We start from the raw sequence: 72,089 nt of genomic DNA, 5'->3' as shown, positions 1-72,089 counted from the left end.
AGACAAGCTCAACTCATGGTTTGGTAATTAATGTTTTGAATATATGTTTGACTATGTAAATGCTAGAATAGGGAGCATGAGCTATATAGCTATATCCTGGCCCTTGACTTTTATGTGAATAAGGAAAAGACATGTTTGTTAGCACTGTTATTGCATGAGAAAGCTATTTGATATGATTTTTAGCATTTTTATTGCATGTGGATGTTGTGTTGCTTGATTTTGACTGTGGGACGCTTCTGGATACGATTATCATGCCTGATAGGCAGAGTCATTAATTGCAACAGTACTTGGAAGTTATGCATCCAGGGTAGTCAATTGGACTAGGCAGTGTTGAGATTGAGGTCAGAAATTATAATTAGAGCCAGAACCCTCTACTTGCCCCTTGGGATTGGCAGTAGGTGTTTATATCAGATTTCTAAGACAAAAGGTTCCATCAGGGAACGCTGCACTAGTTCTGCTATCTGTAGAGGTACAAGTTCTGGGACAGCCAGAAGTTTGGATCAGGTGGGGGCCTCTTTATGAGCGGTTCAGGAAGCAACACCCTCCAGCTTTCGAGGGAAGCCTAGATCCACTCAAAGTTGAGCAGTGGATGTGCATGATTATATCCATCCTCGACCTTCTGAGGGTGGCAGGAAATGATAGAGTGGTGTGTGCCACGTACATGCAACAGGTTGATGCCCGAACTTGGTCAGAACTGGTATCTCAGACTAGGAACGTCGCTACAATGGGATGGGAGAAATTTAGACAGTTGTTCAACGAGAGATATTACAATGACACAGTTTGAGCTATGAAGACGAATGAACTTATGAATCTAGTCCAGGGAAACATGACAGTGAGAGCGTATGTCATTAAAATTTGATAGATAGACCAAGTTTTCTTTGGACTTGGTGCTGACTTATGTGGCTTGGAAGGAGCGATTTGTACGAGGGCTGTATTTTAGGGTAGCCCAGGGCATTTGAATCACCCCAGTGACTGAGATTGTTACATGTGCTTAGATAATAGAGGAGGTCCTTACCGTTGAGAGTGCAGAGGATAAGATATGGAGGAAAAGCGCCATAAGGCGTGACACTCGGGGAGCGGTACCACCACGTACTGGATGGGGTATGAGTGTAGGCCCCAGTGATTAGAAAAGAAAGGCTATAGATACGTTTAGCACCCTTGGACTAGAGAGAGTTCCGGGGTGCTCAGAGTAGTCGACAGGGCAAGGGCGAGAAGTTGAAGATCTACCCAAAGTGCATTCAGAGCAGGAGGCACTATTTGGGAGAATGTCGAGCTTAGACATGTTTCCTATATGGCTTGTTGGGAAATCTCAAGAAAGAGTGCCCGCGATTGGGAAAGAAGAGACAGGGGAAAATGATAATTCAGTTCAAGTTACGTATGTTGTGGACAATGAGGCATCGTCACCTATTGAGAATCAGTAGCATCTAGAGGTGGAATTAGACCATTACCGATAAAGGTGAATAATAGAGAGTGGTCTGTGGACCAGATAGAATCAGCAGTGAAAGAGGTTGACGTGTTACTAGGTATGGGTTGATTATCCAAGTGGGAACAATCCTAGACGGTAAGAGAAAGATGGTGACTTTTAAGTTGAAGGAGGAAACTTGCTTGTGATTGTGGGCGCTGTGAATTTGGCTTTCTATCTAATGATCTAGATATTGAGGGTTAGAAACCTATCCCTAGGAGGATGCGTGGATTTCCTAGCTAGTGTGGTGGATATCATAAGGGTTGCATAGGTTGGATCAGAGGGTCTACCGGGATTGCCATCGCATCTGAGATTTAGTTTGTTATGAAATTGACATCAGGGGTAGAAATTGTGTTCAAGGCACTGTATAAAAGGGCACGGGCTGAGTGGAAAAAATTAAAGGTCCAGTTGAAGGAGTTACTTGACTTTAGGATTGATTAGATTGAGCTTCTCACTACGGGATACGTCAACATCATTTGTTAAGGGGAAGGACAAGTCATAGAGGATGTGTATCGAGTATGGATAGCTAAATAAGATAATTGTCAGAAATAAGTATCCATTGCCAAGGGTTGACGATTCGATTGACCAGTTGCAAGGTAAGACAGTACTCCTAAGAATTTACCCTCGATATGGTTATTACCATTTGAGGATCAAGGAAAGAGACATTGAAAGAATTACCTCTCGCACCAAGCATGGAAGTCGTGGAGTTTCAGTGAAGGCTTTTGAACTGACCAATGCTCTAGAGGCCTGCGTGGATCTAACAAATAAAGAGCTTGAGGATGATTTGGAAAATTTGTAATTTGGATGTATCGAGAATGCTTTGGCCTACTTCCAGTTAGAGGCAGAACACAAGCAACATCTTCGTTGATATCACAGAGACGGAGGAAGCATGGAATACAAGTAAGGTTCCAGGAGGGATGAGTACGGATTTCTTCGAGTCATGGTTGGAGTCATATTATGGGAAATGAGGCGATCATGCTTGATTATTTAAGATAGAAGTGGTAAAGGATTGGCCAAAGGAACACTTTAGAGATTAGAAGTATTGCGGGACTGGTGGAATACCATTTATAATTACTTGAAGCATCTTTGAGAACTATAATACCTTGATTAAAGTAACGTGAGGACTTGAGGTTCGTTTGAGAGGATGGATGCGAATTAGGTTTCCAACAGTTGAAATAGAGGTTGATTATGGCGCCATGATATCAGTATTATCATATGGTGGACCGATATACAAGGACAGTATAGTGGATACTGTCTTGGTTGTTTGAAAATGAATGATTCATAATGTTTGGTGGCACGACATGACAGGGACTAGGATGTACCTATGTACAGGCTGAAAAGATGATTGCATACGCTTCATGAGGGTCAAAAGAATAAAATATAGATATTCTACATGGGAGCTTGAGTTGACAATAATGATGGTTGTGTTTCAGGTGTGACAATATCTAAGGGAAAAAGGTGAGATGTACATTGGCATAAAAAGTTTAAAGTGTTGGTTACCTATAGGAGTTTGAGTATGAGATAAAGATGTTGGTGAGAACTGGTAAAGGGTTAATAGTGAAATCCTTTATTATCCAGGGAAAACTGACGTGGAGGCAGATACCTTGAGTTGGAAAGGTCCAAACCAGGTATATGATTCGAAATAGACAACAGCAAGGTCAGTTGAGGAAACGATTAGAATTGGCATAGGATTTGTGTTTGATAATTGGCAAGTATAACTTTATAAACTGTAAGATACAGAAAGAAAATCTTATGGGAGTGGTGAAGGACCCTACTATCTTAACATGGATAGGTTGAGATATGAGAATCGGATACATGTTCCAGTTGATGCTAGCATAGAGATGGAAATTCTGGATGAATTTTATACCACCCAATGCTCGTTATATCTAGAAGTTACGAATGGGTATCAAGACCTGAAATCTGTATATTGGTGGCTAAGTGCCTAACCTTTTAGCAAGTAATGGCTGAGTACCAGAGGCCAGCGGGGCTATTATGACTCTAGGATATTCCAGATTTAGTATGGGTGGATATAATTATGGACCTTATGGATGGATCGCCTTGGATTGTGGGTAAAATAATTTTGGTATGAGAGGTTACGGCTCGATATACTAAACTAGCAGACTTCTTGTTTGTGCGCATGAATCATAATACGAATTGTTATATGTAAAGGGAGATCGTACATCTCCGTGGGGCACCGAAGTCGATAGTGCCAGATTGAAACCCTATATTTATTTCCAATTTTTGGAAAGGCTCGTAAGGGGCGATGAGTACAAGATTGAGATTTAGTAATACTTGTTATCCTCAGGCATATAGGCAATGTGAGAAGATAAATTAGATGTTAGACGTTATGCTTCAGGTATGTGAGTTTTAGGGACATTGGAGTAAGTACAGTTCCTTGATTAAATTGTGACAACGATAATTACTAGTCAACAAATGGAGTGACTTAGTATGAGATATGGTGAGATAGGGAGTGAAAATCACCCATTTCTAGGAATGAGAAGGGAGATAGAAAGTATTCTGGTCCTAAAACAGTTCAGAGAATGTAACACCCCAAGTTTCTAAGAAGGTTTAAGACCTTGTTTAAGCATGCCTGGAGGGCGAGAAGTAAATTGATATGATATTTTATGAATTTGATTGAATATGTGATTAGAATGCATGAGTAGGTTGTATACAGATGCATGTGAGCCCCGTTTGTATGTTAGGGGTAAACTGGTAATTTTAGCCCGTTGAGGGCATAAATGTGATAATTGTATTATGTGATTTGTGCCGTGTGAGTGTGGTGTTTTTATTGTGATGCACGCGTCGAGACGGTCCTAGCGAGCTACTTAGTCTAAAAGTCACAACGGGATTTTGTACCCGGCTCGGGAGGGGCCTAGGGGTACTTTAGGAATTTTGTAAGTTGAATTGAAAGCTAATGGTTATAGTTTTGGCGATTGAGTAACCTGTGTAACCGTTTGTAACTTCTTTGAGTAACAAGTTTTAGATAGAAAGTGATAGAATTGAAATAGATGTGTAAGGACAAGAGTGCCCTTGAAGGTTTAGTTAGGAAGGGTTATTAGGAAGGGATAAAATGGTCTTTTGACAAGGGATTTAGACAATTTTCAGCTGGGTTTTGGGGTACACGGTTTGGGCATTGGGTCATTTGATGTTTTGATAAAAAAATTGAAGAGAAGAAAAACTAGAGGAAAGAGAAAGCTAGGGCAAGAAGAAGAAGTGAAGAAGGGGGCTGAAGTGGGAGCTTAGGAGGAGATCAAGGAAGCTTGTAGGTTGTATTCTCCACTTGAGGTAAGGATTTTATGCAAATTTAAGGTTTGTTTCTGTTGTGGTTTAAGAAATTGAATGGGTTTAAATTTTCTAAAGTTGAAATCAAAGGTGTGGATTTTTGGGTGTGGATGTGTTTTTGATCTTGATACTAGTATCTATAGGTTGTTAGGTGGTTCATTTGAGGTTTCAATTTGGTTTTGGAGTTGAGATATGTGTTTGGGCTGGTTTAGAGGTGTTTTGGATGAGGGAATTGAAGGAGAAAAACCCAGAAAATCTGGGTTAGCGATGGAGCGCCGCGGCCCTGTTCTTGGGCGCCGCGGCGCAAGGATGTTTCCAGTCAGGGGAGGCTCTCTGACTTGCTGGGCGCCGTGGCCCTATTGGGCAGGGCGCCGCGGCCCTCTTGGGTAGCGCCGCGGCGCTAGGCCATTTTCAGGACTTGAAATTTTGCAATTTTGAGCTTGTGCTCCGGGGGTTCGGGGAATGTTTCCAATGATTTGTTTTAGGAATTTGAGAGTCCCGAGAGTGTGGAATTGGTCCCGGGAAGTGGTTTTGGGTTTGGTTAGTATTAAAAGTGTTTTATGTGTGTTGTGACTAGGTTTTCGGAAAGGCTCGTGCTAGAGGACCGTGCTTGTGACCTTGGTGCATCAGGAAAGCTCGGGATACAGGTAAGAAAACCGTAACACCCGAGATCAGGGCATGGGCCCACAGTGTTATTGCAGGGCATGGCCCTAGATTGTATTACGTGAAAATGTATAACCTTAAATGAATTATTATGTGTTTGAGTGATTATTTCGAAATGTACTATATGTGTGATTATAATGAAATGAACGGCTAAGGCCGAGAGCGGCGAGGGCCGGGTACGGCCTTGGGGCCGGAAGTAACACTTGGCACATGGAGTGCTTATAGCCAGGGTGGGACCCATTGGATACATGAGTTATCCTTACGGCAAGGACCGAGACCCCAGGCTTTGGTAAGGCCTCTGGGGCAGCATGGCTGTGTTTGTTCAGTCTGATGGTTTTCCTATTTATCAGTGGATTATATGTCAGCTATATCTTATGCATATGTTATGTACTATTTGGGTTTTCTTGTTAGGCTTCGGCTCACGGGTGCTCTATGTGGCAGGTAAAAGCAAGGAGTCAGTCAACCGGCCATGAGTATGGAGAGCGTGGGGGCGGCACGTACATGTTCGGCCTGCCCGACTGCTTTGGTTGGGGGCATTTTGTAAATGGCTGTATTAACTCATTCTTTTGATAGTTAACCTGGTGTAAATCTATTTTTGAGTTGTAAATATTTTGTAAACCTTATTTTGGGGATCCCAGATGTTTGATACTTAACGTTTTCAATGAAACTAAACATTTGCAAAGAGTACAGCCTTAAATTCTGGTTTAGTCACACATTTGGTTTTAGAAACCACGTAGAGTCAGTCAAAAGCACGATTTCTGTTTTAAACTCACTAAGTAACGGCTCTAAGGTAGTAGGGCGTTACAGAGGACCAATGATTTTATTGAAGATTATTAGAGCAGAAATATTTGCCTTATTGGAAAGACATAAAAGCGGTGCAAATTCAAATATTAGAACATGTAGTTCCAGAATTGGAGATCTGGTAGTTCTCCGAGTATTTTTTATTAATGAGATAAAATAATTTGGAAAGAGAGAGAAATTTGGCTCTAGGTTTGTTAGACCTTTGAGATACTGACAAAAATTAGGCCAGGGGCCTATGGATTGGCCTTACCCCATCTGGGTGAAGGTTCATAAGGCGATTAAGATATCGATGCTGAGGAAATATGTGTCGAGTATTATACCTATTTGGGTTAAGAGACCCTAGAATTACAGTAAGATGTATAAGGTGAGGAGAAGCCAGTAGAGATGCTGGAGCGAAAGACTAAATTCTTAAGGAATAATACTGTAACCTTAGTGGGGGATATATAAAGAAATAATGAGGTAAAGAAACGACTCAAGAGTTAGAGCCAAATGTGCGAGATTGGTATCCCAAGAAGTTTGAATAAATTTCGAGGATGAAATTTTATAAGGAGGAGATAATTGTAATATCCCAAATTTGCTAATAAGGACTAGTGCCTTGATTACTGGGCCAGGAGGGCATAGTTGGATGTTTATGAGTTAATTTGATCTAATTGTGTTTATATATATGAATTATATGATGTGAATATGGGAAAATCATTAAAGAAGCAAGGCACCCAAGAAGAGGGCCTCGCATACATAGAGGGCCTTATGTAGTGCCTAACAGAGTCTGAGGACCTCGCATAGTGAGGTCTAACATCCTGTATGCCAACCATGTGTCTCGTGTAGCGCGTCGCGAAGTCCAAGTGCCTTGCCCAACTACGCCGCCCATGCACGAGGTTGTGTGCCGAGGACGATACGCCCACGCGGAAGGTCATACGAGGGCCTAGGTTCCTTCGTGTCGCAACATGCAGAGAGCCTCGCATAGTGAGGCCAGGTACCACATTGAAGGCTCGCTTAGTGAAGGCTTCCGAGAAGGCTCGCACACCCCCGAACACCACGCGAAGTCCCAGCACCTCATCGTGTTGCTCTGGACGCAACCACCTCGCCTATGCTCAAGACTGTGCGAGGGCCTTGTGGACCTGGTGTTGGGGCATTGAGGAGAGCCTCGCTTAGTCAGGGCTTCATTGCCTCTCACATACTATCCATGCCAGGCCTCCCAACTATACAAGGAGAATTAGAAAGGATGTCCCACACTTAACAAAATATTAGAAATCCATGAGCCAAGGTATAATTTAGAAATGTGAGAAGGACCATTAGGCACGTGAACAAGTAAGAGGTGTATGACCCTGAGGGAGGCAGAGGCGTGATTCCGACATCAATATCTGACAAGTAGTGGTGGTATGAATTCGTATAAGGAGTGTTAGCATGATTTTCCTATCTCTGACCATGTACCGACAACATGACCCTCTGCTCCACTACACCATTCACCACTACTCTGACAGGGTACCAACGTACTATCTTGTCCCTTAGGACCACCTTGTATCAGAGGCCATTAGAGCCCATCTATAAATAGACTTTGACCCCTCAAACCAAGGGGTTGGGAAATTCATTGTATACAAAGATAGGGAAACAATATACGAGATTCTCCTCCATTGTTGTTCTGCATCATTCTTTCTTAAGTTTTTCCTAAGTTCTATCTACGCAGTTTTCGTAACAAGCTTTGAGTTTTCCATCCTTATATCGTTGATGAGTTGTTGTTGCCAATAGTTTGGCATCATCTGTGGGAAGAACAAGTATCAATCCAACGTTCTTTCATCACTTCCAGCAAGGAAAAATGCCAAGGCGTTCGAAACACTTACGTCAACTACAAGATGTTGAGGTTCAACTAGACGGGGAACAGCTGAGAGCCTCCAAGAAAGACCCTCCTCCACCTAAGCATGGAGATATGCTAGAGGAACATCCTACCCCAAGAAAGGAGAAGGAAATATCATCCCCGGCTGTCCAATCCGATGGAGGTCATTCAGACCCGCCAGCGCACCCACATCCTCGGCCTCCGGTGGCACGACGCTCCAGCCACCGGGACTCGGGTCCCTCTATGCACAGCCCAGACAAGAGTCCCTGAGTACACTCTATGAGTTCCAACTCAAGGACTCACTTCTATGAGGACGAGATTCGCGAGTTACACAAAAAGAATCAAAGGCTGGAAACCATACTAGAGAACATGCAGGAGGTTTTAAAGGACCTTCTACAAGGAAAGTCGAGCATGCCCCTTCCCAAGCATAAGAAGAAGGTGCGTGAGAGAGGGGAAACCACTGTCCCCGTAGACAATGGAAGAACCCGACTTTTCACTAGCAACACGCCCCAGAAAAAGTACCATGAAGGACCTAGGCCGGCGAAGTACCCCCAGGAACAAAGGAAAAGGGACGACGCTGGTCGTAAGAATGAATTCGAAGTCACCTCTAAGGAGGCGCCCCCTGACCTAAGAGAAAAGTTCAATGGAAGAAGGTTAGAAGTAAGGAAGACACCTCCTATGGCCCCTCCACAGGGTAGAGAGAAAAGAAAGGCCAACCCTACCGAGCTGAGGGGCTCCTTGAATAGAAGATGATAGGAGCTACACATCGAGATGAAGAGCCTTCGGAGTAAAATCATCACGGCGTCTGGGGGCACATTACCAATGAAGAGTTCGACTACGAGTCACCCTTCATGAGAGAAATCCAACTTGAACGACTCCCAGCTAACTTTAAAGAACCTCGTATGACCCCATATGAGGGCACTTCGGACCCCAAGTACCACTTAGATGCCTTCAACGATTTAATGAAGATGAGAGGGATCAATAGCAGAGCAAGGTGTCACTGTTTCACTGTCATGCTGAAAGGGCCTACATACAAGTGGCTCAAGAGGCTGAGGCCAGGAACCCTTAGATCATGGCAACAATTTTCAGATGAGTTTCTCCAGCAGCACCATGTCGTACGTGATTACACCATGCCAGGCACTAGCCTCGCTAACATAAAGCAAGGCGAAGGAGAAAGCCTGAAGAGTTATATCCATAGGTTCAACATGGAGGCGGCTAAAGTGGGAAGTCTGACTAGGGGAGAACTAAAGATGGCAATCACGGCTGGAGTGCGCCCAGGCAGTAAACTATGAGATAATATGCTCAAAAGGGGGGTCACCGACTTTGACGAATTCTACAAAAGAGCACAAAAGTACATTCATGTCGAAGATGGCCATGAGAACCTAAAGGCAAGGAAAGGTGAATCCCATGTCAAGCCCTCAGCCCATGAAGGTTCAAATGGTGCAAAAAAGAAGAGGATGTACGAGGGGCCAAGGGATGACCACCAGAGAAGGCCCAAACGCGAAGGTGACCCTAGGCAAACATTTTACACCTTCTATACAAACCTGACAGACACCAGAGAACATATCTACCTCATGAATGAAGGCCAAGTTCCCTTCAAGAGACCCCCGCTGATGAGAAAAGACCGATCCAAAAGGGACCCTAGTAAATATTGTCAGTACCACAGCAGAGTGTACCCATTTGATGGTAGAAATTGAGAAGCTCATACGCAAGGGGCACCTAGGCAGATATGTCAGAAGGGAAAATAAAAAACCGGAGGATGGGCCGGCGTCACCTCAGGCCCGAGAAAAAGCCCCGGAAGTACAAGGAGAATTGAGAACGATCTTTGGAGGCTCGAGATTTGGAGGAGAGTCTAGGAAGTGGCAAGACAGGTATGCTAGAGAAGTTAGATGAAGTCCACCCCCGTGTATCATGAGCCTGGAGCAACGACTCTCAAAGAGTTTTAAGGGAGAAAATGATTCAATCACTTTCAGGGAGGAGGATGCATGAGGGGTGCACTTTCCCCACAATGATCCTTTGGTTTTGATGTCCAACTGGCCAATATGAGGGTGCATCGGGTCCTCGTAGACAATGGAAGTTCCGTGGACATCTAGTATCTCCCCACCTTGGAGAAGATGGGTTTGAGCATCAGACACTTGAAACCCTGCCATTCCTCCTTGTACGGATTCACAGGGGACTCGATACAACCTCTAGGAGTGATTGAATTGGCCCTCACCATGGGAGAGAAACCCAGACAAACTACTATCCTGGCAAACTTCGTCATGGTAGATTGTGCTTCAGCTTTCAACGAGGTATTGGGAAGACCATCCCTAAGAGAATTGAAAGCGATAACTTCAATATATCACTTAGCTGTCAAGTTCCCAACTCTTGGAGGAATAACGAGTATGAAAGGGGAACAAAAAGAAGTGAGGGAGTGTTATAACACCTCCCTCCGCACATCTGTAAAGCCACAGGAACCTATGGCGATGGTAATACATGGAGCCACATACCCATAGGAACTAGACCCCGAGTCACAAAGGAGCTAGGGGCTGAACCTGTGGAGGAGTTAGAAGAAATCGTTGTAATGGAAGAACCATTGCAAAAGTTAAAGGTGGGAAAAAACCTTCAAGACGACAAAAAGGAGAAATTGGTAAAGTTTCTGAAGAATAATCTCGATGTATTCACTTGGATTCACGAAGACATGGTGGGGATAGATCCTTCCATCATGTGCCATCATTTAAATATCAACCCCGAGGCAAGGCCAGTTAGGCAGAAGAGACGAGCACTCGACCCGGAAAGATATGCAACCATGAAGGAGGAGGTAGACAAATTGAAGGAAAATGGGTTCAACTGCGAAGATTTCTACCCCGTATGGGTATCGAACCCTGTACTAGTCCCAAAACTTAATGGAAAATGGAGGACTTGTGTGGACTTCACTAACCTCAATAAGGCTTGTCCTAAGGATAGCTTCCCGCTTCCAAGAATAGATCAATTGGTGGATGCAACAGCCAGACATGAGTTACTTAGCTTCATGGATGCTTACTCTGGATACAACCAGATACCCATGAACCCAGCTGATGAAGATCATACTTCATTCATAATGGATAAAGGACTCTATTGCTACAAAGTGATGCCTTTTTTATTGAAGAATGCAGGTGCCATCTACCAAAGATTGGTGAACAAGATGTTCGCTAACCAGATAGGAAGGAACATGGAGGTATACGTTGACGATATGTTGGTGAAGACCAAAAATGTTGAAGAGCTCAACAGGGACCTAAGTGAGATGTTTGACACACTCTGAAAATATTGGATGAAGTTGAATCCACTCAAGTGAACTTTCAGAGTCTCCTCAGGAAAGTTCTTGGGTTTCATGGTCAACTCCAAAGGCATTGAAGCTAACCCTGACAAAATAAAGGCCCTAGTAGAGATGAATCCACCCAAGAGCAAGAAAGAGGTGCAATGTCTAACGAGAAGGGTGGCAGCTCTCAACAGATTTATTTCAAGGTCCACGGACAAGTGCCTCCCCTTCTTTAACAACCTAAAAGGGAGCAAAAAGTTCGCTTGGGATGGAGATTGCGAGTTAGCCTTTGCCATGTTGAAGGAGCACCTAGGGAAGCCACCCTTGTTGGCTAAACCCAAAAAGGACGAAAGGCTATACTTATACTTGGCAGTATTTGAGCATGCCATAAGTGCTGCCCTGGTTAAAGGAGAGAAGAAGCACCAACAACCCGTGTACTACATCAATAAACAGTTGGTAGACGCGGAAATCCAATACCCAGAAATAGAAAAGTTAGAATATGCCTTAGTTGTGGCCTCAAGAAAGTTAAGGCCTTACTTCCACGCCCATGCGATTGAGGTACTCACTAATAACCCGTTGAGGTAGGTCTTGCACAAACCTGAAACCTCGGGAAGACTGATGAAATGGTCGATTGAGTTAAGTCAATTCGACATCACATATACCCTAAGGGCCTCCATCAACGGGTAGGTGCTTGCGGACTTCATAGTCGAGTTCACCTATCGGCCAAATGAAGAAGGAGATATAGGAGATAGTGAATTGGTTGGTAATGAAAAGATATAAAGTGTGAGGAATGGAGCCTCCACGTGGATGGAGCATCCAATGAAGGGGGAGCTGGAGCAGGTATCATGATGACTGGACCTGGAGGGCACAAGATGTATTGTGCGAAAAGGTTTGCATTTGAAGCTTCGAACAACGAGGCGGAGTATGAAGCACTTCTAGCCGGATTGCGGTTGGCCAAGGAGCTAAAGGTAATACATTTAAACATTTTTAGCGACTCACTGTTGGTGGTATTCTAGGTGAAAGGAGAGTATCAGGCGACGAGCCCTAATATGGCCTCATACCTAACAAGGGTAGAAGTCTATCTAGGGAAATTGGAGGGGTATAGCATAGAGAAAATCCCAAGAGAGAGGAATACCCATGCCGATGCCCTCGCAAAGCTAGCCTCCACAAAGGATGGAGATAAACTCGAGTCTATACCTGTGGATTACTTATCCAAGCCAAGTATCACTGAAGCAGAGGATCACATGATCAACACCCCCAAAGAATCATGGTTCGACCCAATTATGAAATACCGGAAGGATGGAACTCTACCGACAGACAAGAGAGAAGCTCGGAGGCTGGCATATAAAGTCGCCCGGTACACCCTAGTAGACGGAGTCTTTTCAAGAGAGGATTTTCTATACCGCTCTTGAGGTGTGTTGATGAAGAGGAAGCAATAAAAGTTCTATATGAAATACACGAGGGCAAATGTGGCAACCATGCAAGTGGGCCATCTACGGTCAAGAAAGCCATGAGACAAGGGTACTACTGGCCCTCTATGGAGAAGGATGCTAGCGACTTTGCAAGAAAGTGTGACAAATGTCAGAGACACGCAAACTACTCCTGGAAGCCCCCAAATGAGTTAACCAGCCTGACCAGCCCTTGGCCTTTTGCTATTTGGATAATAGACCTGATCGGTGCCCTTCCCGTGGGTAGAGGAAGAGCCAAGTACGCACTTGTAGCGGTAGATTACTTCACCAAATGGGTTGAAGCAGATCCTCTAGTGAAAATAACGGCCAAGAAAATCACCACCTTTGTCAACAAGTCCTATTTGCAAGTACGGAATGCCTTACAAAATAATTTCTGACAACGGCACCCAGTTTGAGGGGTAAACGTTCGAGGAGTACTGTAAGGAGAAAAGAATAAGGAGAAGTTTCTCAGCTATTGTACATTCGCAGGCCAATGGGCAAGTGGAGGCCATTAACAAAGTCCTCAAGAAGAACCTAAAAATAAAGCTAGAAAAACTGAAGGGAGCTTGGGTCGATGAGCTACCTAATGTACTTTGGGCCTATAAGACCACGCCACGCTCAACTACTGGGGAAACCCCTTTTGCCTTAGCATATGGATGCGAGGTTGTCCTCCCAGTTGAGATGAAGGTTAACTCTTTCAGGATACAGGCATACGAAGACCAAGGCAACCATGCTGCAATGGCTAAAAACTTAGATATGTTAGAAGAAAGAAGGGAAAGGGCACAACTAAGAGTAGTGGTATACCAGCAACGGGCAGCGAGGTACTACAACTCCAGGGTACAAGAAAGAATGTTTAGAGTAGGAGACTTGATGCTGAGAAAATTACTCCCCAACATGCGAGACCCAAGGGTGGGGGTATAAGGGGCGAACTAGGAAGGACCTTACCAAGTCGCCCAATGTATACCGCCGAACACTTATAAACTAGCACGCGTGGATGATACTGTAATACCCTGAGCATGGAATGCAGAACACCTCAAGAAGTACTACCAGTAAGACTTTCATATCCAATGCGAAGAATATCTGTATTTAGCTTGTTTATGTTACACTAACTTCAGCAGATAAGAATCAAAGAGGTTACCCAGATAACCTCACAGTAGATATAATCGATTTATATGTATTTGTAATCTTCCTACTATAAATGAAATTATTTTCTACTTCACATGCAACATTTCTTCTTTATGCAAACATTCACCAAAGTACTCGATGGAATAAATTTTACCAAGCACTTGGGGGACAGGACAGGAGGCACATATATATATAAATAAACTCGGCAAAAGGATTAGCTACTCTTGTGAATATCAAGGGAATTAAAAAACTTCACAAAGATGACCTCCTACCAAAGGCTGACACCCCCATAGGGGGTAAGGCTTCAAGGAAGGCATCCCCCTAATAAGTCTAGAGCGGCCACCAAGTCGTCTAGACAAAAATGGTCCTAAAAGAGACCCTTATAAAAATAGTACTATACATAATGACGAGAAGGATGCTTCTCGCACAAAATTACAAGCGCGCACAAAGAATATAAAAGGATACCAAGAACCTAAATGGTTAATATTTCCTTACAAGTATAGTCAGGGTGCACAAAAAAGAATATTATCATCAACCTAAAGAAGACATAAGGAATTCATTCAAAAAAAAAAAGAGTGACTTATCAAAGTCCCTTACACTTGATAACCAAAAGAGAATGACAAAGGCAAGAAAGTCCAATGCATCCTCATAGTCGATATAAAAAATAAGCAAGGACTTAGAAATCAAAAGTCCCACATACCATTAAAGACTTCTAAGGAGTTCCATAAAACAAAAAAGAAAACAACACAGAGGGTTACACTACAACAATATATATATATATATAATTAAGCCTTGAAAAGGTGCCTACGGGTTTCACTCCGACCTTTCCACTCAGCAATTTTCCCAGTCGCATACACTCCGAAGGGAGACAAGTTGACGTCAGGATTGGTCCTCCACACGCTGTGCAATGTGCGCTCAACTATGATGTTCTCAGCATTTATACGTTTAGCCTCGAGCACGTTAATCTTCCCATTTAGGGTGTGAATAGTGACTTCAAGTCTAGTATTGGAGTGATAGGTCGAAACAGCCTTGGCCAGTGCAGAATCCCTTTGGTGAACCGCTTCAGCAAGCTGGCCCTCCAAATCGCGGACCCGTGTGGACAAACTATCTTTCTCTGCCTCGGCCGTGGAGAGATTCTTCATTGCCCCCTCAAGCTCAAGCTGTAATCAGTGCGTGGATGAGGAGCTTGAGGCGACAAATTGGTGACCCAAGATGGAAGCCTAAGTAAGGACAAAGAAACATAACAAAACATCAATGGTCAGGCGATATCAAAACCAAAAAACATACATTAAGTGTTTTTGACAAGTACCTGCATAAAGGCTCACATATAAGCCTCACCCAACTCGGCATCTGGAATGTCATACATAGACCCCCACTTGCCTTCAGAAATATTACCCATGTAACAGTTCACGGCCTCTCCGTACTGGCTCACTAAGGGATGACCTCCGGAAGCGGAAGTATAAGCTCGAAGAGGGGAGACATGTATACCTGTCGATGCATGCTTAGACAAGGAAAAAGACCGGGAAGGTCCTGATCCATCCACAGAGGCACGAGGGGCAGAGGGGCGCGGAGTCACCTCTTTAGGAAGCGAGGCACCCGAAGATGCATGCACCAAACGCACCCCCAAGGGTGGAAAGGCATCACTAAAATAAGTTAGGAAAAAATTCCTCTTCAGGATAGAAGGGGCGGGAGCATGGGTGTTGAAAACAAACTCGCCACCACTGATGGCGGGACCCATGAAGTAATGTCGTCAATATGTCTATTGTCAACAACATCCCCAGCCCCGCCGACCAAGGACCGTAAACATGAATAATTCTCATACTCCACCTCGACCTCATTTTCTGTATCCATTTGGTCACCCTCTGAGTTTTCATAATCGTTATCATCTTCATCATCACCTATTACCCTCGAGATGGTAGATTTGGACGAGACGGATCATAAGGAAATGACTTGATCTAGAGACAGAAACTTGTACGAATAGAGATTGCCCTTCGTAAAAAGGCCACAGGCCTGTTTGCATGAGGCCGGCACACCCAGGATCTTCATCACACGATCGCGGGCTATCAGACTCAAGGTAGGGCCGACAACCCCTTCAATGCCTAAGGTAAAGAAAAAAAATAACTATAGTTAGACAAACCTGAAGAGGCGAGTAAAGAAAATTTTCTTATATATGCACTCAAGGTGGGAAAAAGCTTACTTGATGTATTGAAATGTGTATGTTGAGTAGATACGCTGTTGGTGAAGAAAAATTCACTCTTCCACGAGCCCCTATTGGAGATAGAACCCTCCACACGAGGGGGCACCCTGTAAGAGACACAATTCTCTGGAGCTGATAGAAGCCAGGGGTTGTTGGGTTCGCCCTAAGAGTGTACAGATGATGGACCTCACTCATGGAAGGCCCCCTAGACTGCACTTGCTTATATAATACATATAAACAACTAAGCACAACCCAAGAGTTAGGAGACAGTTGGAGGGGCGCCAGCTCAGAATAGTTGAGTACCTTAACAAAAAAGGAGTGAAGCAGCAAGACCCCACCATACTTGATTATTGAGTCGTTGAAAGCTACAAGCCCCTCAAGTGGCTCAGATGCACGGTCATCGCAAGATGGAATGATGAAGTTGATGTCCGGCGACAGTTGGTGGGCCTTCAGCATGTTGGAAAGCTTAACCCGGGTAAGAATAGACACGATGCCCACGTCCTTAGAATCATCAAAGATCCCCCTCAGCATGTTTGGTACCTAGACAGAGACAATGGATGGTTTGTGAGTGACTGACTTCATCAACCCCCTAGAAGGCCCTCTACATGTCTTACGTCTACCCGCACACTACTTGACCCTATGACGTATGACTGGGGACAGACGAGAAATCGTGGGAAAAACCATAGATGTAACGCCCTACTTCCTTAGAGTCGTTACTAAGTGAGTTTTAAAACGAAAAAAATGTGCAAAGAACTCGCTAACCGAGGTTTTTAAAACAAAAGTGTGACTAAGCAAAAGTTAAGGCTGTAATCTAAAAAAATGTGTTGTTTCATTGAAAAACTTCTACTATTTAACATCTGGGATCCCAAAATAAGGTTTGAAAACTATTTACAACTCAAAATAAGTTTACAGTTGATAGTTATTAAAATCACAGATTATTACAGCCATTTCTCGTAAATACCCCCAACCAAAGCAGTCAGGCAGGCCAAACATGTACGCGTCGCTTCACGCTCTCCGTACTCATGGCTGGTTGACTCAATCTTTGCCCTTACCTGCAACACAGAGCACCCGTGAGCCGAAGCCCAGCAAGAAAACTCATACAGTACATAACATATGCGATTTATATAGTTAACATATCAGATAATCCATAGATAAACAAGTATTCCATCAGACTAAACAAACACGGCCATGCCGTCCCAGAGGCATTACCAAAGCCTGGGGTCTTGGTCCTTACCGTAAGGATATCCCCTGTATCTATTGGGGTCCCACCCTGTCTACAAGCACTTCACGTGCTAAGTGTTACTTCCGGCCCAGCTGCCGTTCTCGGCCTTTCACCGTTCTCGGCTCCCTTGCCGTTCTCAGCTCCTTGCCGTTTCGGCTCTTTTGCCGTCCCCGGCTCCGTTGCCGTTCCCGGCTCTGTTGCCATACATTCTTACTATAATCACAAATAGTATAACTCAAATAACATTCAAACATATATCAATTCAATCAAGTCTGCACCCTAACATGTAATGCAATATAGGGTCGTGCCCTGATATCAATTCAATTAAGTCTGCACCCTAACATGTAATGTAATATAGGGTCGTGCCCTGCAATCACACTATGGGCCCACGCCCTGTCCTACGGGTGCTATAGTTTTCTTACCTGTCAATTTGATAGCTTTCATCACTTGACTCCTTGAGCACGATCCCACTCGAGCCCTAGCGCACACCTAAACACAACCATAGGTCAAAGTCATCACCGAACCTCAAGTCCGAAAACCTAGCCTCGGGACCAATCCCGAGCCCCCGGGAAGTCCTAGATCCACAAAACAAGATGGTGGAATCGAACCCCGAACCCTAGGTCAAAATCCCTAAAAAAATAACCCAAAAACCCCTTTTTGGGAACAGGGTAGCGCTACAGCGCTCAAAAGAGGGTGCTATAGCGCTACAAGCAGAACTGCACCACCCAGAAACAGGGCCTAGCGCTGTAGCGCTAGTTGCAGGCAGGCAACTCCCAAATTCTTTTTCTGCGATTTCTTTGAGCCAATCTCAACCCAAACTTCCCTAAATCTTTACCAAACTCAAAATCAAGCTTATAAACACTCTCCACTCATCCCAATCATCCCAAATCCTCAAAACCCAAGCACATTCATCCCAAATCTCAAAATTTACATGATTAACCCTAAACCCAGAAATTCAATCAAACATCAAAGTTAGAGGCTCAAAAATTCATACCGTAGATGAAATTTTGACTTTGATTCAACTCCTAGACCTCCTTAGCTTTCTCCTCCTCAATCTTAGCCAGAATGTCCCCTGAAGTTCCCATCAATTCGGCTTAATACACAGCTCAAACCAGTCAAAACCCAAAAACTGAAAACTCTAAAATTTACCTCAAAAGTTGATGTGATCTTGCTAATACCTTGCCAAATCTTCAAGCCTAGCTTAGGATCCTCGATGCTCAGCCTATCCTAGCTCTCCTCTGAGCTTTGCCCCAAGAAATTTGAAGCGAAATCGTGCTAGAATCCTCAAACCGCCCCTTTTGGAAAACCCTCTGTTTTTCTCTCTTTTCTTTTTCTTCCTTTTTCTTTCTTTTCCTTCAGATTTCTCACACTCTCTAACAATCCCACTCACTATATAAAGCCTCATTTAATCTATCTCTAAGAAGTCTAATGACCAAAATGCCATCCCTATGAATTCTAAACCCTCTTTGTCCACATAGGGCCATTTTAGTCATTTTACCCAATTCCGCTAATTCCTCAAGTGTCTCTAATATTTTCCCGCTTGCTTCCCAATACTTGATAAATCACCAAATATTTATTCCTCATCATCAAAATTAACCTCAATATATTCTCTAAATTTCATGTTTATGCCCCCAGGCTCGCCCCAACCCTGATATAAATTCCCGCCTTGACTTTACCGCTAGTCTGCTCTCTAGGATCGTCTCGAGTCGCAAATCACAGGTACATCCACATAACAATGTGGTCTCGACAATCATCACATATCAATACAGTTATGCCCAAAATGGACAAAATTACAATTATGCCCTTCTAACACAATCAGGGCCTACATGCATACTAATACACATAGTCATGCATCTCAAATAGTCAAATAGTCATATAACATGCTTTAAATCATAACCATGCATTTTACTCATTAAAGTCACACATAAATCCCAATATGCCCTCCAGGCACACTAATCAAGGCCCTTAAGCCTTATTAGCGATTTTGGGTCGTTACAATAGAAAGAAACTCAGGTTCAAATGGATCACGATCAACACCCCCACGGGCTAGACCCCATAGCCTGAGGATTCATCACCATAGAAAGATGGAGGTTTAGGTGGCAAGTTTTCTTTTAGGCATGCAATTTTAGCTATACAATCTTGAATGGTTGATTATAGTTGGGAGACATACGTTTCATGCCATGGGCAGAAACCTATACCCCCGCCACTAGTAACATATTCGAGTTCATTCTCAAGGCTCCATGCCTTTTGCCTAAGGTAGGATAACCTCTGTAGGTAGAGCATTCGCACACCCCAATTTAGAGAGGGTTTGCAAACGTCGGCCTCAGAGTCGGAGGATGACAGCTCGATAAATTCAACACTAGGAGGACCTTTAAACCATAGTCCAGATGCCATAGGCAAGCTAAGACTCGATGACGTGTGTGTGTGTGTGTGAAGACAACCATATATCTACAACATGAATGTAAAGGGTGTAAGAAAAGGACTCATGCATATGTGCCTAATAAGCCGTAAGAATAAAAAAAAAAAAACCTTTAAGGAACAGGTACATACCAACCTATGGCCCTACCCTCATATAAAAGATAAAAGAGACATGCATATCATTAGGGGAAGAAGGTATACCTTGGTGCGTATATGTGAGTCCACAGATATGTGAGTCCACATGGTTGGCATGCAGCATAGCGAGGCCCAACATGCTGCATGCCAACCATGTGTCTCGTGTAGCGCCTCGCGGAGTCCAAGTGCCTCACGTAGCTAAGCCACCCATGCACGAGGTTGTGTGCCAAGGACAGTACACCCATGCGAAAGGTCGTGCGAAGGCCTAGGTTCCTTGGTGTCGCAACATGCAGAAAGCCTCACATGGTGAAGGAGAGTCTCGCATAGCGAGGCCAAGCACCAGGTTGAAGGTTCCCTTAGTGAAGGCTTCCAAGAAGGCTCGCGCACCCCCGAACACCACGTGGAGTCCCAACACCTCGTCGTGTTGCTCCGGACGCAGCTACCTTGCCTATGCACAAGACTGTGCGAGGGTCTTGTGGCCCTGGTGTCAAGGCATTGAGGAGAGCCTTGTTTAGTGAGGGCTTCATTGCCTCTCGCATAATATCCATGTCAGGCCTCCCAACTGTACAAGGAGAATTAAAAGGATGTCCCACACTTAGTAAAATATTAGAAATCCATGAGCCAATGTATAATTTAGAAATGTGAGAAGGACCATTAGGCACGTAAACAAGTACGAGGTGTACGACCCTGGGGAGGCAGAGGCATGATTCTGACATCAATATCCGACAAGTAGTGGTGGTACGAATTCGTACGAGGAGTGTTAGCATGATCTTCCTATCTCTGACCATGTTTCGACAATCGACACCAAGACCCTCTGCTCCACTACACCATGCACCACTACTCTGACAGGGTACCAACGTACGATCTTGTACCTTGGGACCACCTAGTATCAGAGGCCATTAAAGCCCATCTATAAATAGACTTTGACCCCTCAAACCAAGGGGTTGGGAAATTCATTGTATACAGAGATAGTGAAGCAATATACGAGATTTTCCTCCATTGTTGTTCTGCATCTTTCTTTCTTAAGTTTTTCCTAAGTTCTATCTACGCAGTTTTCGTAACAAGCATTGAGTTTTCCATCCTTATATCGTTGATGAGTTCTTACTATCAACATCTGAGTTATATCATGATATGACTGTGTGCACATGTTTAATTGAATTAAATATGCTTATATGCCCGTTTTAGTTAAAAAGGGGGATTTTTTGTAATTTTTACCCGCAGAAGGTATATCTGTAATTATTGTTAGGAAAAATAGATTGCCTCAATGGAAAAGGTAAGATAATACAACTCTATGCAAAATATTAAAAATAAATAATGATTGATTAAAAAGAGTGTTACAACTCTATAACTGAAAATACAAACAAACAAAGACAAGGAAGAAGAAGAAGGAGAAGAAGAGAATGGTGAAGCATACAACTCTAAACAAAAGATTACAAGTATAGGAAAGGTGTTTGAAACAAAAGAAAAGAAGATTACAACTCTAAACAAAAGTTACAAGTAAATAGAAAATGAAAATAAGAAGAAAAGCAATAGAGAAAAAATGTAAGAACAAAACAATAGTAAACTCTCACTTACACAACCTAAGTGAAGAGGATTGGGGATCACCAACTTGAACAAGGTTTAAAACCTTTGTCCAAAAACTTATTTCCCCCTAACTCGAGCACTAAAGGATCTCTCACAGATTTTTGGAAATGCTTTCTGGAATAATCAAGCCTCAAGGTGTATTTTCCAGCCAAGTGCTTTGTGGATGGAAAATGGTGTGTCTTACAAGTGAGCATTAGGCTCCTATTTATAGAGTTTGAGATACCCCTTTGAATTTCAAATTCCACCAACCCCCATGGCTGTTACCAATGTTTAATTGGATGTTTATGGAATTAAAATGGAGATTTGGGAGTTATTTGGGATGTTAGAATCGTTCAATTTGGAAAAAACTGAAAATTCACATAGGTTGTCAGCCTCACTGGCCTCTGTCCCCCAGGTCGTGGCCAAGGAAAGACAGTGGCCACGGCCACAGCCTAGTTTCATCACAAAAATTGTCATTTTCCAAATCGTTCCAAAACGTCCCAAATCATTTCCCACATAATTTTGTAACCTCCAAACACCTATTGGGAGTTAAAAACATGTCTCCAACAGCCATATTTCATTATGGCTTTCTGAAATCCAATATCAAATGTGTAACATATAATATACACATTATTGGGTAATATTTGGGAGTTACAAATATGTAACTGATTTTGTAACTCCAAAATATGTCACATTTGGGCACACACATGTGTCCAATTTTGTGACTCTCAATAATATGTTACAAGGTGTGACAAATCACATTTTGTCACATTATTTAATCTAATACTATATTATATGAAATAATATAACATTCCCCCACTAGATTAAATAATCACTTTTTGTAACACTTATTTAATCAATCAAACATTATATTAAAATATAATATTCCCCCACTTGATTAAATAATCACTCTCTATAGAAACATTTGCATTGGTGCATAAAGTAAAATTTCTTTCGACTTGAATTTTACCTTAGTGTAATTATCACAAAGTTTGTTAAAATTTTGGTTGCCGAAGCATTGAACCACTATCCCTTGATAACAAACCGGTGATAACACACACACCTTTGCTATGTTCACTTAAGACCTCAATGTCTCATTTTTGCACCGTTAATGGCCATGTGCACATTCCATTCATAGACTTTTCTTGAGAATGACTCCCAATTCTCATGAGGGGCGGCACCACCCCTAGGTCTATATAGGTAGAACTCTTACAGTATTTTGTTACCCTAAAATACTTGTCTTCTCAAGACTAAGTTCTATTAAAAAACCTTTCGGTTTTAACCCTCATTTTGGTAACACACTAGTACTCTTATCTCAGATGGGACAAAATTTGAGTACTACTACTATTCACTTGATTGACTTGCTATTACCTATTGAACCTAATACTAGTTTGGTAACTAGTATTAAGATAGGTTACCATCAACCGTGAATCTCTTTAGGGAGTCTAAGTCCCACCCCTTGAGATGTAGAAATGATTCCATTTAAATCATTTCTTTCCTCATGTATGCATACTTAGACACTCTCATTATTTTATTCAAACTTTGTTGCTAGCCATAGTTTGATTAAAATAGTTACCCCTTTAAAATAGTGATTTTGACCATAGTCAACACCCCCACTATCTTATAGTTTTATATCCAAGATAACACATTTTCCTTGAATTTTAATTCTAGAAACCTCTTTGTTTCTAAAATTCTCCTTTATGTTTTAAATTGATGCCTTCTTGAATCAAAATATTACAAACAATGACTTTAGACACCAAACATGTCTAGATTTGTTCATTCTATACATATATAGCCAATGTGATTTAGAATGTGGAATTCCAAATCACCTATTTGATAGAATGACCAAATTAATCAATTAATTAATAATAAATTGATTAACTTTGGAGCATCACCCCCACATTTCTCACATAGTGACAATAAAATATCACTTTAAAATAGGAATCTATTCATTTCTAATAAGTCATTTATCCTCCAAGATAAATCTAGACCTATGATTCTCAAAGTTCATCATGAGTCCTTAAGCTTCATGATAAACACTCAATAGATCAAGATAAAAAACCTCAATGTTTATCTTGATTCATTTACTTGCTAAAGCAAGGCACACTTATTTGAAAGTAACTTTCACTTGGTTGCTTTCTTTTATATATTTCACAAAATAAAATGTGAACACAAGTGTAATGTGAGAATTTCTCAAACAAATAATCACATTATGAAATAATAGGTCTACACACTTACCTATTATTTTAACAAGTTCATTTTGAAACTTTGTTAATGTCTCACACAAATGTCTCATAGCAAAATAAAGAATTATCATAGAATATTACTTTAATTTTATTGATAGCTTTCAAGAGTACAAGCTTTATTACAAAATAACAATTTTCCCAACAAGGCACATAAACATGGTAATCATGCTAGGATCTCTTCTTCCTTTTCTATAGCATTTACCTCGTTCTCATGTGGGTCCTTTCGGTACCTACATACTCTAGCATAGTGCCTGGGTTTTCCACAAACAAAACAATGACCTCTCACGTCTTTGAATTGTCCATGATCTTTCTTTGGACCTAAAGGGTTCCCACTACCCTTTTTGTTGTTTTTGTTGCCCTTGGAATGCTTGTGTGAAACCGCATTGGCCTTGGAAGTCTCATCTTTAGACTCATTCACACCCTTGTCTCTTATTCTCGATTCCTCTTCAATTCTAATGTGTTTTTGGATCTCTTCCAAAGTGTAATCCTCATTCTTATGGAGGATTATTTTCCTATAGCTCCTCCAAGTTGGTGGTAATTTTTCCACTATTGCACCAACTTGGAAGGCCTCGGGAAGCTCAATCTTGAGAACTTTCAACTTATTCACAATCACTTGTAACTCATGAATTTGAGGTAAAAGAGTTTTCCCATCAATGAAAGAAAATTCAAAATATTGAGAAATTAAGAACTTTCTTGTACCTTCATCCTCAGCCTTGTACTTATTCTCCAAGGCATCCCAAATCTCCTTCGCGGATTTGGTATTGGTATAGATGTCATATAGCCTATCGAATAGGGCATTAAGGATATGACCCCTACAAAGAAGGTTGTCCTCTTATCTCTTCCTTCTTTTCTCCACCTCCTCAGGAGTGTCTTTGTCGGATGGCTCGGCTAGAGGTGCCAAGGATGACTCAAGGATGTAGGCTATCTTGAGTGTTGTCAGAAGGAATTTCACCTTGTCTTGCCACCTAGTGAAATTGGATCCATCAAACCTATCCAACCTCACTAGGTCTTGGTTCATGATCTTGTTGGTCTCCCCTTCCATTGAAACAAAAAAGGGATAAGCTTTTGATTGTTAGGAAAAATAGATTGCCTCAATGGAAAAGGTAAGATAATACAACTCTATGCAAAATATTAAAAATAAATAATGATTGATTGAAAAGAGTGTTACAACTCTATAACTGAAAATACAAACAAACAAAGACAAGGAAGAAGAAGAAGGAGAAGAAGAGAATGGTGAAACATACAACTCTAAACAAAAGATTACAAGTAAAGGAAAGGTGTTTGAAACAAAATAAAAGAAGATTACAACTCTAAACAAAAGTTACAAGTAAATAGAACATGAAAATAAGAAGACAAGTAATAGAGAAAAAATGTAAGAACAAAACAATAGTAAACTCTCACTTACGCAACCTAAGTGAAGAGGATTGGGAATCACCAACTTGAACAAGGTTTAAAACCTTTGTCCAAAAGCTTATTTCCCCCTAACTCGAGCACTAAGGGATCTCTCACAGATTTTTGGAAATGCTTTCTAGAATAATCAAGCCTCAAGGTATATTTTCCAGCCAAGTGCTTTGTGGATGGAAAATCGTGTGTCTTACAAGTGACCATTAGGCTCCTATTTATAGAGTTTGAGATACTCCTTTGAATTTCAAATTCCACCAACCCCCATGGCTGTTACCAATGTTTAATTGGATGTTTATGGAATTAATATGGAGATTTTGGAGTTATTTAGGATGTTAGAACCGTTCAATTTGGAAAAAACTGAAAATTCACATAGGCTGTCAGCCTCACTGGCTGCGGCCAGGATCATCACTGCGGCCAGGGAAAGACAGTGGTCGCGGCCATAGCCTAGTTTCAGCACAAAAATTGTCATTTTCCAAATTGTTCCAAAACGTCCCAAATCCTTTCCCACATAATTTTGTAACCTCCAAACACCTATTGGGAGTTAAAAACATGTCTCCAATAGACATATTTCATTATGGCTTTATGAAATCCAATCTCAAATGTGTAACATATAATATGCACATTATTGGGTAATATTTGGGAGTTACAAATTTGTAACTGATTTTGTAACTCCAAAATATGTCACATTTGGGCACACACATGTGTCCAATTTTGTGACTCTCAATAATATATTACAAGGTGTGAAAAATCACATTTTGTCACATTATTTAATCTAATATTATATTATATTAAATAATATAACAATTATATGTTCTTTGTGAGTGGGGCCACATTATGTGGATATATTTGAGATGCGTGGCACGGAGCGATCCTAGTGAGCAATTTTGTCGGAAAAGACACATCGGGGATTAATACCCGGCTCGGGGTGAGCCTATGGGTATTTTAGTAATCTGGTGAATTACCGGGGGTATTGGAGTATGTGTTACATTTAAGGGAAAATATTGGTAGTTGGGGGATTAGTAGAGTTAATTGGGAATCTTAAGTGAAATTTGAGGTTTAGCAAGAAAGTGGTGTCAAATGACCTTTTTGCCCTTGGGGGCCAATGAGAAAGATGTTTAAGGTAGGGGAATTATGGTCTTTTACCAAGGGGATAATTCAAACTTAGCCAAAGTCTGAGGCAAGTCTTTGTCACTCACGTTCTCTCCCTGCCTCTCTTTCTCTCATTCTTTCTTTGCTTCAAGAGGCAACCTTGAAGACTTGTGGGGATTTCTAAGTTTAGAGATGGTAGTTGAGGAAAGTGGACGCTTGCTATTGTAGAGTGGAAGCTACTAAGCAAGAGAATTCAATTGGGGGATTCGTTTCCTAAGAGGTAAACATTCTAAATTTGAATTTTTGGGGTTATTTTTTATGTCCTTGATCAACTATGGGTATTTGAAGTTTCTAAGGGATTGTGGGTGGTGTTGTGGTGTATTTAATTTGTTAGAGGTGAAGTTATGGCCGAAAACTGTTGGGATTATGTTTTGGGGTTGGTTTTGTGAGTTTTGGGTCGGTTTGAGATTTTTAGAATCACTAAAATTTATGGGTTCATGGGGTTGCGCTGGGACGCTCTTCTTGGAGCGTCGCGGCCTGCATGAACTCAGAGGCTTTGGGGGTGCCTCGAACCTCCTTAGCGCCGCAACGCTTGGCAGGCTGCGCCGCGGTGCAAGTGCAGGGGATTTTGGGTTGGGGCTCTTTGCCAAGTCAGGCACAGCGGCTCTTTTGTAGGGGCATCGTGGCCCAAAATGGGGTAAAAGTCAAAAAATCATGTTTTGGGTTATGGGAACACAAACCTAAGGGCGCAGGAACGATTCCACTACTCTGTTTAGTGGAATCTTAGGTCCCAAGGGATCTTAAAGTCCTTAATTGGCTTAGTTCCTCATGGATATTCCTTAAATATGTTGTGACTAGGAGTACTGCAAGGCTCGGGAGGAAAGGATCATGCTCGTTGTTGCTTTACCTTATCGCTCAAGACTTGTGGTAAGAAAACTTGCACATGCACTGAGTGTAAGGCTTGAGCCCTTGATTATAGGGCCTGGGAATGACCGTGTCATGAATTCATTTATAGTTAAATGTCTCCTCTGTTTGAATGTATGCTGATTTTCTTGTTTGTAATTATTGTTCGGTAGAGAGATCGTTATCGGCTTGGAGGTCGTTATCGGCTCTACATGTATAATGTAGGTCGTAGTGGTGGGGCCTAATCGGCCTTGAAGTCGTTATCGGCACTACATGCGTAATGTAGGTCGTAGTGGTGGGGCCAGCTATTGTGGCGGGGCCAAGCCAATGTGGTGGGACCATTACAGGAATACGATGTGCATCTATTCGGCATGAGTTGTTATACTTGATGAATTATCCACGTATGGTTAGGATTTATAAAGCATGTATTTGATAGGAATGCTTATTTGAATATCTGTCTTACTTGATTAAGTTTTCTTGTTGGGCCTTGGCTCACGGGTGCTTTGTGGTGCAAGTAAGGGCAAAGGGTAGCTAACCAGCCATGAGTTGGAGAGCTTCAGGGGCAGCGCATACATACTTGGCCTACTCGGCCACAATGGTCAAGATATTTTGAGGAACGTAGGATTATAGCTTGATTTTGTCGCTTAGGTCGGCTAATTCTGTAATTATGATAAATTTGTATTTTTGATTTAAAACCTTTGGGATCCCTTATATTTAGTCAAACCTTTTTAAATGAGAAGTTCAAGTTTATTGACAAAACTTTTTAGTACCTAAACAATCCTATTCGCTTTAATTATACTTTTGAGTCCAAATGACTCGTTTACCGAGTTAAGCACTGTTATAAACACACGGTGTAACGACCTTGGATTAGTAGAGTGTTACAGAAAACATCTTTATATAACCTTGGCCGAGACACTCTTGGATTCCAAAAGAAAAATAGTGCAATAACTCATATAAAATCATAGCATGAATAGTGAAACAATAAAAGAACTACAACATGCTTCCTATAGATCACATATCATTATTGCAATTTCAAAACCACCAATATTTAAGCAATATCAATATCAACATATATTTTATCATAACTCTCATAATTCAAACATCACCATAACTTTCAAATTCATATAAGAATACAAAGTGCTCATGCACGTTGCATGTTTAGTTGTTTACTCCGATGTTTTTATACATAACCTATAAACATTTCTCAAATATTTTATTCAAATAACTAATAAAATTCATATGTGAAACAATACAAAAATAAAAAAAATGAAAAAAGAAAGAATTTTTTTAGTCATTATAATGAAAACCAAATGCTCATCAATGGTTTTTGGTCGGTATAGCAGGGATGACCTATTCAATTCTACTTGTGCCAAAATAACTTTTAATTAACTAAAATATATTTATATTAATAATAAAAAAACTTACTATAAATTTTTAAAAAAAAACAAAAACTTAGTTGACAGATACTTTCATAAAGGATAAACTAATGTCACCCATCTTTTTTCTTATTATTATATCCTTCATTTCTTTTTCTTCTGTTTATTTCTTATAAAATTAAGTAATTTATTTATTTAATAAAAGTCTAAATAGTAATTTCACTATACATTTTAGTTATTTACATCTTCCCTTATTATAGTAACTTTTTTTTTTTTTGTGTATTTATGTGCACTTATAAGACAAAAATTGTGCTTTGTAAGATAAACTTTCCCGACTCCGAATAATGAGATTTCTCTCAATCTCACAGTCACTCTTTTACATATCTAAACTTGTGCTAGTTTATTATTGGTAGAACATGTGGTTTATAAACTTGCGAATTTGAGAACTTGAATATGTGAATTAGAGTTGGCTTAATGCATAATTAAGTTAAAAACATGTAAATGGCACTTGTAAATGAGCAAAAAGGTAGATACGTCTAAAGGATGAGGTGAGTAGAGAAAGACTAACGTAGACGAAAGGTCTTGTTGTTCAGTTTGGTGCACTATAGGAGCTGTATTGATTGTTTTCAAGAGTCGAACTCAAGGGTCCTGAGGCTGTTTAGCCTATGGCAAACATGACGGATCAATCCACCGAATACCCAGAGCTCTCGGAGAGGTTTGATGAGACTCTACAGATTGGTATGGATGATTTGGAGATGGAACTTGTTCCTAGAGAGGATAATCATGTCTACAGAACGGTACTTCTGGGTAAGATATTCTCCCGTACTAGAATATCAGGGAAGATGGTAAGAACCTCTCTAAACATGGCCTGGGGTCGAATCCAAGGGTTGAAATGGAGACAGCTAGAAAATGGGCTCCATGAGTTCAGATTCCAAACGGAAGAGGATGCATTGAAAGTGCTGGAAAGGAGGCCTTGGTCTGTGGGAGGTGCACTCCTTGCGTTACAGCCATGGCCAGTGGAACTACGCTACACATAAGTAGAGTTTTCTACAACACCCAGTTGGATTCACATTCCCCATATTCCGAGTGGTTTCTGGAGCACTCCGAACCTACATAAGCTTGCTGCAAGAGCTGCAGAATCGTACCACATCCCCGAAAGGGCTCTGGTTTACGATGGGGGTAAACTTAGGTTCCGGGCAGAGGTAGAAATTGATAAACCATTGTTTTCGGGATTTCCGCTTAGGCGTGAAAATCTACCTCCTGTGTGGTTCCAATACAAGTATATCAATCTGCCTAGGATTTGTTACAAGTGTTGTGTAATTGGGCAGTAAGCTACTGTGCCCAAGTAGGGGTCATATCCTATTAGTGTAATTTAATATCAAATCCACTTCTTTAAATTTAATAAGTATGTTGTAATTCTTTCCTACAACACAGAACTCAGCAATGCACAAACACTCCAATACAATAACTAATAAAACTGTTAAAATAATGCAAGAAACAATCGAACAATAAAATTGCTAAGGTAATGCTAAAGCAATTAAAGTCAGCAAAACATAACAGTAAACAATAATGCAGTAAAGTAATCAAAGACACAAGAATTATACAGGTTCGGCCAAACCAAGGACCTACTTCCTGTTCACTCCCCTGAGTAGTCTCTTTTATTGATTTAAGAGATGAAATTACAAAGCTAACAATGTTAGGTGCATCACTAGTCTCAAAACTTCTCCAAGAACTCAATTCGAGTTCTTTCTTGATCTTCTTGAAGTCAATCGGCCGAACTCTTCTTCACAGCTTCACAGCCTCTCTATCTAGGCTCTCAACTCACTAATTCAATATGAATTACAGTACATTACAATGTGTATCCCGAGCCCCTTTTATAACTAAGACATAGAGAACGAAATGACTAAAATAACCTTGATGCACACTAACTAATTTTAACAACTAACTGTATAAACTAACAGTATGTTAGTTTATCCTTTTTACTGTGGATTACAATTCCACAAATTCCACCTTAATCCATAGTAAAAAGATCAATAGCTTCAAACTCAGGGAAGTGATCCAGCTTTCTTAAAGAGAGGTTATATTCAGTAGTTCCAAGCAATGTTGGAACTTACTGACTGAGAGAACTTTAGTACCTGCATCTGCAGGATTTTCTTCACTAGGTACCTTTCCAAGTTCTACTTCTCCTTCCTCTATCTTATCTCTGATCCAAAACAATCTGATGTCAATGTGTTTTGACCTCTCATGATAAACTGGATTTCTACAAAGATGAATAGCTGATTGGCTGTCCGAGAACACATTCACCTTGCCTGTTAACAATTGAATCTCATTCAATAATCCTTTGATCCAAACAGCCTCCTTGAAAGCCTCAGTGGTGGCCATGAATTCTGCTTCAGTTGTTGAGAGTGCCACCACTTGTTGCAACTGAACTTTCCAACTGACACAACATCCATTCAGTAAGAAACAGTAGCTAGTTATGGATTTCCTAGTATCTCTATTTGATGCATAATCTGCATCAACATATCCTTCAAGATATACCTTTGTTTCTGACTTGACAAACTGTAAACCAACTTTGGTTGTAGCCTTCAAGTATCTCAGCAGCCATTTCAACCCTTTCCAATGTTCTACTCCTGGATTGGACATGTATCTACTCAACACACTCACTGCATAGGCAATATCTGGCCTGGTGCTAATCATGGAGTACATTACACTCCCAATGGCTTCTGCATAGGGTACTTCCTTCATATCCTTTATTTCTTGATCAGTTTTAGGTGACTGATCTGTTGACAAATTAAAGTGCCCTGCTAGAGGTACATTTACCTCTTTTGAATCTGACATTTTGAACTTCTGAATCACCTTCTTCAGATAACCTTCTTGTGTTAGCATAAGCCTCTTTGCATTCCTGTCTCTAATGATATCAATTCCCAGAATTTTCCTTGCAGCCCCAAGATCCTTCATTTCAAATTCACTCTTCAACACATTCTTTAGTCAAGTTATTTGTTGCATATCCTTGCTCATTATGAGCATGTCATCCACATAGATCAACAAGAAAACAACTAAGCTTGAATCCAAATCTGAGAAGTATAGGCAGGTGTCATACTTGGATCTTGTGTACCCCACTTTAGTCACTACTGTATTGAACTTCTTGTACCACTGCCTCGGGGACTGCTTCAATCCATATAAAGACTTCTTGAGCAAACACACTAGTTCACCCCTCTTTGATTCCACCTTGAATCCTTCTGGTTGGGACATAAATATGGTCTCTTCTAATTGACCATTTAGAAATGCTGTTTTTACATCCATTTGCTCAATACTCCATTCAAACTGAATAGCCAAAGCCAGCATTATTCTGATTGTCTTCATCTTGACAACTGGTGAGAATATCTCAGAGTAGTCCACTCCCTCGACCTGTGTGAACCCTTTTGCTACAAGCCTTGCCTTGTAAACCTTTGGCTCCTTCTCAGTTATCCCTTCTTTTACTTTAAATACCCATTTGCAGTCAATAATCTTCTGTCTTTCAGGTTTGAATACCAACTTCCAGGTGTTGTTTTCTTTAAGTGAGTTCAGTTCTTCCATCATGGCCTGTTTCCATTTCTGAGAATCTCTGCTGTTTATTGCCTCTGAGTAGCTTCTTGGTTCTGGTTCTGTTGACTGGTTTGCAATAGAAAGTGCATATGCTATGATGTCTGCCTCTATGTATCTTTCAGGTGCCTTGACATCTCTTCTGATCCTGTCTCGAGCTAGCTGGTAATTACTTAAGTCTTCTTCTTGAGTTTCAGTCTCAATCTCAGGTTCAAAACTCTCCTGTTCATTCAGTTCTATGTTGGGAGGTTCCACCTCAATCTGAACACCAGCTTTGCTTGGTAACTTGTTACCTGAAACATCAGAAACAGAACCTTTCTCATTTCTTTTAAAGGGAAAATATAACTCATTAAAAATCACATCTCTACTTATTAAAATCTTGTTAGTTTCAGTAGAAAGTAGCCTGTAACCTTTGACCCCAACTTGGTATCCCATTAAAACACATTTAATCGATCTCTTACCAAGTTTGTCTTCAACACTATGTGCATATGCTGCACAACCAAAGGTTCTGAGATGTGCAAGAGATGGTGGTCTTTTACTCCACAGTTCCTCAGGAGTCTTCAGATTAATTGCTCTACTTGGACTCCTGTTTATTAGATAACAAGCAGTATACAAAGCCTCTCCCCAATATTTCTTGGGTAAACCAGATTCAAGTAAAAGACATCTCACTTTATTTAAAAGTGTTCTATTCATTCTCTCAGCAATGCCATTTTGCTGAGGAGTTTTGATTACTGTCCTATGTCTTTGCATACCATTTTTAACACATAAATCAGAGAATTCCTCATTTATAAACTCTAGTCCATTATCAGTCCTAAGTGTTTTTATTTTTAACTCAGTTTGAGTTTCAACATAAACTTTCCAGTTTTTAAACTTGTTTAAACACTCACTCTTATGTTTCAATAGTAGTACCCACACCTTTCTACTATAGTCATCAATAATGGACAAGAAATACTGGTTACCTCCTGGAGTTTTAATCCTGCTTGCACCCCATAAATCTGCATGTATGTATTCCAGCACCTTGTTTGCTCTATAATTGCTGTGAGAGAACTTTAGTCTATGTTGTTTACCCTGTACACAAATCTCACAGAAAGGTAGGTTAGCATGATTATAATTCTGTAATAAACCTTGTTTAGACAACTCAACTAAGCCTTGTTCACTTATGTGCCCCAATCGAGCATGCCATAATTTTGAATCTGTTTTGCATTTGCTAACAGCAGCTGCCTGTGCAGGAGGTATGGTCTTTCCATCTAGGAAATATAATCCAAGCCTCTTAATGCCTTTCATGACCAATAATGACCCTTTTGTAATCCTCATAGTCCCTTTACCAGTTCTATACTCATATCCTTCATCATCCAAGGTGCCTAAAGAAATCAAGTTTCTTTTCAAATCTGGAATATGCCTGACTTTGTTTAAAACCTTTATTGTGCCATCTGCATTCCGAATAGCAATATTTCCAATGCCAACAACCTGACATTTATGATCATTGCCCATCATAACACTCCCACCATCTATCTCTGAGTAGTCCATAAACCAGCTTCTATTTGGACTCATGTGGTAAGTACAACCACTATCTAGAATCCACTCTTCATGGTCTCTAAGACCTGAACCTGTGCATGCATCTCCATTGCTCAATTCTGTATTCTTTCTTTGTATGTTGATTACAGCAAATACATCTCCATCTGAGCTGTAAATATCATTAACTACTGCATTCGAATCATTGCTCTTGTTTTCTTCTTCCTTGTCCCTTTTCTTTTTGTTTCTTAATTCCCAGCAGCTTTTGATCAGGTGTCCTACTTTGCCACAATGGTGACATCTTCTGGTCTCTTTTGATCTTGATTTTGATCTTGAATTCCTTCTGTTTCTTGAGTTGTTTCTCCATGGTTGTCTGCCTCGAGTGATCAAAGCCTCATCTATCTTTGACTCCTGTTTTGCAGCCTTCTGCCAGTTTAATTCAGCATCTCTCGATCTGAGAGTGCTCATCACATCTTCAAGAGTCAAGGTATCCCTGCTATACATTATAACAGTCTTCATCTCCTTGAATTGTTCGGGTAAACCATTCAGAACAATCACTGCTTGATCTTCCTCTTTTATGACCTCTCCCATGTTAGTTAATGATAGAACAATCTTGTTCAAATCATCTAAATTCTGTTCAAGAGAAACAGTCGCATTCATCTTGAAACCATAAAATTTACCTTTCAAGAAGATCTTTGTTGCAGTGGACTTTGCCATGTACAATTGATTCAATTTGTTCCAGATTCCTAGAGCCGTTTTCTCTCCAATAACTTGCCTCAGTACATTGTCTGCCAAATTCATGATGATTGTTGATCGAGCTTGTTTCATCACAGTGTCAGTCTCCTTCTTCTTTACTGCATCAGTTTCTTTCTCAGATTTCTCAGTGACCTCTTCCAATGCTGAATCGAGTTTTTGGTAGATCAATATGGCCATCATCTTTTCTTTCCACAGACTAAAGTCCCCTGATCCATCAAATTTCTCTAGGTCGAATCTTGTTGAAGATGAAGCCATCTTTATGCAATTCTTGAATCTTCACAGCTGAGTTCTTTTCTTTTCTTTGAATCTAGAACCTGGCTCTGATACCACTGTTGTAATTCTTTCCTACAACACAGAACTCAGCAATGCACAAACACTCCAATACAATGACTAATAAAACTGTTAAAATAATGCAAGAAACAATCGAACAATAAAATTGCTAAGGTAATGCTAAAGCAATTAAAGTCAGCAAAACATAACAGTAAACAATAATGCAGTAAAGTAATCAAAGACACAAGAATTATACAGGTTCGGCCAAACCAAGGACCTACTTCCTGTTCACTCCCCTGAGTAGTCTCTTTTATTGATTTAAGAGATGAAATTACAAAGCTAACAATGTTAGGTGCATCACTAGTCTCAAAACTTCTCCAAGAACTCAATTCGAGTTCTTTCTTGATCTTCTTGAAGTCAATCGGCTGAACTCTTCTTCACAGCTTCACAACCTCTCTATCTAGGCTCTCAACTCACTAATTCAATATGAATTACAGTACATTACAATGTGTATCCCGAGCCCCTTTTATAACTAAGACATAGAGAACGAAATGACTAAAATAACCTTGATGCACACTAACTAATTTTAACAACTAACTGTATAAACTAACAGTATGTTAGTTTATCCTTTTTACTGTGGATTACAATTCCACAAAGTATTACGGGTGTGACTGAGGTGTCACCCCTCTTGGGTGTCAAATATCAACACTCCAAACAAATACATTGCTTCCGGCCTCCAACTGAACAAGGACGGAATATCCTTCCCTTTGTAAGGGGACTGGATCAGAGCAGAGAACTGGGAGCAATCTCCGTTCCATGTTAAGCCGAAGTGGTTTATGGATTGGGTGGCTCTTAAAAATGGAGACGACCTGACTAATCAGAAAAACAAGGAGTCGATGTCATCGGAGCAACAACCAGATAACAATATCTTGTCGCCACCGATGAAGAAGAGGAATACAGCGGCGCCGACATCGGAATCTGACTCCTCCAACCAGTCTGCGGTTAATCCAACAGAGAAAATCCGAGTTGAAGAATCGATGGATAATACAAAAGCTCAAACTGCCAGGATAAGCAACATGCGTGGGAACAAGCTCTGGCCCAAACAGGGGTGACCATAAGCAATTCAAAGGCGGGAGGATCCAGGTCTGAAAATATTGCCATTTCTAGTGAAGAAAACAACCCATTGTAATTAGATAGAAGAAGAAAGGTACCAAAACCCCAAACCCATAATACTCACGATAACAGTACCATGCAGGGTGTAGGAAATAACGAAAAAGTTGGGAAAGTATGGGTGGTCAATGATTGTGATACAATAGACAATTTTGTGTCCCGAATTGTTGGGCCCAATTCCAACGAAGACCAGATGGCATATGCATTGAGGAATTATTTTGGGTCCAATGCTCATACCATCCGTGGCCCTCTAAAGAGTATTGGGCTCAAGCTTAGGAGACTGTTTCCAAGTATAGGCCCACTCCAGCCATTTTAAATCTTCCTTTAGGGTTCAATGATATGATGGATCATTCAAAGGCCCACGATAAAAAAAAGGAAAGTTGGGGCTTATGTGGTTACAATTCCAACTCTTGAACGAAAAAATATATATATAAAATAAAAATATAATAATATATATTATTATAAAAAGTGGTATCAGTCAAATTAGTGGAGATGAATATTTCCACATTTATCTACATCTTCCTACGTTCCACTCTCACCACTCTTTACATAACGTAAAATAGAGTCTATAAAGGGGAAGTAAATCAGACACAAGGGGAAAAAAAGGGGGGGGAAGAGAAGAGAAAACTGTCAAAATTCTAAGAGCGATTACGATAAGAAATATACAGAGAGTTAAGATTTTCTTCTTCAAGGAATTCTACAAAAGTAAATACTAGGACTTGCCCCTATTTTTCTTCTCATCTTTGTAAGGATCATGATTCTCTTCTTTTGTCTTTAGTCCACTTTGACCTAGGCTTTTTAAGCCACAAAAGGTCTCCAAAAGTGAGATATAGCCAATGGAGAAAAAAGAATATATAATTTTTCTATGTAATTATGCTACTCAAATTCTCTTAAAATTAAAATGGATTTTTCATGGTCCACTTTGACTTAGGCTTCATTAGCCACAAAAGGTCTCCAAAAATGAGACATAGTCATGGAAGATATGATAAATCATAAAATTCATATACTGTTATGCTATCAAAATTTCTTAAAATGTAAATTTTGATTAAACAGTAAAATAAGGCAACGAAATTTCCCAATATCCAATACTGCATTGGAATTCAATTAGTCTCTATGTTAGGCAAAGGCCAAAATAAATATTGGGAAAATTCCTTAATATGTCTAAAAACAAAGAGGGAGTTTTGAAATTGGCATATATATATAAAAATATATATATTAATATGTGCGACAAAAAAAAAACTCTGACTCTAAATGCATATCATATATGCGTGGGCTTCAAAAAAACAAAATCTATATACAATATATACAATTATGTTCAGTACAAGAATCACTCAAAGTTATATGTATATCAAACAAAAGTCATATTCATGACTCCAAGCCCAGTAGCCAAAGCTGAAGTCCAAAAAAATGAGTCTTTATTTCTTTTGGTTATTTGAAAAGTCAAACATGGCCATTAATATATATTGGGAAATTTCACTTTTTATGCATAATAGTCTCTATTATTACAAAAAAAATATCACCACTATTAACTATTTCATTTTGATGCTAAACATTCCTCATCTACCGAAAATACCCCTCCCATTTTTCCACCCAAAAAATTTTAACATCTCATTTCTCTCTCTACACTCTCGGTTTCTCTCTCTTTCTCTCTCTCTCTCTCTCTCTCTCTCTCTCTCTCTCTCTCTCTCTCTCTCTCTCTCTCTCTCTCTCTCTCTCTCTCTCTCTCTCTCTCAAGAAACATCAAAATCTCGTCCAACCCAACCCCCGCCGAGCCCCAACCTCCGTCGAGCCCAACCCCCGTCGAGCATCTCAAGCAACCCATCTCCCCCATCTCACCTAACTCTGTTGACCTCTATCTACCTGAGACCCACGGCGACACATTCCTTTTGAACCCGAGACCGACGATGCCGATTTCCTCCCACGACGACAATCAAATGTTAGTTCTCGTACCCAACTCCATTTTTAAGTGAAATGCATGTTGAATTTGTGGGTTATGTGGGTTTTAATCTGGGTTTGAACCAGTGGCTAGATAGGTTCGATGGTAGTTCGATAGGGTAGTATGAATGTGTCGATATGAGCTCGATAGGCTCGATGGGGTATATGGTTAAGCTAGATAGGAACTTGATGGGGTATATGGTTAGGGTCGATGGAGTATATGGTTAGGCTCGATAAGACAGTAATTGGTTAGGCTCGATAAGCTCGATAGGAGCTTGATGGGGTATACGGTTAGGCTCGATGGGGTATATGGTTAGGCTCGATGGGGTATATGGTTAGGCTCGATAGGGCCTATGGTTAGGCTCAATAAGCTCGATAAGAGATCGATGGGGTATATGGTTAGGCTCAATAGGACAGTAATTGGTTAGGCTCGATGGGGTCTATGGTTAGACTTGACAGGATCGATAGGCTCGATAGGATATCGATATAAGCTCGATAGAACATGAATTGGTTAGGCTCGATAAGCTCGATAGGAGCTCGATGGTTCTGAGTAAGGCAGAGTATGATTTTTCTCGAAGTGAGCTCAATATGAGCTCGAGATCTTAACAAAACTCACACCATCTGCCTATTATCAAGCCCCTATCGAGCTCCCATCGAGCACGTATCGAGAAACAACTAAACCAAATAGTCAAGGGTCTAATCGAACCCTTGTCGAGTTCCTGTCGAGCACCATCGAGAAATAAATGCTATACCTATCGAGCTATCATCGAGCCATTATCGAGCAGCATTGAGATCACAACTTAATCATCTTCTACATAGTATCGAGCCCCTTATCGAGCTGTTATCGAGTTATTATCGAGCAAAACTATTGCAAATAACACATAAAACTCAGAAAAACACATATCGCAAAATCTCTCTAACAAACCCAAAAAAATACACCAATATAGGCTGAGATTTGTTTGAAATAGCCAAAAAAAAGTAAACAAACAGTACCCAACACAAAAAAAAATGAACAATTTTTTTGCCCATTGTTTTTCTCCTCCAAAATCCCTCAAAATAGATGTTTCCTTTGATATTGAGATCTTTACAGAGACAATGGAGATGGCTAACAACAATTTCAACAAGAAATTTGGAACTCACTGTGGGCTTTGGTGAGGGTTTCGTAGAGAGAAAAAGAGTGAGGAAGAGAGGTTTTTGGTCTTCTTGATATAATGGGAGGGGTGCTTTAGGTAGATTGGGAATGCTTAGCATTAAAATGAAAGAGTTAAAAGTAGTGGTATATTTTGGTAATAGTAGAGACTACTAAGCATAAAAAGTAAAATTTCCCTATATATTTATCATCTTTATTATAGAAATATATATATATATATATATCTGCATTCGTCTGATGTGGTTATAAATAAAGAAAGAGATGTATGAGGATGTATATATGTATGTTGAGAAACTAAAAGAAAAAAAAAATCGGGGTCATACGTGATATAGCATGTAGAAAGATATATAAACATAGGTGTGGTATGATATTAAAAAAAACATGAGAGAAAAAAAATAGCATACTGATATGCGTATATGTTATATATGTAAACAAAATTTTGTTTACCAAAATTAAATCAGCAAACTTTGTTAAGGATGACTCCTTAAATCAAGAAATAAATAGCAGTTGAATATAGATAATTATTGCAAATAAACATTCGTTGTCTCCTGATAAATATATATATATAAGAGATTAAAACTATATATTTATATAATTGTTTATGATATAAACAATCAAGGAGAACTGTTGACGCGGTTCTTCGGCAACAGATAATTATACGAATAAACGAGATGGATTAGTGCTAGATGATGAACCGTAATATATAATTATTTATATTCCAAACTGGTGAAAATAGTATAGGAGGAAGGTTATAACTCCTTTCCTTTTAGGTGGTTCGAAGGTTAAAATCTCTCTAGTCCACCAGTCAATATTATAGATATCTCTCTAGTATTCCTTACAGGGTATTTCTTTACAAACTAGACGCCAACCTCTTGCAACGCCCAGGGTCTCCATATTTATAGGGAGAGGACACCTGGGTGTTGGTAAAGGGGGTCATCCCGTGACCTTCTTACCCATCATGTCACTTCTGTGACACTTATGATTAATTCCTAAAACCTGACAATGAAGTGTTATCTAATCAATAGGTAAGGGGGATAATGGGCCGCATGGCCCAAACCAGCCGTGGGGTGCCTGAACACGCACGTTTATGTTGCGTGTCCGAGAATTCAGGAATGGAGTAGACACGTGATGTCTGATATGTGCACATTTACATTGCGTGGTTGACTTCATGAATGGTCGGGGGTGTCAGCTCTATGTCGTACCTCGAGCCTGACGTAGTTCCAGCTCGTGGTGTCCACATTGCTGACCCGATGCCTTCGAGTATTCTTTCTAAACCTTTGACTACCTCGAGCTAAAGAGGTGGAGACTCGTAACTACAGCTCCGGGTAGGTGGCTTCCACGTGGCGGATAGAATTATGCCATTTTCCAGCTCGCTAATAACTCGTGGATATTTAGGGCGTACATTTGCCCACCAAGCCCTTGCTCGTGGCACGTGACGTCACTTGGGGCCACAGCGGGGGCTTTTAGGCTTCCTTTCCGACTCTTCATGTCCCGCCTATTGCGCTGGTATCGGATACATGGAGCATCGTGGTTGGTGACGGTCCGTCTTCCGAGAATCGCATTAAATGGCCTAGCCTATCTTCGGCCGTCGTTTCGTCTTTCGAGTTGTGACCCTCGTATCCCACATTAAGACGATCGAACGACCCTTGTTTCTTTTCCTTTTACGTATATATAAGGTTGGCCACCTTTTGCATGAGCCACCCTTTATTTGAAAATTTTCCTCATCTTCTCTCTTCTCTCTTCTCAGCCTCAAAACCCTTTTTTCTTCCGGTTACTGTTCCAGAAGTTCCTGAGTTTCAGACACAAAGGTTTCTCCGTGACTCCGGTTCTAAAGGCTCCACCAGGATTCCGACTTCTACGCCATTTTCGGCTTTCATACAACAAATACTTCTGTAAGTCCTCTGCCTGCTGCATGTTCAAATGTTTCCGTTTTTTTTTTTTTTTGTTTAGGTAGACTCCTTTTTTAGTTGCACACTGTAGGTTGTTTGCTATTTTTTTTTTTTACTCTAGGGGTATCGACCATAGGAAAGAATGCTTAGGAATATAACGCATGGGACAAGATAATTCTGGGGGGATTTTTCTGGGTAATCCCTTGAAATGGCTGTTTGGAGAGGGGAAGGCAACAAGTTTCTGGGGTGCAAAACCGGGTAGCTTAGGGACCACGCTCCCCAGGCAGTTTTTGCTTTTTGAAACTTTCCCTCCAAGGCAAGCATTATCCTGACCCTCCTGGCATACAGATCCCGAGCGATCAGGGACCCGTTGGGAGCACAGGCGCGTGTTCATAGAACCGCGTGGCCTCACTCACCGCGGGCTGAGATTACCTCAGCCCGTGTAAGGAAAATCATTCCTCGCGCTAGATTCCCTTTCTTATGCTTAGGTCGTCTTTCTAAATTTTCTTCATCTTTGTTCGTTAGGCGAATAGATGGAACCCAGGAAGAACATGCCCAAGAAGAGTGCCTCCAGCTCGTCATCCCAGCAAGCCAGCAAGGGGAAGGAGGTGGTAGCAAATTCCCCTATCCCCCTCTTCGGTCCCACCGTGGAGAAAGAGGTCGAAGTGGGACCTGACGCCTTCTTCGAGGCCGAGAGGATTGTCTCGAAGGTTACAACTCAGGGGAAGGTCAACAAGATCTTGCTGTCCCACAACATCAAAATAGGGACGGGAGCTCTTGTTGCCCGACCTCCCCTCGAGGGCGAGCGGAGCTACACACCGCTCGACGAGGAGTTCGCGACCTGGAGCGACGAACACCTTAAGGCCGGGGCCTTTCTTCCTCTGGACCAGTACTTCGTGAAGCTGGCCCCCTTTCAGCTCCCCCTAACTCCTACCGTCTGTTAGCGGGGCTGAGGTACCTGTTCCTGAAGCAAGAATGGGAGGTCCCTACATCAGCAGAAATTCTCTACTTTTTCTATCTCAAAGCCAGCCCGGACCAACGGGGGCGAGGCGACGAGTTCTATTACTTGACCCATTTCCCCAACTCCACCGCAGTCATCGAGCTGCCCAACCACCCCAACGACTTCGAGGACCAGTTCTTCATGTCGACGGGGTTCTGCAACTGCGAACATCATTACTTCAACCGTCCTCGTAAGTTCTTTCTATCCTCAGCTCGCAAAGTTGCTGTTGACTTGTTCCTTTCCATGCGTATTGACTAGAATACTATCGTGCAGCTATTTTTGCGAGGACGACTAAATCGGCGACCCTCGAGGGTCAATATGAGACCTTGGTGGGGCTCCCTCCAAGCGAAAAAGACTACCGCCAGCTCGTGTCTGATGAGAAGATGGTGGCATGTAAGTTAATTTCTCTGGGCCAGACTCTAGCCTTGAGGAGGCCGCGGATCACCCCAGCAGCTCGCGAGATGGCACCCATCCCCGAGGAGGGGGCCGCGGATGACGACGAGGAGGACGAGGAAGACGAGGTGCCGCTCATGCGTCGAAAGCGGGCTCTTGAGGTCGCCCAAGGGGTCAACGCGAAGCGGGTCCAGTCTGGGGCAGCAACCGGTCCCTTCGGCCAAGGTAACCCATACTTGTTTAGGGATTTAGACAGAGCTGTCGCAGATCTACGGCTTGCTAGGTTTAACCCCAACCAACTCGTTCACCGTCACCAAAACGACCCAGATCGTAACATAACTCTACTCCAGTGCGTTGACCAGCTAGTGTTCCGTCATGACATCGGCCGCCCTAGGGGCACTGTAGTAGTAGACAATGCCCTGGCCTTTAGGTCGACCTTCTTTGAGGAGTACGAGACCAACCTTAGGTCGTGGCCCTCCCTTCTGGAGGGTATAGTAGCTCCAGGGCTTAGGCAGTATGTAGAGGAGTCTAGTCCTGAGGCGGATCCGGACCCAGAGCCCCCTCTCATTCATGAAGTTATAATCTTAAACTCCCCCGTAGAAGCTCCGCGGCTGGAGGTCGTGACAATAGATTCCTCCTCTAGCTCGGAGGGTAGGACCTTTTTCAATACTTTCTTTAGATTTTGCGATCAAATATTTTTACATGCATACTAATGCTCCGTTCTTTGTTTCAAGCGAGGAGATGTCACAGCCCGGGGACAACGTTCTGTGATCCATGTTCCTGGGGGGAAATCCTTCCTCCGGGTCGTCTGGACCCTTGGTGAAGAGGCTCCAGCTGGCCAAGAAAACTCCCCCTCCCGGGACCACTTCCAAGTCTCCTGCCAAGGGGAAGGGCCAGGGTCCTTCCGTCACAGAGAAGGTGCCTCCACCCCCTCCCGCCGCAGAGAAGATGGTTCCACCTCCCCCGCGACCGCCTGTCTCTAACCGGGAACTGGAGGTACCAACCGGGACCTTGCCAGCTCCGGTTCCCACCGTGCGCATCCCAGTCAACACTCAGGCCCTGGAGAAAATCCCCGAGGCCTTTCGAGGGATGGTTTATGAAACCGCAACCTATATGGTGGATCACTGCTACAATGCCACCCCAAGGGATCTGCGGGAGATCGAGACGAGGAGCCCCGAGAACGTTATGGAGTCTTCACTGGGGATGACCCTCGTAGTAAGTTTGCTTAATCAATGGTTCTCCTTGCTTTTTCTAGAGCACACGCCTTATCATATTTTGACCTTGCAGGCGGCTTTGGCTCTCCACCGGAGCATATCTCGATCCAAGGCCAGGATTGACGAGATCAAGGGCGAGCACCAGGCTGCCCAGGCCGCCCTCGTGTCTGCTCAACAACAAGAGCAGGATGCCAAAGCTGCCCTAGCGACTGCCCGGGAAAGCGAGAAGATCGCGCAGGGCGCCTTGGTTGCTGCACAGGCCGAACTGGAGGCATCTCGGGCTAAGCTGCTGGAGGCCGAGGCTACCAAGGTTGCCCTAGACGCCGCAAAGGTTGAACTTGAAGAGGCCAAGGCCGCCCTGGTGGCGGAGAGGGCATCTTCTAGCTCCTCCATGGAGGCCATGCTGTATCATTGTTGGGCCTTCAACTAGGATGGTGACTTTTCCTTCCTGGGGACGGAGGTGTGGGAGTCCTTCCTAGAGAAGTTCAAAGCTCGCCTTCAACAAGAGGCACCCTCTGAGATTGGGGAGACTTCCGCTGCTGCCGATCAGGACGCCGAAGGGGTGACTTCGTCGGAGCGGCCTGGCGGGGCTTAGGACTTCTGCTCCTTTTCTCTTATTTTTTATTTGTAACTTTGTATTACGAGGTTTTTTATCCTCGAGACAATTGGTTTCCTTAGATTTACTTTAATCTATTTATATATTTTTTGTGGTTTAATTTTATTGTTACTCCTCTTTAATGCATTTGGTGAGACCTTAGTTTCTGTTGGTGTTATGATTAACATCTCATGCTTTTTAGGAAAAAACATCTATTAATCAATTTGAACCAACTTCTAAGTTTAGGACCTGGTTGTATCCAGGACATTGATTTTAAAAACTTAGTTCGTGTTAATCCTTTATTGATATCTCGCGTTTTTTAAGAAAAACATCGATCAATCACTTTGAATCAACTTCTAGGTTTTAGGACCTGGTTGTATCTAGGACATTGATTTTAAAAACTTAGTTCGTGTTAATCATTTATTGATATCTCGCGCTTTTTAAGAAAAACATCGATCAATCAATTTGAATCAACTTCTAAGTTTTAGGACCTGGTTATATCCAGGACATTGATTTTAAAAACTTAGTTCACGTTAATCCTTTATTGATATCTCGCGCTTTTTAAGAAAAACATCGATCAATCAATTTGAATCAACTTCTAAGTTTTAGGGCCTGGTTATATCCAGGACATTGATTTTAAAAACTTAGTTCGCGTTAATCCTTCATTGATATCTAGCGCTTTTTAAGAAAAACATCGATCAATTAATTTGAATCAACTTCTAAGTTTTAGGACCTGGTTATATCCAAGACATTGATTTTAAAAACTTAGTTCGCGTTAATCCTTTATTGATATCTCGCGCTTTTTAAGAAAAACATCGATCAATCAATTTAAATCAACTTCTAAATTTTAGGACCTGGTTATATCCAGGATATTGATTTTAAAAACTTATTTCGCATTAATCCTTTATTAATATATCACACTTTTTAAGAAAAACATCGATCAATTAATTTGAATCAACTTCTAAGTTTTAGGACCTGGTTATATCCAGGACATTGATTTTAAAAACTTAGTTCGCGTTAATCCTTTATTGATATCTAGCGCTTTTTAAGAAAAACATCGATCAATCAATTTGAATCAACTTCTAAGTTTTAGGACCTGGTTATATCCAAGATATATGCCCCCCAAGTAATCAGGAAAGGGCCATTCGTGGTTACTTGACGTTACATCCACAAACATATACGGCAATGCGAAAAGATTCTCTCATTATTTAATAAACAAAAGGTGGCTTTTCTAATTAAGCCTTACAAAGATATTACTGATAATATTTCTTCAGGTGTATAGCATTCCAAGTCCGTGGGACTGCTTCTCCATTAAGCCGCGCTAGCTTGAAGGTTCCTTCTTTCACGACCTCTGTTATTTGATAGGGCCCTTCCCAGTTTGGTCCCAACACTCCGCCCTTGGGATCCTTACCGGCTAAGAAGACTTTTCTGAGTACCAGGTCGCCTACGCTAAAGACACATTTCCTGACCTTTGAGTTGAAATAACAAGTGAACTTTTGTTGATAATGCGTGAGCTGCAGCTGTGAAGCCTCTCGTTTTTTGTCAATTAGGTCGAGGGACGCGCATAGCAATTCGTTGTTCCGGTCTTGGTCAAATGTCTGGACTCTATGCGAGGCTACCTTTACTTCGACAGGAAGGACTGCCTCACTCCTGAAAGCCAGGGAGAAAGGAGTATGACCCGTCGAAGTTCGGTGCGAGGTCTGGTATGCCCACAGTACTTGGGGAAGCTGTTCGGGCCAAACTCCCTTGGCTTCATCCAGTCTTTTCTTAAGGCTTGCTTTTAGCGTCTTATTGACAGCCTCGACCTGCCCATTGGCCTAGGGATAGGCAACGAAGAAGAAGCTTTTAACAATGTCGTGCCTCTCGCAGAATTCAGTGAAGAGGTCGCTATCGAACTGCGTTCCATTATCCGACACGATCTTCTTTGGCAGCCCGAATTGGCAGACAATATTCTTGACCACAAAGTCGAGGACTCTCTTTGAAGTGATCGTCGCCAGGGGCTCTGCTTCTACCCACTTCGTGGAGTAGCCGATAGCCACCATCGCGTAGCGAACTCCTCCCTTTCCAGTAGGGAGGGCACCAACCAGGTCAATCCCCCAGACCGCGAACGGCCATGGGGACGAGATCATCTTCAGCTCAACCGGAGGAGCCTGGGCAATTGTGGCGAATCACTGGCACTTGTTACACTTTTGGACATAGGAGATCGAGTCCTTAGACAGAGTGGGCCAATAATACCCTTGCCTTAAAATCTTCAAGGCCAGGTTTTGCCCCTTAGCGTGATCTCCGCAAAAACCTTCGTGCACCTCCTGCAAATTGGTCTTCGCCTCGCTTGGCAGAACACACCGTAGGAGAGGTAAAGAGAGGCCATGTCAGTATAATATCCCATCTATCACTATATACCTTGGAGCCTAGTAAAGTACCCTCCTTGCGTCATTTATTCTCTCGGGTAACTTCCCTGCTGTGAGATACTCGAGGATGGGAGTCATCCAAGTTGGTCTGGTGTCGATCATCTCGACCTCTGCCCCGATTTCCTCTATGCTTGGTCTTTCCAACAACTCTACCGGTACCAGCCCCAAAGTCTCTGCCTCCCCGGAAGTGGCGAGCTTCGCCAGGGCGTCCGCATTGGCATTCTGCTCTCGAGGTATCTGCTTGATTGAGTCGCGCTCAAATGCGGATAGTTCTTTCTTTACCTTGGCCAGGTAAGCAACCATCTTGGTTCCCCGTGCTTGGTATTCTCCTAACACTTAGTTTACCACGAGCTGGGAATTGCTGTAACACTGGACGGAGCTGGCCCTCAGCTCCTGGGCCACCTTTAGCCCAGCCAATTAAGCTTCGTATTCGGCCTCGTTGTTGGACGCTTTGAATTTGAACCGTAACGCCGAGTGGAATCGATGTCCCTCTGGGGAAATCAATATGATTCCAGCCCCGGAGCCGTTCTCGTTAGACGAGCCATCTACGAAGACCTTCCATGGGGCCTGAGCTGACTCTTCTACCGGATCTTCTCGGAACCCTGTACATTCTGCCACAAAATCAGCCAGGGCCTGGCTTTTTATTGCAGTTTGCGGTATGTACAGTATCTCAAATTGGCTGAGTTCGATGACTACAAGGAAAGCCACCCACCTCGAGTAAACAGGAACAAAGGTCTTTGTTAGTTATTGTGTTCGTGTGCTACTTCATCCTTTTATTAGTGGGGTTAAGTTTATGTTTAGATTAATTTATTTAGTTTTGCAAGTTTTAGGAAAGTTCTTTTAGTGTATTGTCGTTACTGCTTCTGAGCTTAGTTCAGTTGGGTTTGTTGATTGTGTTGTCATTGTAAAGTTGCTAAACTTCTGGCAGCTGGTTTTGTTGTGATGTTTTCTTGTTGGTTTTGTATTTTATTCCTCTGAGTTATCTCGGTTGTAAGCTTTTATATTAATATCATTGAATTTGGCCCCTGCTTTGAAAGGGGCTAATTCCCAAAAAAAAAAAAATCCCGACTCCAATTCTTCTCATGGAATGAAACAAGGAGTACACGTGAAATTGTCTCCACTTAAAATATCCAAGTGATAAAAGGATCTTGGCTATCCCAAAAAAATATGGTAAAATCCAAATATCTTAAATTCAATCTAATCCTTAGATCACCCTTTTTTCACGTTTTTCTCTACAAAGAATGTACACTAAAAACCCAACACAAAATAATGAGCCAAAAAAGGAGCATATGCATTGGAAGATAACCAAATAATGAAAAGTAGAAAAAAAAATTCAAAGAAAAAAGGGGGTAGGGGAAAAAAAACAGGTGCAACCAATATCTATGTCACATGCTACCAGCTCTGCCCGGCTTGGTTTTAGCAGCAGGAGACTTGAACTTTGATATGTCAACAAGATCACCGAATAGTCTATCTTCTGGCTTGGAAGGCTTGCTAGGTGGCACATAAGATGAGGTAGAAACCTGGTATGAGTTTTTCATTCCATTATCATCCCTAACAGATAGACCATACATTCGCTGTTCAAGGTATTGTGGCCCTTGTTGTTGCTGACCGTAGCCACCATAGCCGGCCATCTGCTGACCATAGCCACCGCCATAACCAGCCATCTGTTGACCATAGCCACTGCCATAACCAGCTGATATCATCTGGCCTGCTTGCATTGGCTGAGGATGCATGCCCATGTATGGCCCTCCATGGCCTGGTTGAGGATGAAAACCCAACTGATTGTTTGGACCAACCTGGTTATTGATTGCTGACAAATGGTTACCAGTAATCGGTTGGATATACATACCAACTACCTGGTCATTCCCCATTGGTTGAGGTCCTAGAGGAAGGGAGCCACCCTGTGAATGCGAGACAACTACTTGACTAACTTGTGGTGGTGGGGGAAATTGTGCACTTGCACCTCCATCAGCGGTAGACTGAGCTTCCCAGGGTGGTGGAGGGAATGCTCCACTGCTTTGATTACCTGTCCAACCATGCAAAATATTAAACCATAAAGGACTAATCCGAGATTTTTTTATAAGAAAAATAAGTCACATGCATGGTAATTCATCACAATTTTCTAGTCACTAACAGTCAGGCACATCACCAGCATTTAATTCTGAGATAAAGAAAATTAGGTCCTCTTGATTTTCCATTTAATGTATTTAAGTTCCACAACAGAAAAAGTGATGTGCCATTCTGTAAATTTATTTGCCTACACTGTGATTGCTAGTATTATATGTTGCCATGAATAGAATAGATTAACAAATGCACCATAAACTGGTGAAAGCGCCTGCTGCTGCTGCTGAGCAATCTGACCATTCCAGGCAGGACCACCGCCTTGTGTATAGAGGGACTGGTCATACTGAGATGTTCCCATATTTTGGCCTGTTCCATTGGGATAAAATCCACCTTGCGGTGACGCAAAATTTTGCTGGTGTTGGGCAGGAGGAGCCAAAGAGCTGGTTTGTCCTTGGGGATTAGCAGACTGGGCATCTACAGAATTTGTGGTGGTGTTACTGTCAGAGAACATGTCAAAAAGAACAAGAGCATTCTGCTGAGATACTGGAGTGCTTTGTTGTTGTCCCTCCACAGGAACAAGAGCCAGAGAAGCCTCTGCCTTTGGTGAACTAAAATCATCTCCACTTAGTAGGTCCATTTTAGGATCAACCATTGTTGTTGGAGCTGGACCATTAGCTGCAGGAGCAGGAAGCGCTAATTGATTCAGTGAATTAGCCCCTGCACCAGCACTTGAGGTGGATCTGCAAAAACGTAAGTGAGGACCAAGATCATTTACTTCATCACTCATAAGAACTACATATTTGTAAATTTTCATATGCAGACATGTATTTGCTATATAAGTATATATTTCTTCAGCTAGACAAAATGTCAGGACACAGAATCCTAACAGTGCCTACAGCTCTCAAAACCACCACAAACTCATGTCAAGGAACAGTACAACACATAAAAATATCCTTAATCAATAAACAAAGAGGATTTGAGGTAATTGGCCTAGTACAGTAAAAAGAAATCAGAATTCTAACAGTCCAGTGCCAACAGCACTCAAACCACAAACTCAAGTCAAGGACCAATACAACACCCCACAATATCCTTAAACAATAAACAAAGAGGATATGTGCTAATTGGCCCAAAAAGTTGCTAGCGGGAAGGCAAGAGGCACTGTTACTCAATTAGAAAAACCCTAAAAGATTCCTCAAACTTCTATTGTATTTTGATGAAGCAACATAGAGGGATATACGAGCTGAGGAATACAACGAAGATGAAAAAGGAAAAGACACCAAATAAGTCACAACTCACAACCAAAGGAAAAATGATCTTTTATGCAAATTTGATAATCTGAACCGACTATTTGCTCCCAATACAGATAAAACTGCAGAAAGATGGCAGGAAATATGGGCATAGCCGCATATGTAGGTTTAAAGTTACAGAATTAAACTTAGGTTGCAAATTGCTTCTACATTCACATATTTAGCCACTTTAGTAATTTCACAATGCAGTTAAGTAGACCTTTTCATCAACTAGTTACCTCCTATCAGGCTGTTTGCTGCTGTCTCCAGTGTCAACTAGAGGGCCATCAACATCTACAAGTGCATCAGAAGATTCAGGTTTAGGTTTTATTATTAGACCAGGTGTTCCTGAAGAAATGGCTTCATGCTTGGCTAGTACACGCTGCAAATCATCATTCAATGCTAGTCCTTGACACAAAAGTGATTCGTCCCTGAAAAAGAAAATCAAAACAAATAAAGAAACCAAGTCAAATGTAGAAAACATATATGGCCAAATGTTCAAAATGGTTCAGACAGCCAAACAGCTTGCTGAAGAAATTGTAAAAATATTCCAATTAAAATTATGCACCAAAGAAAATTAAAGTGACCTTGAGAACAGAGACTAGAAGGGGTAAACAAAATCTTAATTGACAACTATAGTGTTAATCAACAGATGATAAACTGGTATGCAAACAAATACACACACACATGTGTCATGTTTGTTTAATAATACCAAATAAAAAGCCAATATGAACTGGTGAAATTCTGTGATCTGCTATTTGACAACTAGGTAACCTACCTCATTCCATTCGATCATCTCAAGTCAATTAGCAACGATAACACCACAAGTAAGAACTCTCAAAACTTCTACAACATGAATTGACAGCAACTATATATGCTTACTTATAAATAGGGGGAGAAGCACAATAACAAATATATATATTAGTGTCATACTGCTATTAGCAAACGGTAATGAAGATTAGATGATGCATCTGGCCTTGTTGCTCATATAAAATATCTAAAATATATGAGTAATAGAGCAAAGATGTTTGAAGCCTTACGAGGTGGAGTTAACAAGGTGTACCACTCTCTGCTTATATGTCCGGCACTGTTCCACCAAATCAACAATAACCTCTTGTCTAAGGCACTGTAAATCATAAGAAACAAAAGATTGCCAAAAGTAATATTAAATTATTAAATATATTTCCAGTTTGCGCGAAAATTTGTTTGACAAATTGCCGACACTGAATTACAAGCTAGAGAATTATAAATTACTCCTAACTATAACAGACACTTCTCTTAATTAGGTAGATTAAATTAAACAGAACTTTAGGCAACAACTACAACATTCTGAAGGAAAAAAAAAGATCTGTTTTAGAAAGGAAATTTAACAAAGCAAATCTAATAATATATGTTTTAATTTACAAAAAAATTCTGGTCAGATAAGTACCTCTTTATTCTCTGGATCAATTGCGCTAAGCATTTCTATAAGAACATCCATTATGCCACGTGCATTCTGAATTTCTGACAAGCTAACAAAAGAATTTCTATTTAACCAATAAGCTCATGTACAACATAGATGATAGCTTAATGCAAACATCGGCCCTTTAAAAGTATAACACTTGATTGACAAAACATTCAATTTCCCTTAGTTATTATACATATGGACAACATCTCAAAAAAAAGCTCAAGAACCTTCCCTACAAGGACAGAAATTAGCAGATAAATCATCTGGTTGTTTAAAATTCTAGGATGCAGTAAAAGCTTTACACCAACTAATTACTCTCTAATATTAGAGTAATAGACTACTGCAGTGTCTTGTCATGCAGTTGTAAGTATAATAAATATTTTAAACCATTCATTCATAACAACTATGAACAAGTGCCACAAGAAAAGGAGCCAGAGAAACTGCTGCAATAATGAATAAAATATTCCTTAAAATATACTTCAAGCAGCAGTATGTTTAAAAAATCAGATTTACAACTAAGAAAAAGATGCTGTAAAGTGCTATACCAATAAGCAAATTAAGTTGCCCTCAATTCATATAGCAATACAAGGATCCGTGTATGCACCTCAAGGTAGGAAACTCAGACTCTGCAGACGGCTCAGCTGTATCTTGATGAATGTCAGAATTGCGCAGATTCTGTGGATATGAAGACAATGGTTGCGTTTGTGGAGGGGTAAAGACAGGTGCAGCTCTCTCAGATCTCTGTGGAAATACTGCTCCAGCACGCTGAAGGGTAATAGAAAAAAATAATAATAAAATTATAATTTGAAAAAGCGAGACAATATATAGGCCCCCCCCCCCCCCCAAAAAAAAAAAAAAAAGTACTACCATTTCTCAATTAAGAATGCATTAAAGCAAAAATATGAGAGTTTCTTCTTGTCAATGAAACTGCTTATTTGTTGCAATTGCAATAGATCCTTGAAATGAACTTTATGAAAAAACATACCAATAATTCCTGGTAAGCAGCATAGTATTGTGGATATCTTGCTCTTGGTCCTCCAAAGGCTTCTTGCCAGGTATCTACCAAGATCAATATCTTCTCTTTGACGTGTAAGTCAGGCTACAGGTCACATCATAAAAAAATGAAAAATGTGCAAAACTAGTGCAAAATAGAGCAACCAAACCATAGAATAAACATCAATACCTTCTTCTTTACTATTTTCACCATCTCATGGAGCACATCTTTCTCTGCCACATGCATATGGACAATGTCCCCACAATTCTTTATAATGGTCTCCAACAGCTAAAATATAGCCATCAGACAAAACAGAACCATTCAGTTCTAGGTGAGATGAACTCAAATAAAAACGACAGGTGAAACAAGACACATACAATAGTGGAAAATAAAACATATATTTAAGAGTATGTCCAGCAGTGCAATTAACCTACAATTAAAGTGCAGTTAAGTCATCCAATTTTCAAAACAATAAATAAATAAAACATCAGGCATATGTTATATTCTAGATCAGATCTTTACCACTTCAAAAAATGGTCCAAGAAATCTATAATGGTCTCGTAGTACAAGGACCTTTCTCCAGTTTAAGAAAATCACAATAAGCGTCCAGTTCATTTCAGTTAATGAGAGTAATCATTAAAATTCATAGTTCCTAATAAGAAATTCTTCTAAACCTGAACTACACACTTCATTTAGAGCATGGAAAAAGAAACTATCTAAGCGAGATCAGAGACATTTCCTCAGCCAGTCAAAAATAGGTTTTTTCTTCTTCAAAGAACAGAAATGTGTAGAAATTATTGTGTATTGAACACTTAATCGGTATCTTTCCAATAAGGAAACCAAACTGAATTATTAGAAAGTTATTATAATTACATTATTTAGTTTTAGGCTAATTGATTTATCCTAGAATATTTGTAATTACTCTAGAATATTTGATATTAAATATCAGATTTGTTTATATTTAAAGGCTTTATGCTCTATCAATAAAGACTATCAAAGGCTAATTTTTCACATGGTATCAAAGCTTTCCCTCTAAGCTTGAAATTTCGAAGGCTCCTTTTTCTCTATCAGTCTTCGTCTCTTTCCTCATGGCCACTCTCAACAAAACTCTTCTAATGGAAGCCTTGCTCCGATGATAACTCAGCCTGCTAATTGGAAGCCTTGCTCCTCTGCTCGTGCCCATTTGGAAGGTCAGCCTTTCATTGCCGCTCCAGCTGATCCTTTCCCATTAATTCCAGCTCAGATCACCCAAACTCCTTCAGCTGCTTAATACCTCCAAGAATGCTACTGCATCTGCTCCATCATCCTCTTCACATCCAGGTGCTTCTGCTGCCTTCAATGTTAAAACTAAGGCTGACAATTCAGGTAAACGTGTCAGATTCGTGTCGACACGATTATGACACAACGCGATTAAGGTAAATATAAACATGACACGATTATCAAACGTGTCATAGACACAAACACGAACACAACACAATTATTAAACGGGTCAACACGAACACGACACGATAACACGATTAATGTGTCATAACACAACATGGATTTGACACAATCATAGCTATATGAAAAAATCATAAAACCTATGATAATTATTCGTGTTATCGTGTTGACAAGATTATGACACAACATGATTATTAAACGAGTCAATACGATTATGACACGACACAATTAAGGTAAACACAAACACGACACGATTATTAAACGTGCCAAAAACTCAAACACGAACACAATTCTTAAACGTGTCACCAAAACCCATTTATCTTCGTGTCGTGACCCAAATTGTCCCCCTAGTTAAAACTCTGCCTAAAATGTGGATTCAAGGGCCCGGATGACATGACTGGTTGTGACATTTGTTAATTTGCTAAACACACGTGTTATTTTTCGTTTTGTACCTTACAAATCAACTCAGCCCTTTACTCTTCTTCATAGTGATATATAGGAACCATCTAGAATAACCAATACCACAAATACTACATGATTTATCACTTTCATTGATGACCACACACGTGATAGCTGGGTTTTTTTTCTTAAACAGAAATCTGATGCTGCCATAAAATTTATAAACTTCTATTCTATGTTCAAAAATCAATTCAATGGTAATCTTCAAGTATTGCACACAGATAATGGCACTGAATATTTGAATTCCATTTTGGGTGATTATCTTCTATCTCATGGTATCATTCATAAGAGTTCATGTGTAGGCACACCCCAGCAAAATGGGATTGCCGAACGCAAAAATAGACACATGTTGGTTGTTGGAGGTTGCTAGGGCCTTAATGTTTACCACATCTATCCCTAAGCATTTTTGGGGTGAGGCTATCCTTACCGTTGTCTACCACATCAATCGTAGTGTTGAACTTTCGCACTCCACTTTCTATCCTTCTTAAAACATCCACATACTCATCTTGTTTCTAATATCCCCTCAAAAACATTTGCTTGTACTTCTTATGTCCATGTTCTAGGTCCAAGCAGATCCAAATTTGATCCACGTGCTCTTAGGTGTGTTTTTTTAGGCTGCTCTTTTATCTTCAACTGACCCTACCCAATTTGCATCTGTGAAGGTCTCGAGCACCTCTTTCCTCATTCTTTTTTAATAACAATCCATTTCCTGGTATTTTCTAGGAATGGAGGTTGCAAGAACAAAACAAGAAATTGTTGTGTGTCAAAGGAAATATGTCCTTGATCTACTCAAGATAACAGGAATAAGTGGTTGTAAACCCATGACAACACCAGTTGAACCAAAAGGCAAGTATAAACCAACAAAAGAGAAGCCAATTGACAAGGGAGTGTACCAGTGGTTAGTGGGAAAATTGATCTACCTATCCCACACAAGGCCCGATATTGTATTTGCTATGAGCTTGGTTAGCCAATACATGCACAATCCATTCGAAGAACAGTTGGAAGCTGTGTACAGAATTTTACGCTATCTGAAGAAAACACCAAGAAATTGATTGCTATTAAAAGTGAATGAGGAAAGAGGTGTTGAAGCCTTCACAGATGCAGATTGGGCAGGGTCAATTGAAGATAGAAGATCAACAACTAGATATTATACTAAAGTATGGGGGAACTTGGTTACTTCGAGGAGTACGAAGCAACCAGTGGTAGCCCCAAGTAATGCCGAAGCAAAACTCAAAGCTCTTGCTCAAGGGGTATGCGAATTAATTTGGATCAAACGCATACTTGAAGAATTAAAAGTTCAAAGCACTGAGCCTTTAATGTTGTACATCGATAGCTTATCAACAATCAACATAGCATACAACTTAGTCCATCACGACGGAACCAAGTATGTTGAAGTGGGCAGACACTTCATTTAAAAAAAATTGATGGAAAGGAATTATGTGTTGTATATATTCCTTGCAACAATTCTAATGACTAAAGGGCTATCAACAGAAAGTTTCAACGAGTTAGTTTGCAAGCTGAGCATATAGAATCTCTATGCACCAACTTAAGGGAGGGTGAAATATTGTATATTGAGCATTTACTCAGTATCTTTCTAATAAGGAAACCAACATGAATTATTAGAAAGTTATTGTAATTAGATTATTTAGCTTTTAGGCTAATTAATTTATCCTATAATGTCTGTAATTACTTTAGAATATTTGGTATTAAATCCTAGATTTGTTTATAATTGTACGGTGCCTATTTAAAGGCCTTAATGTCTATAAAGATCACCAAAGGCTAATTTTCCACAAAAAATACGGAAGAAAAATCCAGGAACGATGCAAAATACCACAACCCATCAACAAAATATGCACATAGGGTTATTAACAACAGCAATAGGACTACAAACCATCAGCTTAATTAAAAGCAATCTAAAATCAACAAGTAAATCATTCAATCTTGATTGCAATCTGTCAAGTGACCAACAATGTTAGAGTGAAAGAGAAGTTAAAGCCAAAATTTTGGCAATTAATAAGAAATTGAAACACGTGATATTGCGTAAGACATATTACAAAGTGTTCCACGCAAGTTACCGTGAGAGCAAGAAGTTGAACTTTTGGATTTCTACTTCCAATGCGTTTCTTTATACCTTTAACAACATCTTTTGCTTGCCTGATAATGATACTTCAGAGTCAGAATTCCAAAGTTACAAAAAATCAAAAAATATGTCCCATAAATAAAATACAAACATACAGTAAACTCACAAAGGCCGAATTAAAACCTAAAACCAGATGCACACATGCATTTTATTCATTAGGGATACCCCTCTCTTATTCTATGGTTACACTGCCTATCATTCATCCTGGTCCTCATCCACTACCCTCTTTCTCCATGGTCTAAACTAGGCATTTTTGAACTCCCACCACACACCATTCTACAAGAGGACCACTTCCTTCAGTACTGCTCCAGTACCATGGGGCAGCAACCTTAAGCCCAGGAGACCTAATGAAATCCTAAGTTATGATAGCAAGCTTCAAATTTTCCACGCAGCATTAAAGCACAGTATAGAATAGTTATCAAATTGCTCGTTCCTCATTCTTTTCTTACAATCAAAACAACAACGAGCTAAAACAAGGAGAACCCATTAGCATAACAGCCTCAAATATCAAAATCCTACAATAAAGGCAATCCTTTATTCATCAAAACGACAATAAGGATAAATTGTAGTACACGCTGTTCGATCAATTTCACCTACGATCTCTCACGTCTCAACAAGCCCGAAACCCAATACTCCACAAAAATTACGTACATCAAAATTTTGAACTCAGAATTGAACCACTTTAATAAAATAAATAATAATAATATCAAAAACTAATAAAAATATCAGAAAGGAAGGATCCATGGGGGGGCGTACCCAGGATCGTGATTGAGCATATCGCAAATTTCAATGTTCATGGCCCAATCAGGACCGATGAGCATGTCGCTCGTGGCGCGTTCCACCATAGAATTCACCATCTCCGTTCACCCCCCCCAACAAACAAAACACACCGATCCGAATAACAGACCCAATTAGCCCAAATCGATACACTTTCTCCGGAAGATCGCATATGATTCCGGTGATCCCACAAATATTCCGGCCTCTCTCTGAAACTTCTTCTCGCTCTTTTTTTTCTCTCTCTTCCTCTCTGAGATCGTTGTTCCCTCTTGGAGAAATAAACGATTTTTTTTCTTGTTTTTTTTTTTTTAAGGAACTGAATTTAATCTACTGACTAATCATACGCAGCCACGTGTCGTTATTTGACCCCTCGTTCGCTTGGCCGACGCTTTTGATCGGACGGTATTTCTGTTTTGCGTGACCCACCAACTTCACTTATAAATAAATATGTGTACTTTTTTATTTTAATTTTTTTAACAATTTTGTTGGATAACAATGCGAGTCACACTCTTTTCAAAACTAATTAAAAAAATAAACAATGCGAGTTACACGACACCGTTTTTGTAGTATACTAATTGAGAAAAATATGTATTGATATATTGAAAATTGTTCCGCTCAGTTAGCACACCCTGTTATGTTAACAAATATTTGATCCAAAAATAATAATAATTAACATTGAATAAACATAAAGAAATAGTCTAACTCACTTAAGATTTTTAATTTGATTGTCATTATCTAATTTGTTTCTTGGTTAATTATACACACTTTTGTGCTCTTTGGTAACAATTAAAAAAATAATTTTTTGTTTAATTAATTAAAATTTTGAAAATTAAACATAAAATAGTATTTAGAAATTTTATTTTTATTTATTATTTTTTTAAATTTTAAATTTTAAACAAAATTTATTAAATTTTGAAAATAGAAGATTTTTATTTTTGAAATTTTTTTAAATCATTTTCGACTTTTAGTTTTTTTTTTCTTCTTCAAATCAGCTCATCATTTTATATTGTTAAACAAAAAATAAAAATAAAAGTTATCAAACGCATTTATTATTTTTTGTTTTTAAAAACAAAAACACAAAAAATAGTTATTAAACATATTTTTATTTTTTTTAAATAAAAAAATAAAAATAATATTTCATTTTTATATTTAAAAAATTCAAAAACAAAAATTTTACCAAACACAACCTTTATTTTATTATTTGGTAACATTGTCATGAATTTCGTCAATGAGGTTGAGTGTTGAGTGTCTAATATTACATCTTCATGAAAAATGTCTCAAAATAAATGTTGTTTTTCAGCTCGAATACTCATTATTTACACTTTGTAATACTTAGATCTCAAAAGTTAATTTTATATTAGTTAGGTCCCCAACATTTTCAATTCGTATCATTTAGGTGCCTAAATGATATTTTATTTATTTTTTCTTTTAAAATATATAAAAGAATATAAAATAAATGGTGAATTATTCTTAAAATATTTTGACATTTAATTCATGACAATAACAAACATGACATCAGAAAAAAAATATTTTCATGGCATTTTTAAAAATATTTAATATTTTTATAAATTAAATTAATGTTTCATTAAAAAAAATATGTTTACTTACATTGTTGTTTTATAATTAATATTAATAACTATATTATCTCGATTATTTTGATATTATCAATTTTTATTATGTCTATGCTCGTTTATTTCATATATTTTTTTAAACTTAATAGTATATATAAAGTTATTTATGTGCATATATATATTTAATTTGTAAAACTATTAAATATTTTTTAAAATATCATGAAAATATGTATTTTTTTAATATCATGTTTGATATTATCATAAATTTAGTGGTTCATTATTTTTAAGATTGATTCATCATTTATTATATTTTATTTATGTATTTTGAAAGAAAGAAAAAAATAGTATTTTAGGGACCTAAATTATACGATTTGAAAATGATACTATTGTGTGCGTGAGTTCTTTTTTATTATTATTTTTTTATTCGAATCAAGATTATCATAAATTTTTGTCTAAACAACATTTCATTTAAAATAAAAATATATATTTAAGACAGTATTAACTAATTTTTTTATGTACAATTTTAAATAATGTGTGTAAATATTAACAGATATGCTAGAAGAAGAAAAATCTTTAAAAGCAAATAAAGTGTTTTTTAAAAGCATAAATCTTCCAACATAAATTTTTTTAAAATCAATTTATAAATTTAATGAAATCACTTTATAAGTAATGGTTAGATATTCAAATATTACACTGAATTATATGACTTAATTTTTAATCACTTATACTTTTAAAAATAAAATTCTACCATATACATGATATTTAGTGTAATTTTGTGTGTCCCAAATATTATTCTTATTTAAAATCAATTTATTAAGATTTTAGTTGTACTAATCTTCTTCACCCAAGTTTTCATTTTATTATTATTACTATTATTGATGTTTTTCATTAATTGCTTATGTTGACCCAGAATTTGGCCAACTGACACGGAGTCAAATTTGCTTGATACGGACAAACACGTTGGAAAGAATGTGATGACGAAATAATAAAGAACACAAGAGTTTATAGTGGTTCGGCCCCAGAATCTGGTAATAACCTACGTCCACTATAATTGTTATTGATATAGAATTCAAAGGAGTGATCAAAGAACTAGGGTTCAATGAGTTTCACCAACCTCTAAAGAAACAAGACAATATATCAAATGATTAGAAAGCGAAAAAGAAGAAGAAGATCCCTTTCCCTTGAGCTCTCTTTCTCTATTTATAGGCTCAAGGAGGATTTACATTAATTTGTTACAGATATTGTTTCCTATATAATCTGATACTCATGAAATCATGGGAGATAATTTCAGATACTATCATAACTGCATAAGATCTTCTCCGCGTATAGCATGCGTACGACCAGGCTGGTCGTATGAAGAGATCGAACGTTGCGACAATAGATGTCTTTTTGGTCAATAGTCGAGCACGAATTCTGCCAGATGTCAGCCACGTGTATTAAATGTTCGCCATGTCATTCATGCCTGTTTTTTGGATAACATTTGCCCCCCAAGTTTGTTTAGTGTGACCAGCAATAAAGAAACTTTAAGGAAATAACTGTTCATATCCCCACGATGTCTGTCAGGATCCCCGTGCGTTTTTGAAAGTCGTAACATAATTATGTCTAATCAAGCCTTTCCAGTTTTCAAAAAACAATTTGACGGCTTATACACTTCCCCACGTTTCGAGAATTAAAAGTAATGATTGCTACTTTTTGGCCATACCTCGGTCCCCATAAATACCTTCTTTTTCTTCTTTAAAAAGTTTTTTCTTACCATCTTTGTCAAGAGCTTCAAGAACTTTGCCTTCAAAATACAGAGCTTCGAAACCAGTCAGTCGCCTAGTCGAAGATCTTTCTGACTCGAATTTTTCATTCTCTTCCGAATCTCCATCTTCGTCCAGGTAATCACTCTGTCTTTTTAAACTTTTCATTATGCCATGCACGCCGTTTCTATGCTGTGTGATTTCTGTGTTCTTGAGTAGGGTTTTATGAGGATCTTTCTGTATAAACTTTCCATTGCTTGGTAAGAGAGCGTCTTTATGCTTTGTATAGATTAGGACTTAGTTTGATAGTTAGGATCATAGGCTTAGGGCATAAGATCGACGTAAAAATTTGATCTTTAAGCTAGGTGAAAAAACAGAGTTTTTTTCCCGCCCTTTAGGAGTTGAAACAGTTCTCTTTCAGAAAACGGTTTTTTTCCTCTTTGATCTGTTTTTCAAACCATTAGTGCCGAATCATAGTGTAGGAGTAGGATGCTGCTGGTTTTTTAGGTGCAAGCAATGTTATCCCAATCTTCCACACTACTTCGCAAACTGTGTCTTATCTCCTCCATTGTCTGTTTGCAGTTCATATGCAAGACCCTTGGGGAGGAGAAAGACCTATTGAAGACAACCTCTTGGCCCAACTACTTGAAGGCGAAGAGAACCCATCTACTTTGATACCGCCCTAGCTCGAACCGTCCTCCAGTCCCCAGTCAAAGAATGGCCCGAACAAAAAAAAAAAGCTAGAAAAAGGAAAAATCCTAACTCCTCAGACCAGCCTTCTGCTGATGCCCCCTCGACCAGTGGTCGAGGCGAATTCGCTCCAGAGACCAATGTCCAAGGGCGTGCCCGCCCTCGCCATGTTAACCAGCCAGCCGTGGCGTGGCACGTCGTCCCTCAAAGTACGGTGACACTGCAGATGATTGCCAATTATTTAAACATATACAATCTGACAGGTGTGACCCTAGTTAAACCATCTATCGATCAGCGAGCCAACCTGCCAGGCGGGGCTTACAGCGCCTGGTTGAGGTTCCACATTGAGGCAGGTGCCACCCTGCCTTTCCACTCGTTTTTTCAGGGGGTGGCTAATTACTTCGGAGTAGCCCCCTTTCAGATCACCTCGAACGGATATAGAATGCTGGCCGCACTCTATATCCTTTATAAGCTCAAAAAGTGGCCAGTACCTTCCCCCCACGAGGTCAATTTTCTATATGACCTTAAGTCCAACCCCAACCAAGATGGTACGGGGTTTTTTCACTTCTGTCATCAGGAATCCGGACGCACTTTTTTGTCCGACACCACCCATATCTCTAATGTGGGGAAGTATCACCATGAATACTTCCTCACTCCTGACCTTGCTGCGGACAACCTGGCCTTCACCCGAGGAGGTAAAAAATTCTTACGCGAGTAGCTTCTTTACTTAGTGCTTTTCTGTCATAATATCTTGACATCCATTGTGTTCCAGGCCCATGGTTACGTCCAGTCCCTACTCCAGGGATGGAGTCAAGGGCAACACTCTTAGCTAGCATGCCAAATGCTAATAAGAGTGTAAAAAACATAGTCAACGAGGCTAACCTTAGGCTGGTCGGCCTTTGGGGCTCCCAATCTGCGACGAATGAACCCTCGGTGGGCGGTGTCCAAGCCGACGTGGAATCTGAGCAGGAACCCGAGCAGCAACCTCAGGCGCCGCCTTCTTAGAGGCAGCCAACTGGGGTTACGATCAGGGAAACTGTCGTCCCCCATCGAGCGGAGAAACCTTCAATCCCCAAGGGCAAGGGAAAACAAAAGGCTATCGAGCCTACCGAACTTTCTGACGATTCGTCGGATGTAAATGGTACAATAATCTCGCTTTTAAATAACTTGCCAATTCCCTCTCATCTATTTGATGGGGACGGCAACTTTAGGAATGCCACCTCTTTAAACTCAGATTTCTTTCAAGAACTAGGTAGTTCAGTAAATAATCCTACGACCAGTAGTTGTAGCCCGGGTACTTTACTTGTAATCCTTTTAATTTTATCCTTGCTCCCCCTATGACCATTTAATCTCACTGCTCGAGTTGTTTCCCTTTGTGCAGGTATGGACTCTGAGGATGTCTTCGATCATTACGAGGCTGCCGCTGTCTTTTCTGTCCCAGAGGCGGCCGCTGCCTCTTCTATCCCAAAGAAGGATAGCAAGAGGACTCGAGGGGAAAGCAGCAAGACCCCCTCGAAGAAGGCTCTAACAGACGATGCTTCAACTGCCGCACCTTCCAAGGAGAACACGACACCTCCGCCCCCCACCGAGCAGTCGACTCCCACAACTATTAATCCACAGCCCTCCTCTAAGGCCACCGACAAGGAGGCATTGGACAACTTGCCTGAAGGCTCCCTGTCCAGCGTCGTGGTCGGGTCAGCCAGGGAGAGGATATAACAGACGCAGCCAGGTCGCCATCACTGAAACTGCCTCAATGGAGGTCGACCAAATCATCAACAGAGGGTTGAATGACATAGTCAGCGTAAGTCATCTCCTGCTACTTCATCATTTATGTCTGACTTCTTTTCCTTACTTTATCTCATTCTTTGTCTTCAGGGGCTGCTATCTTTAACTGCTGGCTGGCGCCGTGCTGGGCGTTGGTTTCTCGGGGAAAGAACTTCGACTCCAGCCTTGCCCAGGCTAAGCAAGCACTTGAGGCTGAGAACAACAAGCTGCTCGAGGAGAACAAAGAGCTGTCCAAGCTGAATGAACAACTGTGTGAGGACCAAGCTACTCTCACCAAGGAGCTTCAGGACGCCCAAGATGCCTTGAAGAAAGCCAACGAGGAACGGGGGAAATGGAGGGAAAGATCTGTACTTGTCACCCAAGAGTGTAAGCAGCTTGGACTTGATCTGACCGCCAGCAGGGATGAGACGAAGAAGCTTGAAGAGCGGGTGCAGGAGCTCGAGGGGCGAGTGCAGGAGCTCGAGGAGGAAGGGGTCAAGAATTTGAAGAAGTACAGGGAAGCCACTCACCTCTGCTTCTACGATTTCTGGAAGCACAACCAGGAGGCCAACTTCAACTACCTGTCAGAGCGGTTGAAGAGGACTCTGATGGCACAGTGTGCCATCCGGTTGGAGGCAGAGGAGAAGGCTAAGGCTAAGGCTCCTACTGCTGATACTGAAGTTGGTCCCCCGGCCGATCAAAGCACTCCTCCTAATTCCGAAGACCCTCCTGCTCAGTAAAAAAATTTCTTTTGTTTTTATGGCCCACGGGTCTGCTTGTAAAGACAATTTATTTTTATTGCTGCAAGGGCAGCTTTTTACTTATAACTGAACAATTACATCCGAGCAATACTGCTCACGGTGCAAAAGCTTTTTACTTTTAATTAAACAATTACATCCGAGCAATACTGCTCGCGGTGTAAAAGATTGCCTTACTGATATTATAATGTTTTTTTATAATATATGTTCGCATGACCGAACTTAGCATAGTACTTTGGTTTGATTTAACAAAACATAAATTTTGAAAAATACTCTAAGTACCGTAGCATGCTTTCACTCATTTTGTTCATGTGTTTACATACCCTTTGGTATGCTTTGCTATCGATGTACCTTATGTGCCCCCCAAGTGATCGAGGAGCTTTAGGTCCTTGGTCACTTGCCTTGACCACGACCTGTGCGAACATTGATGCTCGGTAGGAAACGTATCTCTTATAATACAGCAAAACAACACACGTAATGAACAAATACTTGTAAAAATAAATTTACAATGGTTGGCAAGAATGACTGGCTGTGCACAGTCCCTTATAATCTCGTATTAAAAATGGACTAATCATGTCTTTACGAGTGATCTTAAAAAAGATCTTACACTTATAAGCGATTAGCCATACAACGTGGCTAACCCTTTTTCGAAACTTGTAAAAAGTAAAAATTTATACAAGCCAGTCCTTTAAAAAGGACTGTTCATTGGTAGTACTTGCGCAGGTGTTCACCGTTCCAATAGCGTGGAACGAGATCTCCATTTAAGCGTGCAAGTTTGTAGGTGCACGGATGAAGGACTTCTTCAATCTGGTAAGGTCCTTCCCAGTTTGGTCCGAGCACTTCAGCAGTGGGGTCGCGGGTATTCAAGAAAACTCGTCGTAGCACTAGGTCACCGACGTTGAATTTCCTTTCTTTCACCTTTGAGTTAAAATACCGTGCGACCTTTTGCTGATACACAGCGACTCGGAGTTGGGCTTTTTCTCGTATTTCTTCAATTGAGTCTAGGGACTCCATCAATAGTTGGCTATTTTGGCTCTAGTCGTATGTAATGCGTCGATGTGAGGGGGGATCTAATTCGACGGGTAACATAGCTTCATATCCGTATGCCAAGGAGAACGGGGTGTGACCCGTCGCTGTTCGATGAGAAGTTCTATACGACCAGAGGACCTCAGGCAGCTGTTCTGGCCATGCTCCTTTAGCGTCTTCAAGTCTTTTCTTCAGGGTGTCCTTAAGCGTTTTCTTCACTGCTTCGACCTGCCCGTTTGCTTGTGGATGCGCGACTGAAGAAAAGCTTTTGATAATCCCGTGCCTTTCGCAAAAGTCGGTGAATAAGTCACTGTCAAATTGGGTTCCGTTGTCTGAGACAATCTTTCGAGGCAAACCATATCGGCAAACAATGTTCTTGATGACAAAGTCAAGAACTTTCTTGGTCGTTATGGTAGCGAGTGGCTCAGCTTCGGCCCATTTGGTGAAGTAGTCGACTGCTACAACTGCGTACTTCACTCCGCCTTTTCCCGTTGGCAGGGATCCAATCAAGTCTATACCCCATACTGCAAAAGGCCAAGGACTCTGCATCTGTTTTAACTCGTTTGGAGCTGAGCGTGGGATTTTGGAAAATCTCTGACACTTATCGCACTTTCGCACAAACTCCATTGAATCTTCGTTCATAGTCGGCCAGAAATAACCCTACCTTAGAATCTTTTTCGCCAAACTTTGCCCCTCAGCGTGATCCCCGCAGAAGCCTTCATGTACTTCCTTCATTAGCTCCTTAGCTTTCTCTGGTGTAATACATCTGAGCAGTGGCATGGAATATCCCCTTTGGTATAGAACACCATCCACCAGTATATACCTAGCAGCTTGCCTTTGAAGAGTTATGGCCTTGTTCCTATCTGTTGGTAGTACACCATTTGTAAGATACTCTAAATAAGGCGCCATCCATGTGCCTTCCATCCAGATTTCCATGCTGGTTTCATTTGCTCGTATGCTCGGCTCGCTCAATATTTCTATTGGCACAATGTTCAAAGTGTCAGCATCTTTCGCGCTCACGAGTTTGGCTAAGGCATCTGCGTTTGAATTCTGATCTCGAGGTATCTGCTGGAGGGTATACTTCTTGAACTGGGCCAATAGATCTTTTGTTTTGTTCAAGTAGGCCACCATCTTTAGGCCTCGTGCTTGATATTCCCCTAGAACTTGATTCACTACCAGTTGTGAATCACTGTAAATATCCAGCACCTTTATACTCATGTCTTTTGCCATTCTTAATCTAGCTAGGAGTGTTTCGTATTCGGCTTCATTATTTGACGCGGTGAAGTCGAACCTAATGGCGCAGTGAAATCGATGCCCTTCTGGCGTTATCAAGATCACCCCTGCTCCCGCGTGAGATTCGTTGGACAACCCATCTATGAATAACTTCCACGAAGGAGCTTCATCTTGAGGCTCAGGTGCACTAGGCTTATCGCACTACTCGTTGTCTGGGAGTTCGGTGAACTCTGCAATAAGATCGACCGAGACTTGTCCCTTTACTGCTACTTGCGGTGAATATGTAATATCGAACTGCCCAAGTTCGACTGCCCATTTTAATAAACGCCCAGTCGCTTCCGGTTTTTGGAGGACTTGCCGAAGGGGCTGATCAGTTAAAACTGTAATAGGATGGGCTTGGAAGTAAGGACGTAGCTTCCTTGAGGCCAAGATTAAACATTACACTAACCTCTTGATGGGAGGATACCTCAGTTCTGCTCCGATTAGCCTCTTGCTTACATAGTAAACCGCTTTTTGTACGCCTTCTTCCTCTCGTACTAGTACCGCACTAGCAGCAACTTCAGTGATCGCCAGGTAAATGAACAAAGTTTCTCCTTCGACAGGCTTTGATAAAACAGGAGGTTGTGCCATATGGGCTTTTAAGGCTTGAAAAGCTTGCTCGCAGTCTCCTGTCCATTCAAACTTCTTGTTTCCCCTAAGTAGATTGAAGAAAGGGACGCATTTATCCGTTGATTTGGAAATGAATCTACTCAGGGCAGCAATTCTCCCAGTTAAACTTTGTACATCCTTGATCTTTTCTGGCAATTTCATGTCGATCAAGGCTTTTATCTTGTCGGGGTTGGCCTCGATTCCTCTTGAATTGAAAATAAACCCCAAGAACTTCCCTGATCCGACTCTGAAGGAACATTTGAGAGGATTTAATTTCATTTGGTATTTGTTCAATACATCGAAACACTCTTGTAAATCCTTCACATGTCCTTCTGCTTTTTTTTGACTTTACCAGCATGTCGTCCACGTACACCTCCATGTTTACGCCGATCAATTCTTTAAACATGTGGTTAACCAATCGCTGGTAAATCGCACCTGCGTTTTTCAGTCCGAAGGGCATTACTTTATAACAGTATAGTCCCGTATTGGTCCGAAAGCTGGTGTGATCCTCGTCAGGGGGATGCATGCTGATCTAATTGTAGCCTGAGTATGCATCCATGAAGGAGAGGATCTCGTGTCCTGCAGTAGCATCGACCAACTGGTCGATCCTTGGGAGTGGGAAGCAATCCTTTGGGCAGGCTTTATTGAGGTCTGTAAAATCTACATAGGTTTGCCATTTGTCGTTAGGCTTGTGAACAAGTACTGGATTAGAGACCCACGATGGATAAAACGCCACCCTGATGAACCCATTCTCCTTTAATCTTTCAACTTCTTCTTTTAAGGCTCTCGACCGTTCCTTATCGAGCAGCCTTCTCTTCTATTGCACGGGTGGAAAACTCTTGTCTATGTTCAGGACATGGCTGATAACTGCAGGATCTATCCCAGCCATGTCTTTGTGCGACCAGGCAAAGACTTCTTGGTTTTTCCGCAAAAACTCCACCAGTGCATGCTTCGTGGTTGGTTCTAAGTTTTTCCCGACTTTCACGACTTTGGTCGGGTCTTTCTCGTCAAGCTGGACCTCTTCTAGGTCCTTGACGGGTCCAAAATTTTCTTCAAAATCCCCAAAGTGAGGATCTAAATCTCTATCCTCACTTTGGGCAACATCCTATTTGGTGACTTCATCACCAGATTGGGCTTGTATATCAATTGCCTTCTGCAACTTATCAGGGGGAGTGCTTTTTGACGTTCCCTTCTTCGCCTTCGTAACTAAGGCGTTGTAGCACTCCCTGGCCTCCCTCTGGTTTCCCAACATGCGTCCTACCCCTGCGTCTGTCGGGAATTTCATGGCTAAGTGCCATATAGAGGTGACGACCCGTAGATCAACCAGTATAGGCCTCCCAATGAGGGCATTGTACGCCGAAGGACAATCGACTACTATGAAAGTAGCAAGTAATGTCCTGGTAGCAGGCGTTGTACCTGCTGTCACTGGTAGTCTGATTGACCTTGCTGGGGCGAGTCCCTCACCAGAGAAGCCGTATATTATTTGGTTGCAGGGCTCTAGGTCCTTAACGGACAACTTCATGCGTTCCAGCGAAGACTTATACAGGATGTTCACCGAACTTCTTGTATCAACTAGCACTCTCTTCACCATCATATTGGCCATTTGGATATCCACGACCAGCGGATCAGAATGTGGGAACTGGACATGTTGGGCGTCGCTATCAGAGAAGCTTATTTTGCCCTCTTCTGACTGAGCCTTTTTCGGCGCACGGTCATCCACAGTCATCATCTCGATGTCCTGGTCGTGGCGTAGAGTCCGAGCATATCGTTCCCTGGCCTTTCCGTTGTTTCCCGCGAGATGCGGGCCTCCGCAGATGGTTAACAATGTGCCAGTCACGGGATCAGGCTGCAAAGGTGGCGAGCGTTGGCGTGTGGGTGCTTGCTCGTTGCCACCTGGAGCTTCTCGTTGGGAATTTCCCGAGGCCCGTATATATCTTCTCAAGTGTCCTTTTCTAATAAGGAACTCGATCTCATCCTTCAGCTGGTTGCATTCATTGGTATCATGTCCGTAGTCGTTATGATAACGACAGAACTTGGTAGTGTCTCTTCTCAAAATATCCTTTCGAATGGGAGCAGGTTTCTTATAAGGCACACTGGAACTCGTGGCCTGATAAACCTCTCCCCGAGACTCAATAAGGGCAGTATAGTTAGTGAACCGAGGTTCATAACGATTACCCTTGGATCGTTTATTGTCAGAGGTGGAAGGCTCATTGAGTGGCCGTTTCCCCCTATTCTTGCCATTGCCGTTGCCTTTGCCATTTCCATTGGGCTTGGACCCATTGGCGGCTTTGGCGGGCTCGGTAGTCCCCTTGTCTTTGCCTGGGGGTTTTCCTTCGTTGGCGATGGCATCTTCGAGCTTGATGTACCGATCAGCTCGATCCAAGAATTCCTGGGTAGTTCTAACCCCATGTTTTCTGAGGCTGTCCCAGAGAGGCGTGCGGCGCTTAACCCCCACAGTTATGGCCATCATTTTACCTTCGTCCCCCACTGTTTTTGCCCCAACAGTTGCTCGCATAAAGTGCTGGACATAGTCTTTCAATGGCTCATCGTCTTGCTGGCGTATTTCAACCAGCTGATTTGCCTCAGTCGGGTGCACACGACCCGTGTAGAACTGTCCGTAAAACTCCTTTACGAACATTTCCCAGGAAACTATACTTGCAGGAGGGAATTTGAAAAACCACTTCTATGCAGCATCAGAAAGTGTTGCAGGGAAGATCCTGCACCGAGCATCTTCGGACACTTTCTGAATGTCCATTTGTATCTCGAACTTGTTGACGTGAGATACCGGGTCACCATACCCGTCAAAATTCGGAAGCGTAGGCATTTTAAACTTGCTAGGAGTTTCTGCCATAGCTATCCTCTGGATGAAAGGAGTGTCTTTCCTCCTATCGTGGTCGATGTAAGATGTTCTACCCCCGACCAGCTGCTGTACTGCCTGGTTGAGGGCATCTATCTGGGCCTGCATGGCGCCAGGAATCGCCGGGGCCTCTGGTGCTGGGAGGACGTACTCGTCGTGCCGCTCGCGGCGATCGTTGAGTACATCTCTCAAATCCTTGTCTCTCCTCCGTTGCTTGCTAGCTCCGAGCCGGTTGAAGACGTTATTTTGCCTAGGCTGCCCCCTAGCGTCCCGTCTGTCGGGTTGGTCATCCCTAGGTGGCAGGCTTCGGCCTCCACCTCTTTCTTCATTCCTCCGACCGGCATTTCCTCTGCCTGAGTCGGCCTCGTTATAACCATGGCCATCTCTGAATCTTGATTGGCTATGGTGGGATCGACTGTTCCCTCGGTTGCCTTCCCGGGCTGGAACCTCTTGAGCGTTAGAGGGTGGCCTGCGTTGGTCGGTAGGTCCTCGTGCATTATCATGCCTTGGGGGGCCTCGGACCGCAGAGCCTAACTCTGAGTTCCTCCTGTTACCAGGTGGACGCTGTCCTCTGCTTGGAGGGTTTGGCTCATCGCCCCTGTGGCGTCTAGGACTTCGAGGCGGCTGCTCGGCCCTATTCTACCTCTGCTGCGGGGGATTGCCGCGACCAACTTGGGATAGAGGTTGTGCCTCAGGGTCCATCAGTGGGACATCGTCCTGAGGTGCCGGTGGCTGCTCCGGCCTTTGTGGGCTCGAGGGTTGGATAGGCGGGATAGGTTTAGGACCCCTGTGGGGCGGCCCATTCGCAGGTTGATCAGGCTGCGAGGCAAATGCAGCCTGATTCCTAGCCAGTTGTAGGGCTGCCTCGAGGGCTGCCATGGCTTCCCTCTGGCGACAGTGCATCTCCGCCTGTCTTTCACTCAGCTCGAGGCGCTGCCATTCAATTTCTTGTTGCTGTCGCGCCATGATTTCGGCAGCACTTTCCTGGCTAGCCCTCAGATTGGCCAGTTCATCCTGCAATACCCCTAGGGTATTCTTCAGCGTCTCGGAGTCCATTTCTTCCTCATCAAATTCCAAATGTGGCTTATCCTCAGCCACGTTTGGAGGAGGAGGAGGCGGGTGAGATGGTGCAGCGCCGGCTGCCTATCCAGTTTTCTTGGTAGTTTACGCCATTGATTTTTCAACGATAATGTATCAAGCTCTCAACGAAAGCACCAGAATGTTGACCCAGAATTTGCCCAACTGACACGGAGTCAAATTTGCTTGATGCAGACAAGCACATTGGAAAGAATGTGATGACGAAATAATAAAGAACACAAGAGTTTATAGTGGTTCGACCCCAGAATCTGGTAATAACCTACGTCCACTCGAATTGTTATTGATATAGAATTCAAAGGAGTGATCAAAGAACTAGGGTTCAATGAGTTTCACCAACCTCTGAAGAACAAGACAATATATCAAATGATCAGAAAGCGAAAAAGAAGAAGAAGATCACTTTCCTTTGAGCTCTCTTTCTCTATTTATAGGCTCAAGGAGGATTTACATTAATTTGTTACATATATTGTTTCCTAAATAATCGGATACTCAGGAAATCATGGGAGATAATTTCAGATACTATCATAACTGCATAAGATCTTCTCCGCATATAGCATGCGTACGACCAGGCTGGTCGTATGACGAGATCAAACGTTGCGACAATAGATGTCTTTTTGGTCGATAGTCGAGCACGAATTCTGCCAGATGTCAGCCACGTGTATTAAATGTTCGCCATGTCATTCATACCTGTTTTTTGGATAACAGCTTATTATACGGTTTGATGTAATTTAAAACTACCCCATTTAGAAAAGAAGGGTAGAAAAAGTATGTTCACGCTTTAGGATTAATATAAGGGGATGTTTGGTATGGGGTAAAGTAAAGGTGAGAATGAGAATCTAAAACCATTTCTATGTTTGGTTCAAATTTAAGGGTGTAAAGTGATTAATTTGTGTAGGTCTCGCATCTATTTTAAAGGTAAAGTGAAACATTTTGTACACAAGAATTTAATATTACCTCCATCCTAAACCCTTCTACATTTTCCAAGACAACTCAACTACTCAAAACAAACACCCCTTAAGGGTTTAGAGCATCTTGTATTCTGGGATGGAATTAAGTGAGAAGAAAACAAATACATTTTTGCAAAGCAAGAACCTTAGATAATCACTACTTCATCACCACACCACTAGTCCACCACACACATATTTAAGGCATCTAACTCCACTAGCTATGTGAAATTGAATTTTCAAATGTCAAATAACAATATAATTATAGTAGTATATACTAGTTTTTGCCTCTTTCTTAAGTATAATGGCATTATGTTATGATATATCACTTTACATTTGACCTTGAGGCCACAAGGAATAAAGGCCAATGAAAAACTAACCTCACAATTGACTATATTATCACTTTAGGATAACTCCAAAGGGGGCATGCATGTCCCATGCCATGGTTGTATTGTAAGTAGAGTATCATTTGGTAATCATTTTTTGTGATATAAATATAATACGTGATATGATCAATATTTATTGCAAGTCTTTCTTTAAAAAACAATATAGGTTAATTGTGGTGCCCCTCAAAAGAATGGGAAATTATCAAGAGTATGGAATTTTAACATCACTTTCTTATATTTTTAATTTCTGATTAAATTATTTTCAAAAAGTCATACTTTATATCTTTTCTTTCTAATTAAGTTTTAAGTTTTCTTTCCCACAAATTTTCAACAAATTTAAAATGATTCAAGGTGTTGAAACCAAGATTCAAACAGCTTATTACACGCGCGTATAAAATCCAAAACAGACACGCATGCAACAAGTCATTTAAATCATGATTTTGGCACATTAA

The 72,089-nt window shown here is 41.1% G+C and overlaps 1 protein-coding gene across 2 annotated transcripts; it reads right to left on the bottom strand.

Annotated features, from left to right (window-relative positions):
- Positions 1-47,416: 47,416 nt before the first annotated feature.
- LOC133803840 (TOM1-like protein 9) lies at positions 47,417-57,204 on the bottom strand. Of its 2 annotated transcripts, XM_062241977.1 has the most exons (10): positions 56,903-57,204; positions 56,082-56,160; positions 52,297-52,395; positions 52,099-52,212; positions 51,718-51,878; positions 51,096-51,177; positions 50,707-50,792; positions 49,906-50,097; positions 48,633-49,120; positions 47,417-48,342 (listed from the first exon to the last, which is right to left on the bottom strand). In XM_062241977.1, exons 1-10 carry the CDS (start codon positions 57,001-57,003, stop codon positions 47,702-47,704), a joined length of 2,043 nt encoding a protein of 680 aa, XP_062097961.1. In that variant the 5' UTR covers positions 57,004-57,204; the 3' UTR covers positions 47,417-47,701. The 2 variants fall into 2 exon arrangements, with proteins under 2 accessions (XP_062097961.1, XP_062097962.1); XM_062241978.1 differs by lacking the exon at positions 56,082-56,160.
- Positions 57,205-72,089: the final 14,885 nt, after the last annotated feature.

Source organism: Humulus lupulus, chromosome X, assembly GCF_963169125.1.
Source record: "Humulus lupulus chromosome X, drHumLupu1.1, whole genome shotgun sequence".
Taxonomy (NCBI): Eukaryota; Viridiplantae; Streptophyta; class Magnoliopsida; order Rosales; family Cannabaceae; genus Humulus; species Humulus lupulus.
This window is presented reverse-complemented; position numbering and strand designations above follow the sequence as displayed.

Coding starts and splice junctions, on each gene's coding strand:
- LOC133803840 (XM_062241977.1), bottom strand. CDS start 57,003: ATGGTGAATTCTATGGTGGAACGCGCCACGAGCGACATGCTCATCGGT. Junction 52,396..56,081: donor TTCAACTTCTTGCTCTCACG/GTAACTTGCGTG, acceptor GCTATATTTTAG/CTGTTGGAGACCATTATAAA. Junction 49,121..49,905: donor AGCAAACAGCCTGATAGGAG/GTAACTAGTTGA, acceptor ACGTTTTTGCAG/ATCCACCTCAAGTGCTGGTG.